The following is a 72,089-nucleotide window of genomic DNA, read 5'->3' as shown; positions in this document are numbered from 1 at the left end:
AAGGGCAAATTTGCAAACCTCACATGAGTTGTTGTGTTCTTCTTAGAGACAATAGGCTTTCTCCTGGCGGCCCTTCGAAACCAACCATACGTGTTTTGTCTTTTTCTAATTAAACTGTCATGAACGTTAACATTTAACATGCTGTTTAAGGCCTGCAGAGGCTCAGATGCAGCTCTTGGGTATTGTGCAGTTTCTGTGAGCACTGAACAGTCTTTGGGGTGGATCTGAATGCTCCAGACTAGCAAACTTCATCAAACCTTTTTCCCCTGATTTTCACTTGGTGTTCAGGAGCCAGACTGCTTTGGGGGAAAATGCTATTGCACAATCTTGCCGACCTTCTCCTGATGACTCAAAGTCGTCTTCTAGATGGAAGGGTGGTAAACAGTTGGTGGGAAGGGTGATGCGGGTCAGCCATGATGCTAGTGGCTTTCCCAGTGAGGTGTAAATATCCTGTAGACTGGGTAGAGAGCTGCCAATAACACGCTCAGCGGTCCACACAATCCTCTGGAGGGCTCTGCGGTTGGACGCGTGGCAGTTTCCATACCAGACTGTGATGCAGTGGGTTAGGAAGCTCTGCATGGTACCTCTGTAGAAGGGGTTAAAGATGGGTTTGTGCACCTTCTTCAGTCGTCTCTTGAAATGGAGTTGCTGCTGAGCTCTTTTTGTCACTGATTTGGTGTTGCTGGTCCACAGGGCTGGACTGGCCATCGGGCATACCGGTGGGCCACTCGTGATTATTTGTTTTTATGGGCCGATGGGGTTTTATTTCTTTTTTTTTTTAACGATATAAATGAATGGTGGTGGATTGGCCAGTTGGTCATGATCGACTCTGGGTTTGACCAGTTACAGCAGAGGAGGTCAAACTTTAAAGTTGAGGTGAAAAGGAACGCGATTTCATAACTACTTCAGCTAGAAAATTGCTAATTCAATTCAATTATCAATGATCAGCTGATCGGCTTTTCTCTCCAGAAAGAGGGAACCAGCAGATGTCGCGCTAAACAACAGCAGCATGTTTAAGCTTGATCAGCTGTCAGTAGAATTTATTTAATATTAATTTCAAGTATCAGCTGATGTTCGTTGGAGCCACAGCTGTAAAGCTGCTGGTCATGATATCGGTTTGGATATGTGGTGAGAGGGAAACATGAAGATGAAACCAGGAGATGTCCTTACTGAATCATCAGAGCTGAACAGGTGATGGAGAAACAGATTTACCTTTTAGGTGACATGAATGAGTTGAAGGGAAGTTGAAGGGAAGTTATGAACTGTTTCTGAGAGACAAATAACACCAGGATCCTTACTTTTCTTTCTTATTCTCATTTAAAATGTCTAGCTTTTAATAAATATTTATCTGAATCTTACAACCAAAGTTTTCATCTGATGTAAAATGTATAGAAATGCATTATTCTATTCAGTAAATATTAAGTCTAGTATATACCCTAGTAAGTTATAGTATTCTTTCCTTTGGGAACCATCTGTGCAGTCTGCAATTCTGTTAAAGAAAGATGTTGAATCTATTTGATTATAGGAGAAAAATAATAGATTTCTGTACATTTGTTTGATACGTGCATTAAATTAAAATCAGTTTTGTCAATTAAGCATCTTGAGGCAGAGGGTGGGGGAGTGGTTCCCTATTTTTTTTTTCTTTTCTTTTTTTGCTGGGAGTTGGCAACCCTATTAGTGAGGTATATGTAATTATAAATTAGGTTGTTTTATATTTTTGCTAAAGACCGTTTAGAATACCAGAATAGAGAGGGTGGTGTAGGTTTAAGTTTATTTATTGCTTTATGGCTTTATGGCTTTATGGCTTTTCCTATAATACCATGATGGGCCGGTAACTAGTCAAAATGCCTGGGCTAATTTTTTGTCCCAGTCCAGCCCTGCTGGTCCAGGACAGGTCCAGGGGCAGATCTAGAGAAATGTTCCTAGGGTGGCATGGAAATCAAATGGGGTGGCAAAAGCAAAGCCTTGTTTTAAACACATATGCAGGTGTTACATATGGTTAATATGCATTACGTATATGTTTCACATAAATATGGTCTATAACTTAATTATTTTCTATAGCCCACATAATTAAACATTTCAGTTACATAAAATGTGTGAATTTGTATTTTATGTGCTATATAGCCTTTATAATAAATAAATATGTAACCAATGAGTATAGAATCCAGAAAGCTACACTGGGCGGGGGCTCATTTCCAAACACAAGTCTAACTTAAGTTTCACACTGTTTTTGTTAGAAAAACAATCAAATTGTTACTGACTACTACTACTGTCAGAAATATGCACTGTTACAAACAATAATTTAAAGCTAATTTTTCATGATTTGTTGGGTTAATATTCTGAGGTCCAAAATATAATTGTCCATTTTTGGCTACTTTTGATTGTTTTTGTTTTGTTTTTTTCACCTTGTCTTTCTTGGCATCATTCTTTTTCAGCACAACCTCACAAGTCCAAATTTACAGTTATTTTTTCATTGACAAACTGTATTAACACAACTGGTCTGAAATCACACAAACACATAAAATGCTAGTAGTAGTTATATTTTCTTTTCACTGTAAAAAGTACTTACAAGTAAATTATTTTTATAACTAAAAAATAAAAAATAAATAAATTGTAAATTTTTAAAAGATTATGCAAAAACTTTGTAAATAATAAAGTTCTAAACAACTATTCATCTAAAAATGCAGCCAGTGCATCTGGCTTTCTTGTACAGCCATTTAAAAATACTAAGACTTTGCTTGCGAAATTTTGAACACAGTAACAAATCTGGTCGATTCTTAGCTAACCAGTTAAAGATAAATAAAGAAAAAACAACTATATGTGCTGTTGAAGATTTATCCGGGAACATAATATATGACCTCGAAAAAATAAACAACATCTTTAGGGATTTCTATGAAACTTTATACTCACCACAAATAAATCCATTTAAAAATGAAATTGATCTGTTTTTGGACTACGTAACTCTTCCAAAATTACTAGACAGTCAAGAATGGCATTGGATTTGCCGCTGACTCCAGGAAGCCCTGATAAGAATGCCCAATAATAAGGCTCCAGGTCCAGACGGCTTTCCAGCAGAATTCTACAGAGTGAACTGGAAATTTTTATTTGCAACCAAATTTGGTTTTAGAAACTCTTTCAATAACTGGTTAAAATATTATATAATTCCCCAACAGCTTGTGTCAGAACAAATGACCAAACATCCTCCAGCTTTTGTCTCTTGAGGGGCACCAGGCAGGGATGCCCACTCTCCCCTTCACTGTTTGCAATTTTTATCAAACCAATAGCAGCAGCAATTACAGTAATTAGGGGCATAAAATGCAAGAATGTAGAACATAAGATCAGTCTTTATGCAGACGATGTGTTGCTTTTTCTCCAAAACTGACAAACCAATCTCTCTGGGGTGATTACATTGATAAACTTCAATAAACTGGTCAAAATCTACAGTCTTTCCAGTTAATTGCTCTCTGCGTAATTCTAATGTCTCTTCTGTTTTTTCTTTTCTCAACAGGTGATTGGTTTTAGGTGCTGTTTCTCACTGTCCCTCTTCCTCTCTGTTTTCTTTCTCTCCCTCTCTTTCTTTCTATCTTTCTTTCTTTCTCCTTTTAATGTCCCCCAGTCATGTCTGTCCCATCTGTAACAGCTGAAAATAAAATAAAATAAATACATAATAATAATAAAGGTCAATATAATGGACCAATATGGCAAGGCCATAATGATCCACTTGGTAAAGTAAATCCGTTGGGCATCTTTCTTGGCCTTTAGAAAATAATTCTGATGGAACCAAATGGTTGTGTCGGCCCAAAGGGCATGTGACTGTAAAAACTGGCCTCACTCTGAGAGGCCAGTTATTAAAATCATTTCAAAGATGATTTGATAAATTCTGATCAGTATTCAGTAATTGAGCCTGATTAACTGTTAGCAAAATAATAATGATAGGCCAGAGATACCAGAGATGCATTTTTAAAACAAATACAACCTCGAACCCTAAGAGGGGATCTGTGTTCTAATTTTATGACATTTAAATGTACTGCAGATCTTTTAAAGCTCCAAACAAAACTGAAATGGAGGAACAAAGATATATAGAATAGAATAGTCTTTTATTGTCTTGTACATATTCAACTAAATTGTGGGGGCTCCACACCAACTGTGCATGGAAAACAATATAAATAGTAAGACAGTAAGAATAAATAACATATAAGAGGTGTTGCGGGTTCAGATATTGAGGGTGAGCACAAAAACAATAATGGTCCAGAAGAGCTTCGATCAAACAATGATTTTAATGAACACACGCGTGGGGAGATGAATACTGCCTGCAGACAGCATCAATCTCCGCCCAATAATGCACAAACGGTTGTTTTATACCATCAGGGTTTGGTTTATGACGCCCCCTCATGCGTCAGAACACATACAAAGCACATACAATAATATTGAGGACTTTTGACATATATGGAAAGAGCCTTCTCTCCGTCTCGAGGCCAGGTGCCGACTCTCACTTATCTCCTGGAGCAGACTGTCCCTTTTACAGGCATACTTTTGTAGCTACAGGCATTTGCAAACTATTATTCGAACTCCTAGCCTAAAAATGAGTCTAACTGTTGTCTGTGTGTGTGTATGTCTCGACCTCCAACGCACTCAGCCTCACCCCGCCCGTTGGCGCTTTTAACCTTTTCCCAGACAGAAGCTCTCAGTGGTGTGTGTAATAATCTTAACTAAAAGTATGTGTGATCTATTGAATAAATGCTTTGATGAAATGATAATTAATATAATGGTAATGATGATGGTTATGAATAGTAGCAGTAAAATATTTCCCTGATCTCCACAGAGGAGTATATACAAAGAGGAGGAAGGCACACATTAGAGAACAGGTTGCAGAATTCTTGAAAGTAGTGCAATGGACTTGATAGACAATCGGAGTGTGACTGAGTGATGAGGGTTACTCAGATCATGGCTCAGATTTCTACACGCACTCAAATAGGATAATCTTCCACGGCACACCTGATCAGTTCTCACGGCACAAGTATGTTTACTCGTTTATGCAGCTCCATCAATTGTTCTGTTTTCGTTCTTGGCCAGGGCCTTTTTTAAAGAGGAATTGCTCTCCTGGCACTGGTGTGCCATACTGCTGAATTTGGTATCAGTGCTCAAACCTTTTGTCTTTGTTTAAAACAAATTGCCCACCCAGAGAAGCTAAAATTTGTTGTTTGTACTCTCAGATGAACATATGAGACACTTTGAGTCTTCAGTGCAGTGTGGAGCCTAACAAAGTTCTGTTTTGTGTCCCAGCTGATCAGCAGGAGGAGAAGAGTCTGACGGAGCAGCAGAGGAACATTTCAGCTACTTGGACTCAGCTCAGCCACTGCAGAGAAAACAATGAGTTCGACAAAGAAGGTGACAGATACTAGTGTTAAGAAATACTCCATTAAAAGATAAAGTACTGATATATGTTTTAGAAAAACAGCCGCCTGGCCACTCTTTGTGCGGGTGTCCGATCCACAGGCTCCGAAAGCCTTGCCAGCCCTTGTGATCGGGTGGCACCGCCCACCAGGCGTGTTAAAGAAAGAAGAAAAAATCCGGACCGGGCCGCCTGGCCACCCTTTGTGCGGTTGTCCGCTCCCCAGGCTCCGAAAGCCTTGCCAGCCCTTGTGATAGGGTGGCACCGCCCACCAGGCGTGTGAAAGAAAGAAGAAAAAACCCGGACCGGGCCGCCTGGCCACCCTTTGTGCGGGTGTCCACTACCCAGATTCCGAAAACCTTGCCAGCCCTTGTGATCGGGTGGCACCTCCAACCAGGCGTGTGAAAGAAAGAAGAAAAAACCCGGACCTGGCCGCCTGGCAACCCTTGTGCGGGTGTCCGCTCCACAGGCTCCGAAAGCCTTGCCAGCCCCTGTGATCGGGTGGCACCGCCCACCAGGCGTGTGAAAGAAAGAAGAAAAAACCCGGACCGGGCCGCCTGGCCACCCTTTGTGCGGGTGTCCGCTCCCCAGGCTCCGAAAGCCTTGCCAGCCCTTGTGATCGGGTGGCACCGCCCACCAGGCGTTTAAAAGAAAGAAGAAAAAACCCGGACCGGGCCGCCTGGCCACCCTTTGTGAGGGTGTCCGCTCCAAAGGCTCCGAAAGCCTTGCCAGCCCTTGTGATCGGGTGGCACCGCCCACCAGGCGTGTGAAAGAAAGAAGAAAAAATCCGGACAGGGCCGCCTGGCCACCCTTTGTGCGGGTGTCCGCTCCCCAGGCTCCGAAAGCCTTGCCAGCCCTTGTGATCGGGTGGCACCTCCCACCAGGCGTGTGAAAGAAAGAAGAAAAAACCCGGACCGGGCCGCCTGGCCACCCTTTTTGCGGGTGTCCGCTCCCCAGGCTCCGAAAGCCTTGCCAGCCCTTGTGATCGGGTGGCACCTCCCACCAGGCGTGTGAAAGAAAGAAGAAAAAACCCGGACAGGGCCGCCTGGCCACCCTTTCTTCAATTCAATTCAATTCAATTTTATTTATATAGCGCCAAATCACAACAAATGTCGCCTCAAGGCGCTTCATAGATACAGAGAAAAGCCCAACAATCATATGACCCCCTATGAGCAAGCACTTTGGCGACAGTGGGAAGGAAAAACTCCCTTTTAACAGGAAGAAACCTCCGGCAGAACCAGGCTCAGGGAGGGGCGGCCATCTGCTGCGACCGGTTGGGGTGAGAGAAGGAAGACAGGATAAAGACATGCTGTGGAAGAGAGACAGAGATTAATAACAGATACGATTCAATACAGAGAGGTCTGTTAATACATAGTGAGTGAGAAAGGTGACTGGAAAGGAAAAACTCAATGCATCATGGGAATCCCCCGGCAGCCTACATCTATTGCAGCATAACTAAGGGAGGATTCAGGGTCACCTGGTCCAGCCCTAACTATATGCTTTAACAAAAAGGAAAGTTTTAAGCCTAATCTTAAAAGTAGAGATAGTGTCTGTCTCCCGAATCCAAACTGGAAGCTGGTTCCACAGAAGAGGGGCCTGAAAACTGAAGGCTCTCCCTCCCATTCTACTTTTAAATACTCTAGGAACAACAAGTAGGCCTGCAGAGCGGGAGCGAAGTGCTCTAATAGGGTGATATGGTACTACAAGGTCATTAAGATAAGATGGGGCCTGATTATTTAAGACCTTGTATGTGAGGAGCAGGATTTTGAATTCAATTCTGGATTTAACAGGAAGCCAATGAAGGGAAGCCAAAACAGGAGAAATATGCTCTCTCTTTCTAGTCCCTGTCAGTACTCTTGCTGCAGCATTTTGGATTAACTGAAGGCTTTTCAGTGAGTTTTTTGGACATCCTGATAATAATGAATTGCAGTAGTCCAGCCTGGAAGTAATAAATGCATGAACTAGTTTTTCAGCGTCACTCTGAGACAGGATATTTCTAATTTTAGAGATGTTGCGCAAATGGAAGAACGCAGTCTTACATATTTGTTTAATATGTGCGTTGAAGGACATATCCTGGTCAAAAATGACTCCAAGGTTCCTCACAGTGTTACTGGAGGCCAAGGTAATGCCATCCAGAGTAAGAATCTGGTTAGATACCAAATTTCTAAGCTTTTCAGCGCCGAGTACAATGACCTCAGTTTTATCTGAGTTGAGAAGCAGAAAGTTAGTGGCCATCCAAGTCTTTATGTCTTTAAGACATTCCTGCAGTTTAACTAATTGGTGTGTGTTATCTGGCTTCATGGACAGATAGAGCTGGGTGTCATCTGCATAGCAGTGAAAATGTATGCTATGTCTTCTAATGATGCTGCCTAGGGGAAGCATGTATAATGTAAACAGAATTGGTCCTAGCACTGAACCCTGTGGAACTCCATAATTAACCTCAGTGTGTGAAGAGGACTCTCCATTTACATGCACAAATTGGAGTCTATTAGATAGATATGATACAAACCACTGCAGTGCAATACCTGTAATACCTACAGCATGTTCTAATCGCTCTAATAGAATATTATGGTCAACAGTATCGAATGCTGCACTAAGGTCAAGAAGGACAAGCACAGAGATGAGTCCACTGTCAGAGGCCATAAGAAGATCATTTGTAACCTTCACTAAAGCTGTTTCTGTGCTGTGATGAGCTCTGAAACCTGACTGAAACTCTTCAAATAAACCATTCCTCTGCAGATGATCTGTTAGCTGTTTGACAACTACTCTTTCAAGGATTTTTGATATGAAAGGAAGGTTGGAGATTGGCCTATAATTAGCTAAGACTGCTGGGTCTAGAGATGGCTTTTTGAGTAAAGGTTTAACTGCAGCCACCTTGAAGGCCTGTGGTACATAGCCGATTATTAGAGATAGGTTGATCATATATAAGATCGAAGAATTAATCAATGGCAGAACTTCTTTGAGCAGTTTTGTAGGAATGGGGTCTAAAAGACACGTTGATGGTTTGGAGGAAGTAATTATTGACGTTAACTCAGAAAGATCGATTGGAAAAAAAGAGTCTAACTTAACATCAATGGAACTACAAGTAGCTGTAGATAATATTACATCTGTGGGATGATTATTGGTAATTTTTTCTCTAATGATAAAAATTTTATTTGTGAAGAAGTTCATGAAGTCATCACTAGTTAACGTTAAAGGGATGGTTGGCTCAAAAGAGCTCTGGCTTTTTGTCAGCCTGGCTACAGTGCTGAAGAGAAACCTGGGGTTGTTCTTATTTTCTTCAATCAGTGACGAATAGTAAGCTGTTCTGGCTTTGCGGAGGGCTTTCTTATAAAGCAACAAACTATTTCTCCAGGCTAAATGATGATCCTCTAAATTTGTGACACGCCATTTCCTCTCCAGATTACGAGTCGTCTGCTTGAGGGTACGTGTTTGAGAATTATACCACGGGGTCATGTACTTCTGATTAGAGACCTTAGTTTTCACTGGAGCTACAGTATCCAGAGTCGTACGTAGTGAGGAGGTGAAATTATTAACAAGATAATCGACCTCTGTTGGGGTAGCGTTCAGATAGCTGCTCTGCTCTGTGTTGGTACAGGGCATTGACGATGATAACAGTGGCTGGATTATATTCTTAAACTTAGTTACAGCGCTTTCAGAAAGACATCTACTTTGATAAAGTCCACTCTCCACTGCTGCGTAATCAATTATTGTAAATGTAAATTTTATCAAGAAATGATCAGACAGGAGAGGGTTTTCAGGAAACACTGTTAAATGTTCAGTTTCTATGCCATATGTTAAAACCAGATCTAGAGTGTGATTAAAGTGGTGGGTGGGTTCTTTTACATTTTGAGAGAAACCAATTGAGTCTAACAACAGATTAAATGCCATGTTGAGGCTGTCATTTTTAGCATCTACATGGATGTTAAAATCACCCACAATAATTATTTTATCTGAGCTCAGAACTAAATCAGATATAAAGTCTGAGAAATCAGACAGAAACTCTGTGTAAGGCCCAGGTGGACGATAGATGATAACAAGTAAGACTGGTTTCTGAGTTTCACAGCTGGGGTGGATAATGTTAAGCATCAGGCTTTCAAATGAATTAAAAGTCTGTCTTGGTCTTTCATTAATTAATAGACTGGTGTGAAAAATTGCTGCCACACCGCCCCCTCGACCTGTGCTTCGAGATTTCTGGTAGTTAGAATGACTCGGGGGTGTTGATTCATTTAAGCTAACATAATCATCCTGCTGCAACCAGGTTTCTGTAAGGCAGAGTAAATCAATTTGTTGATCATTTATTAAGTCATGTACTAACAGAGACTTGGAAGAGAGAGACCTAATATTTAATAATCCACATTTCACTGTTTTACTCTTTGGTTCAGATGTGGATACTGTATTGTTCTTGCTTTGTAAATGTTTAAGTTGTTTGTTGCTGGTTTTTAGTTTGTTTTTTGTCTTTTTGGAAGCAGACACAGTCTCTATGGAGATGGGTTTTTGGGGGGGTAGCAGGAGGAGAGAAGCTGCAGAGAGGCGTGTGTCGGGTGAAAAGGGGTGTTTTACTTCATTTTTAGCAGAATCATCATCATTATATCAGAATCATTTAATAAGCATTGCATTAAACATTGATTGAAGTTATTGACATTACATTTAACCTTTGTATTACAGTGATTGTTATAACCTGGTGTTAATCTTTTATTTACAGGTGTCAGAACAATTATATGATCTCTTTTTTGCAGGTGTAAACATGATCACCTTACACATATGGCAGTTTGTTGCTTATTAAAGAGTTGTGCCCGAGTTAATAAAGGTTAAAAACTTCAGTCAGCGTTATGACTGGCTGATCCATGGTGTGGGATGACTTTGGGCCCAGGAGGTTGCACGCGCTTACATAACACTGATATTATGTGATTCTTTGTGATTCTTATTCAGTTATATCTTTTAACTAAACTTTGCTTTGTTTATTTGTCTCTTTTGATTCTATGTTGATGTACTTTTTTAACATGTTCAAAATAAAGATTCAATCAATCAATTTATTAAGTTTTAAGTAATGGTAGTTCATTAAACCAACATGCATTTAATATTGTAGCCCTGACTCAGCGTTTTATACACAGGTCAACTTGATCATTTGGAAAACCTTGCAGCTATAATGTTGTGTCTCCGTAGGGGACAGTTGGCTCCGAGGAGAGGCGCTGGAGCCAGTGTCTGTCCTCGAGACGAAGAGAATGTTTTTCTTGATGTGTCTAAAGTTGTCAATATTGACTGTATTGTATTATCTGTACGCATGAGGGGGCGTTCTAATACCCTGATTTTCATAAAACAATGAGTGTGTGGAGTTTGTATTGAGATCTGATGCTGTCTGATGTAGGGTGTCCATCTCCCACGCATGTGTTCATTAAATCATCGTTTGACTTGACCCGGCCGGACCAGTGTGGTTATTTTGGTTTTCCCTCCTGTATCCCTCCTCAATATTTGAATCCGTAACACGTGTAAGACTGCAACTCTGCTTCCTGGTCCCAACTCTGGATAGTCATGTTTTGAGGGGTTTAATAAATTTGTCCATATTTCTAGAAATGAGAGCTGCTCCATCCAAAGTGGGATGGATGCCATCTCTCCTAACAAGACCAGGTTTCCTCCAGAAGGTTTGCCAATTATCTATGAAGCCCACATCGTTTCTGGGACACCACTCAGACAGCCAGCAATTTAAGGAGAACATGCGGCTAAACATGTCACTCCTGGTCTGATTGGGGAGGGGACCAGAGAAAACTACAGAGTCCGACATTGTTTTGGCAAAGTTGCACACCGATTCAATATTGATTTTAGTGACCTCCGATTGGCGTAACCGGGTGTCATTACTGCCGACGTGAATTATGATTTTATTGAATTTACGTTTACCCTTAGCCAGCAGTTTTAAATTTCCTTCAATGTCGCCTGCTCTGGCCCCTGGAAGACAATTGACTATGGTTGCCGGTGTCTCTAGCTTCACATGTCTGAGAACAGAATCACCAATTACCAGAGTTTGACCCCCAGCGGGTGTGTCACCGAGTGGGGAAAAACGGTTAGACACATGAACGGGTTGGTGGTGTACCTGGGGCTTCTGTTTAGGACTACGCTTCCTCCTCACCGTTACCCAGCCTTTCCCCAGCTGCTTGGGGTCTGCCGGGGAACAGCTAGCGGGGCCTACGCTATCTTCGGCTGCACCAGCTACAGGGGCCTGGCTAGCTAAGGGTGAGTGCAAGGTGCGAAGCCGAGTCTCCAGATCAGTAATCCTGGCCTCCAGAGCTGCAAATATGCTACATTTGTTACAGATATCATTACCGCTAAAGGAGGCCGAGGAGTAACTAAACATCTGACACAATGAGCAAGAAAGTGCAGAAGGGACAGGTGAAGTAGCCATGGTGCTAACGGGTCGGCTACGAGCTAAGCTAGCGAAACAGTACAGAGACAGTGAGTGACAGTGAGTGAATACTTTGGCTATAAATTAGGTAGTGAGTACACAGAAAGTGTGCTTCGGATGAAGCACGTGAAGATTATACTGTGAAAAAAAGAATGTATTTAGAAGTTGCTAATTAAACTGCTAAGCAAATAAGCTACTCAGAAACACCACTGTGTTTGAGCAGGAACAGGAAGTGATACTATACCACAGAGCGAGCGAACACCAAGTGACAGCGCCCAGGGTTTCTGAGGGTGTCCGCTCCCCAGGCTCCGAAAGCCTTGCCAGCCCTTGTGATCGGGTGGCACCTCCCACCAGGCGTGTGAAATAAAGAAGGAAAAACCCGGACCGTGCACTTGGCCACCCTTTGTGCGGGTGTCCGCTACCCAGGCTCCGGAAGCCTTGCCAGCCCTTGTGATCGGGTGGCACCTCCCACCAGGCGTGTGAAATAAAGAAGGAAAAACCCGGACCGTGCACTTGGCCACCCTTTGTGCGGGTGTCCGCTACCCAGGCTCTGAAAGCCTTGCCAGCCCTTGTGATCGGGTGGCACCACCCAACAAGCGTGTGAAAGAAAGAAGGAAAAACCCGGACCGTGCACTTGGCCTTCGTTTGTGCGGGTGTCATCTCCCCAGGCTCCGAAAGCCTTGCCAGCCCTTGTGATAGGGTGGCACCGCCCACCAGGCGTGTGAAAGAAAGAAGAAAAAACCCGGACCGGGCCGCCTGGCCACCCTTTGTGCGGGTGTCCGCTCCACAGGCTCCGGAAGCCTTGCCAGCCCTTGTGATCGGGTGGCACCGCCCACCAGGCGTGTGAAAGAAAGAATAAAAAACCCGGACCGGGCCGCCTGGCCACCCTTTGTGCGGGTGTCCGCTCCACAGGCTCCGGAAGCCTTGCCAGCCCTTGTGATTGGGTGGCACCGCCCACCAGGCGTGTGAAAGAAAGAATAAAAAACCCGGACCGGGCGGCCTGGCCACCCTTTGTGCGGGTGTCCGCTCCACAGGCTCCGGAAGCCTTGCCAGCCCTTGTGATCGGGTGGCACCGCCCGCCAGGCATTTGACAGAAAGAAGAAAAGAAGAAAAAACCCGGACCGGGGCGCCTGGCCACTCTTTGTGCGGGTGTCCGATCCACAGGCTCCGAAAGCCTTGCCAGCCCTTGTGATCGGGTGGCACCGCCCACCAGGCGTGTGAAAGAAAGAAGAAAAAACCCGGACCGGGCCGCCTGGCCACCCTTTGTGCGGGTGTCCGCTCCCCAGGCTCCGAAAGCCTTGCCAGCCCTTGTGATAGGGTGGCACCTCCCAACAGGCGTGTGAAAGAAAGAAGAAAAAACCCGGACCGGGCCGCCTGGCCACCCTTTGTGCGGGTGTCCGCTCCACAGGCTCCGGAAGCCTTGCCAGCCCTTGTGATCGGGTGGCACCGCCCACCAGGCGTGTGAAAGAAAGAAGAAAAAACCCGGACCGGGCCGCCTGGCCACCCTTTCTGAGGGTGTCCGCTCCCCAGGCTCCGAAAGCCTTGTCAGCCCTTGTGATCGGGTGGCACCTCCCACCAGGCGTGTGAAAGAAAGAAGGAAAAACCCGGACCGGGCCTTTGGCCACCCTTTGTGCGGGTGTCCGCTCCACAGGCTCCGGAAGCCTTGCCAGCCCTTGTGATCGGGTGGCACCGCCCACCAGGCGTGTGAAAGAAAGAAGAAAAAACCCGGACCGGGCCGCCTGGCCACCCTTTGTGCGGGTGTCCGTTCCCCAGGCTCCGAAAGCCTTGTCAGCCCTTGTGATCGGGTGGCACCTCCCACCAGGCGTGTGAAAGAAAGAAGAAAAAACCCGGACCGGGCCGCCTGGCAACCCTTGTGCGGGTGTCCGCTCCACAGGCTCCGAAAGCCTTGCCAGCCCTTGTGATCGGGTGGCACCGCCCACCAGGCGTGTGAAAGAAAGAAGAAAAAACCCGGACCGGGCCGCCTGGCCACCCTTTGTGCGGGTGTCCGCTCCCCAGGCTCCGAAAGCCTTGCCAGCCCTTGTGATCGGGTGGCACCGCCCACCAGGCGTTTAAAAGAAAGAAGAAAAAACCCGGACCGGGCCGCCTGGCCACCCTTTGTGAGGGTGTCCGCTCCAAAGGCTCCGAAAGCCTTGCCAGCCCTTGTGATCGGGTGGCACCGCCCACCAGGCGTGTGAAAGAAAGAAGAAAAAATCCGGACAGGGCCGCCTGGCCACCCTTTGTGCGGGTGTCCGCTCCCCAGGCTCCGAAAGCCTTGCCAGCCCTTGTGATCGGGTGGCACCTCCCACCAGGCGTGTGAAAGAAAGAAGAAAAAACCCGGACCGGGCCGCCTGGCCACCCTTTTTGCGGATGTCCGCTCCCCAGGCTCCGAAAGCCTTGCCAGCCCTTGTGATCGGGTGGCACCTCCAACCAGGCGTGTGAAAGAAAGAAGAAAAAACCCGGACAGGGCCGCCTGGCCACCCTTTCTGAGGGTGTCCGCTCCCCAGGCTCCGAAAGCCTTGCCAGCCCTTGTGATCGGGTGGCACCTCCCACCAGGCGTGTGAAAGAAAGAAGGAAAAACCCGGACCGGGCCGCTTGGCCACCCTTTGTGCGGGTGTCCGCTCCACAGGCTCCGGAAGCCTTGCCAGCCCTTGTGATCGGGTGGCACCTCCCACCAGGCGTGTGAAATAAAGAAGGAAAAACCCGGACCGTGCACTTGGCCACCCTTTGTGCGGGTGTCCGCTACCCAGGCTCTGAAAGCCTTGCCAGCCCTTGTGATCGAGTGGCACCACCCAACAAGCGTGTGAAAGAAAGAAGGAAAAACCCGGACCGTGCACTTGGCCACCGTTTGTGCGGGTGTCATCTCCCCAGGCTCCGAAAGCCTTGCCAGCCCTTGTTATAGGGTGGCACCGCCCACCAGGCGTGTGAAAGAAAGAAGAAAAAACCCGGACCGGGCCGCCTGGCCACCCTTTGTGCGGGTGTCCGCTCCACAGGCTCCGGAAGCCTTGCCAGCCCTTGTGATCGGGTGGCACCGCCCACCAGGCGTGTGAAAGAAAGAATAAAAAACCCGGACCGGGCCGCCTGGCCACCCTTTGTGCGGGTGTCCGCTTCACAGGCTACGGAAGCCTTGCCAGCCCTTGTGATCGGGTGGCACCGCCCACCAGGCGTGTGAAAGAAAGAATAAAAAACCCGGACCGGGCGGCCTGGCCACCCTTTGTGCGGGTGTCCGCTCCACAGGCTCCGGAAGCCTTGCCAGCCCTTGTGATCGGGTGGCACCGCCCGCCAGGCGTTTGACAGAAAGAAGAAAAGAAGAAAAAACCCGGACCAGGCCGCCTGGCCACTCTTTGTGCGGGTGTCCGATCCACAGGCTCCGAAAGCCTTGCCAGCCCTTGTGATCGGGTGGCACCGCCCACCAGGCGTGTGAAAGAAAGAAGAAAAAACCCGGACCGGGCCGCCTGGCCACCCTTTGTGCGGGTGTCATCTCCCCAGGCTCCGAAATCCTTGCCAGCCCTTGTGATAGGGTGGCACCGCCCACCAGGCGTGTGAAAGAAAGAAGAAAAAACCCGGACCGGGCCGCCTGGCCACCCTTTGTGCGGGTGTCCGCTCCACAGGCTCCGGAAGCCTTGCCAGCCCTTGTGATCGGGTGGCACCGCCCACCAGGCATGTGAAAGAAAGAAGAAAAAACCCGGACCGGGCCGCCTGGCCACCCTTTCTGAGGGTGTCCGCTCCCCAGGCTCCGAAAGCCTTGTCAGCCCTTGTGATCGGGTGGTACCTCCCACCAGGCGTGTGAAAGAAAGAAGGAAAAACCCGGACCGGGCCGCTTGGCCACCCTTTGTGCGGGTGTCCGCTCCCCAGGCTCCGAAAGCCTTGCCAGCCCTTGTGATCGGGTGGCACCTCCCACCAGGCGTGTGAATTAAGAAGAAAAAACCTGGACCAGGCCGCCTGGCCACCCTTGTGCGGGTGTCCCTTCGCCAGGCTCCGAAAGCCTTGCCAGCCCTTGTGATCGGGTGGCACCGCCCGCCAGGCGTTTGACAGAAAGAAGAAAAGAAGAAAAAACCTGGACCGGGCCGCCTGGCCACTCTTTGTGCGGGTGTCCGATCCACAGGCTCCGAAAGCCTTGCCAGCCCTTGTGATCGGGTGGCACCGCCCACCAGGCGTGTGAAAGAAAGAAGAAAAAACCCGGACCGGGCCGCCTGGCCACCCTTTGTGCGGGTGTCCGCTCCACAGGCTCCGGAAGCCTTGCCAGCCCTTGTGATCAGGTGGCACCGCCCACCAGGCGTGTGAAAGAAAGAATAAAAAACCCGGACCGGGCCGCCTGGCCACCCTTTGTGCGGGTGTCCGCTCCACAGGCTCCGGAAGCCTTGCCAGCCCTTGTGATCGGGTGGCACCACCCACCAGGCGTGTGAAAGAAAGAAGAAAAAACCCGGACCGGGCCGCCTGGCCACCCTTTCTGAGGGTGTCCGCTCCCCAGGCTCCGAAAGCCTTGTCAGCCCTTGTGATCGGGTGGCACCTCCCTCCAGGCGTGTGAAAGAAAGAAGAAAAAACCCGGACCGGGCCGCCTGGCCACCCTTTGTGCGGGTGTCCGCTCCCCAAGCTCCGAAAGCCTTGCCAGCCCTTGTGATCGGGTGGCACCGCCCACCAGGCGTTTGAAAGAAAGAAGAAAAAACCCGGACCGGGCCGCCTGGCCACCCTTTGTGCGGGTGTCCGCTCCCCAGGCTCCGAAAGCCTTGCCAGCCCTTGTGATCGGGTGGCACCGCCCACCAGGCGTTTGAAAGAAAGAAGAAAAAACCCGGACCGGGCCGCCTGGCCACCCTTTGTGCGGGTGTCCGCTCCCCAGGCTCCGAAAGCCTTGCCAGCCCTTGTGATCGGGTGGCACCTCCCACCAGGCGTGTGAAAGAAAGAAGAAAAAACCCGGACCGGGCCGCCTTGCCACCCTTTGTGAGGGTGTCTGCTCCCCAGGCTCCGAAAGCCTTGCCAGCCCTTGTGATCGGGTGGCACCTCCCACCAGGCGTGTGAAAGAAAGAAGAAAAAATCCGGACCGGGCCGCCTTGCCACCCTTTGTGCGGGTGTCCGCTCCACAGGCTTTCACATACCTGGTGGCACCGCCCACCAGGCATGTGAAAGAAAGGAGAAAAAATCCGGACCGGGCCGCCTGGCCAACCTTTGTGCGGGTGTCCGCTCCCCAGGCTCCGAAAACCTTTGTCAGCCCTTGTGATCGGGTGGCACCTCCCACCAGGCGTGTGAAAGAAAGAAGAAAAAACCCGGACCGGGCCGCCTGGCCACCCTTTGTGAGGGTGTCTGCTCCCCAGGCTCCGAAAGCCTTGCCAGCCCTTGTGATCGGGTGGCACCTCCCACCAGGCGTGTGAAAGAAAGAAGAAAAAATCCGGACCGGGCCGCCTGGCCACCCTTTGTGAGGTTTTCCGCTCCACAGGCTCCGAAAGCCTTGCCAGCCCTTTTGATGGGGTGGCACCGCCCACCAGGCGTGTGAAAGAAAGAAGAAAAATCCCGGACCGGGCCGCCTGGCCACCCTTTGTGCGGGTGTCCGCTCCCCAGGCTCCGAAAGCCTTGCCAGCCCTTGTGATCGGGTGGCACCGCCCACCAGGCGTGTGAAAGAAAGAAGAAAAAATCCGGACCGGGCTGCCTGGCCACCCTTTGTGCGAGTGTCCGCTCCACAGGCTCCGAAAGCCTTGCCAGCCCTTGTGATCGGGTGGCACCGCCCACCAGGCGTGTGAAAGAAAGAAGAAAAGTCCCGGGCCGCCTGGCCACCCTTCGTGCGGGTGTCCGCTCCCCAGGCTCCGAAAGCCTTGCCAGCCCTTGTGATCGGGTGGCACCGCCCACCAGGCGTGTGAAAAAACGCCTTTGTGCGGGTGTCCGCTCCACAGGCTCCGAAAGCCTTGCCAGCCCTTGTGATCGGGTGGCACCTCCCACCAGGCGTGTGAAAGAAAGAAGAAAAAAACCGGACCGGGCCGCCTGGCCACCCTTTGTGCGGGTGTCTGCTCCCCAGGCTCCGAAAGCCTTGCCAGCCCTTGTGATAGGGTGGCACCACCCACCAGGCGTGTGAAAGAACGCCTTTGTGCGGGTGTCCGCTCCCCAGGCTCCGAAAGCCTTGCCAACCCTTGTGATCGGGTGGCACCGCCCACCAGGCGTGTGAAAGAAAGAAGAAAAATCCCGGGCCGCCTGGCCACCCTTTGTGCGGGTGTCCGCTCCCCAGGCTCCGAAAGCCTTGCCAGCCCTTGTGATCGGGTGGCACCGCCCACCAGGCGTGTGAAAAAACGCCTTTGTGCGGGTGTCCGCTCCACAGGCTCCGAAAGCCTTGCCAGCCCTAGTTATCGGGTGGCACCTCCCACCAGGCGTGTGAAAGAAAGAAGAAAAAATCCGGACCGGGCCGCCTGTCCACCCTTGTGTGGGTGTCAGCTCCCCAGGCTCCGAAAGCCTTGCCAGCCCTTGTGATCGGGTGGCACCGCCCACCAGGCGTGTGAAAGAAAGAAGAAAAAATCCGGACCGGGCCGCCTGGCCACCCTTTGTGCGGGTGTCCGCTCCCCAGGCTCCGAAAGCCTTGCCAGCCCTTGTGATCGGGTGGCACCGCCCACCAGGCGTGTGAAAGAAAGAAGAAAAAATCCGGACCGGGCCGCCTGGCCACCCTTTGTGCGGGTGTCCGCTCCCCAGGCTCCGAAAGCCTTGCCAGCCCTTGTGATCGGGTGGCACCGCCCACCAGGCGTGTGAAAGAAAGAAGAAAAAACCCGGACCGGGCCGCCTGGCCACCCTTTGTGCGGGTGTCCGCTCCCCAGGCTCCGAAAGCCTTGCCAGCCCTTGTGATCGGGTGGCACCGCCCACCAGGCGCGTGAAAGAAAGAAGAAAAAACCCGGACCGGGCCGTTGTCTTGCCCAAGGACACAACAACCGGGACTCTCCGAGCTGGGGCTCGAACCGGCAATCTTCCGATTACAAGGCGAACTCCCAACTCTTGAGCCACGATCGCCACAAAAGAAAGCAGAAAAAACCTGGACCAGGCCTCCTGGCCACGCTTTATATTGGTGGAACTCCCCCAGGCCTCACTGCCTTCCCCTTGCTTCTCAGAGAAACCCTCTACAGAAGAGTTTACAAAGACAAAACTTATGAGTTCTGAATGCCCTGGTGAGTCTCCACCTGTTACAGGTGGGTGCAGCCTGCACTGTCTCGAGACAGACCAGACCAGCTGCACCACAGACACTTCAAACCTTATCTCAAGACAAACACTGAAAGAACAACATAAAAAAGAAGAAAACAAACCCTAGAAACATGCCGGGTTACAGGAGACGGCAGCCGTGTAGAGGTTGAGTCTGTGTGAGTCTTTTTTCTGTTTATGAACAACAGAAAAAAGAAAGAAAACTTACCTTAGAAATCTGTAGGGTTGTTTTCTCTGAGACATGTTGGAATCTGTAAACAGTTACTCCGAAAAGCATCCAGATGTTTCAAAATACTTCTCTGGTGAATGTTTCAATTCTGCAAGCATAATTGCTGCAATTAATGGACTACAAGTCGTCACTTTTCACCCCTATTTATGGATTTAAGGATCAAAGGATCAAACTGGTGGTAAGATTCTAAATATATGTGATGTCATTATCCCGTAATGACATCACATATATAGGTTGTCACATTTATCAGTAAAGTTTCAATCACTATTTGAAATTTGTCAATTTCTTCATACCACTTCACAATCATGTGCTACTTTGTGTTAATCTATCATAGAAAAGGTCAATAAAAAAAACCATTTTGTTTGTGGCTGTAAGGTGACAAAATGTGTAAAAGTTCAAGAACTATGAATAAATTTTCAAGGCACCGTAACTTCAAATCACCACACAAGCACACATCAGTTCACATGCATGTACACATATGGAGTTAAAACATATGCGTACATGCAACTTCAAAAGTTAAAGTAGAGAAAGACTGCAAACCTTAGGAACAATATGGAATGAGTGATAATGTCAGCACCATTCCATGATTTGGAAATATTTGTTTCACTTTAAATCTGTTTTTTTTTTCTTAATTGCAAAAACTGTAAAATTTGAATGATCTTTTGTGTCACTTCAGTGTTCTGTCACTTCAATGACTCCCTTTTGTATCTTTGCTACACATTGGATATAATTTTTCTTACCACGATGATGCATGATCTTTACTCTCAAATCATTTTAATGACTTCTGAGGAAGTTGCCCCTTTGCTCCAAATTACTGTTTAATAGGCAGTTTGTTCTTTACTCTAGTTTGTTCCTTGATTGTAAAATCTGGTATTTTTGCAAATTTGGCTCAGGGGGACCTGAAAGCCAGGAGACAATTTATTGTATTGGCCACAAACAATCTAATAGAGGCCCATTTCCCATAAATATTAATAAAGATTTCTATCAGAGCAAAAATATCTCTCTCTCTCTCTTAAGTATTTGCTCCTAACCACGTCCTAACCTAGCAGTCATATATAACCTTTAATTAATCCTGCATTTTTTTGTCAAAGATATTTGTCACCCTGAAATTAATAGCTTAAAACGGCAACATATGAACAGATTCACTGAGTAATCAGAAAAGTTTAGCATGAATCTGGACATTAGATTTAAGCTTGAAGTTTTAACCTTATCAAATATCACTTGGTAGAAGCTCCTTACCGTTTGAAGAAATCTCTTCTCAATCTGCTGTCCTCTTTTGCTTACATCTTTTTTTTCCATCTGAGACTGACGTTATTCCATGTTAATTATTTTTTCTCCGTGAAAAACACAGCAGCTCATCTTATCCCGGGGTGCCAGGGCGTCGAGCTCCGGATCTCAGCAGAAAAATGCCAATAAAAGTTGCAGGATGATCCAGGTATCAGTGACATAGGTTCTCCTCCTCCGTGACGTCACAGTTGGAACACTGTTACGCCTCTGCGTAACCATGGTTACAGGGGACGCTTTGGAGCTCTGCTGCTCAGCAGCAAAAGATTTCAGGTTAAACTCTAAAACCAAATAAAATCAATATACTGTATATGAGTATAGTGTACCGCGTAAGCGTTCGTTTTCTGGAAGAGGCTGTAAAACGGACAGTTAAAATGTGACCGATGGCAGCCATGCTGAGGTGAGTTGTTGAGGATATGTCGAGCTGTCGATAAGCACGGCTGTTTTTGTGCTGTTATTCACTGTTAGCCTGTTTTGGCTGGCGTTACTGAAGTTGTTTTCAACTTGATGTCACATTGTTGAACTCTGATGATTAATGAATAAACTCTCGATGTGACGATGGTAGAATGTAATTGTAACCCTGTGTTCATTTAGTCGTTTGATACCGTTTAATATCCAGTCCATCTGTTTGGTGTTTTGTTTTTAACATGCCCTGGAATAATTTAAAGTTTTACAATGCCGGTGATTTACGACTCTTTCGCGCCAGTCAGCTGGGGAGTAAACTGTGGGGTTCTCAGAGGTAGCTCATGTGAGCCAGCAGTGACATCTGTACATGCAGTAGCCTTAAAATACTGATTATTTATTCTCCTGCTAGGTAAGAATTTGTGTTTTATACGTACATTGTTTCTTTCTATATGTTATCGTTTGGTTATGTTATGATGTGTGGTTAATGATGATTATTAGTGTGCTAATCGTGAATAAGCTAGTAAGCTTGAAAATTAGCAGCCATGTTAAGCTGATTTCGGTGATCAAGTTCGTGTGTCACTGTTTGGAATATAAACTCATATGGCTGGCACTACTTTCAAGATGTAAGCTAAAGGAGTGTGTTTTTAAAAAAAAGGTGCAAGAATGACCTAACTCAGTGAGCGATGTGTGTTCATTGTATAGTAAGTTGTAATTCATGTTGTGCATTTGAACGAAGCACTAACGCTTCGGAGTACGCGCAGTTCGCGTACTTCCTAGCACTTCTCGTACTAGGAAGTACGAGAAGTGCGGCAATGAGAGGCTTGTGAAATGGGACGGTCTGGCCGTCGTCGCGCTGCTCAGGTTGCCTAGCAACCACGATACTAACCCCGAGAAACGTTTCATACAGCATTGTTTGACAGAAATGAAGGAGAAAAATGTTTTGTTGTTCATTCATTATCTTTTTTATGACATCACTTTGATTAGCTGAGGCTGAGACCACAGGACTGCAAAAACATAATTGTTGGGCTTCATTTCTGTACTGAACAGTCATTTCAAGATTAGTTAGTAAATAACAATTAGCTAATGTTGTTCATGAGACTAAAGTCATCTCACTTTGGTAATGTAAATATAATATGGCCAATATTATATTTATTGTCAGATTATTATGATATATTACAGCAGTGAGCTTGAACTCTGTGTCAAAGATTCAAGTTGAAGTTATTTATATTTCCTATCACCTTAAATCTTCACTCAAAGACAAGTATCTTTGACAGTGTACAAACAGGAGGATTTAGTGTTTGTGTTATTACGAGTGCTGAACAAGAAGAGTTCCAGATGGTACAGTGGACACATGTGTGACTGCTGTGATTAAAGCATCTTTCTTTCAGCTTAACGAGTGAACCGTCAGCTCGTTCAAACACACGTTAAAGTCCGTTTGGCTCGACACCACCGAACAGAGGCAGCAATATAACAGAGCTAACATTAACAGTGCAGTGAATCCTGCTTGTGCCGTGATATTCAGGACTGCAAACCGAGCAGCATCACTGACTTTCAGCTTGTTGTGTTTGTGGATATATGACTGACTTTAATTATCCACAAAATCATCACATTCTCTGTAAGATTAAGGTCGACTATTGAACGACGTATATTTAAAAGTAAAGGCTTTAAAACCAAGTTAGTTGTACACATCACTAATGTCACATAACTCTGCTGACATGTGGCCAACAGTCATGTTTTAATGTTCTTCATTATTAAACATTCGCACATAAATAAGTGACATAATATTCAGTAAACTTACTTTTGAAAGTTTACTCTTCGGCTGCTCCGCTTCTGCCCTCTGCCGTATTTCTCGGCAAAATTATCCACACCCACCACTGCGCTATGAATTGTGGGATATATGGGACCACGAAGTGTACAGCGGACCACACTTCAAATTTGGGGAAATCGACGGCGCATTTGGAGTACACTTCAAATTGGGACAGCCGTCGTCACGTCGCTGTGACGTAATAGGTTTCAAAATGCGTACTCAGCAGCGTGCGGTCGCTGGATTGGGACACAGCCAAGGTCTGTAGCTGTGTCAGAGCAAGCTTGTGTGAGCCAGCGGTGATATCTGTACACGCAGTACCTTTAAAATACTCATGTGTCATTCTCCTGCTAGCAGTGGAGGAGACTTCTGCTGAGGAAGAGGCCCTGCTGTCCTGCCGTCTTACTGGTGCCATTGAGGGATCAGCGGCTGCTATATATTCTTCTCGACCTCGAGTATTTGGACTGAAGGACTCACAGACACGTTTTATATTTAGCTCTATACATTTTAAAAAGATTTTTTAAAACTGTTTTCTTATTCACAAAGGCTGTATGGAGACATTTTGGTTATTGCCACAGACGCTTTCTCTTACTACGGATGGAGGATGTTGCGGTTTTACAACCCATGGACTGAGAAAGGACTCAATAAGTAATCTGTTCACATATTCCAGTGTTAAACACAAGTGAGTCTCAATTGAGTGAAGTGTTGGTAACTGATGCCAATATTTTTCTTCTTTCTCCCTGTTTAAATCCCATTCATATAAGGGAGCCTAATGTTATCCTGCTACAAACATATTCACCCAGTGCTATTTAAGTTTCCTGTAAACTACACATGTAAAGCGGATGTGAGAGAGGCTGTGACGAAGTCCTGGAGTTTTTAACGATGTACGTGCTCCAGTCCAGAAATGTGTATTATATTTACATTTTACATTACATTTAGCTCTTATGGCATGAACTTGCTCAGTGCATTATTATTGGCTTTTCTACAGTCTGATATTTGTTTAATAATTGATTGATACAGTGCATCAAATAAGTTGATAAATAAGATGTTAAAAACTTCATCATCATATCAAACATGATCGATTTGGAGCAAGTTTTTTTGGCACATGCTGACTGCATTCTAATTGTAACCAGAACAGGAGGCGAGAGCAGAGAACAAGAGTGCAGCAGTTTAGTGAAAGGAACAGGAAAGGTGAAGAAGAGGTGAGCATCCAAAAGACGAGCAAGAGGACAGTTTCAAAGGAGACATCACGGCACAATAAAAGCTGTAAGAGCAGAGATTCATTCATATTTTTACTTTTTTCTTTAGGTTTTACTCCCGCTGCTTACAATAAATCAAATATATAGTACAAACAAGAAAAACTCAAATTGCATTGTTGTTCAGTATGTTCAGAAACCAGTCTTACTTGTTATCATCTATCGTCCACCTGGGCCTTACACAGAGTTTCTGTCTGATTTCTCAGACTTTATATCTAATTTAGTTCTGAGCTCAGATAAAATAATTATTGTGGGTGATTTTAACATCCATGTTGATGCTAAAAATGACAGCCTCAACATGGCATTTAATCTGTTGTTAGACTCAATTGGTTTCTCTCAAAATGTAAAAGAACCCACCCACCACTTTAATCACACACTAGATCTTGTTTTAACATATGGCATAGAAACTGAACATTTAACAGTGTTTCCTGAAAACCCTCTCCTGTCTGATCATTTCTTGATAACATTTACATTTACAATAATTGATTACGCAGCAGTGGAGAGTGGACTTTATCAAAGTAGATGTCTTTCTGAAAGCGCTGTAACTAAGTTTAAGAATATAATCCAGCCACTGTTATCATCGTCAATGCCCTGTACCAACACAGAGCAGAGCAGCTATCTGAACGCTACCCCAACAGAGGTCGATTATCTTGTTAATAATTTCACCTCCTCACTACGTACGACTCTGGATACTGTAGCTCCAGTGAAAACTAAGGTCTCTAATCAGAAGTACCTGACCCCGTGGTATAATTCTCAAACACGTACCCTAAAGCAGATGACTCGTAATCTGGAGAGGAAATGGCGTGTCACAAATTTAGAGGATCATCATTTAGCCTGGAGAAATAGTTTGTTGCTTTATAAGAAAGCCCTCCGCAAAGCCAGAACAGCTTACTACTCATCACTGATTGAAGAAAATAAGAACAACCCCAGGTTTCTCTTCAGCACTGTAGCCAGGCTGACAAAAAGTCAGAGCTCTTTTGAGCCAACCATCCCTTTAACGTTAACTAGTGATGACTTCATGAACTTCTTCACAAATAAAATTTTTATCATTAGAGAAAAAATTACCAATAATCATCCCACAGATGTAATATTATCTACAGCTACTCTTAGTACCATTGATGTTAAGTTAGACTCTTTTTCTCCAATCGATCTTTCTGAGTTAACTTCAATAATTACTTCCTCCAAACCATCAACGTGTCTTTTAGACCCCATTCCTACAAAACTGCTCAAAGAAGTCCTGCCATTGATTAATTCTTCGATCTTATATATGATCAACCTATCTCTAATAATTGGCTATGTACCACAGGCCTTCAAGGTGGCTGCAGTTAAACCTTTACTCAAAAAGCCATCTCTAGACCCAGCAGTCTTAGCTAATTATAGGCCAATCTCCAACCTTCCTTTCATATCAAAGATCCTTGAAAGAGTAGTTGTCAAACAGCTAACAGATCATCTGCAGAGGAATGGTTTATTTGAAGAGTTTCAGTCAGGTTTCAGAGTTCATCACAGCACAGAAACAGCTTTAGTGAAGGTTACAAATGATCTTCTTATGGCCTTTGACAGTGGACTCATCTCTGTGCTTGTCCTTCTTGACCTTAGTGCAGCATTCGATACTGTTGACCATAATATCCTATTAGAGCGATTAGAACATGCTGTAGGTATTACAGGTATTGCACTGCAGTGGTTTGTATCATATCTATCTAATAGACTCCAATTTGTGCATGTAAATGGAGAGTCCTCTTCACACACTGAGGTTAATTATGGAGTTCCACAGGGTTCAGTGCTAGCACTAATTCTGTTTACATTATACATGCTTCCCCTAGGCAGCATCATTAGAAGACATAGCATACATTTTCACTGCTATGCAGATGACACCCAGCTCTATCTGTCCATGAAGCCAGATAACACACACCAATTAGTTAAATTGCAGGAATGTCTTAAAGACATAAAGACTTGGATGGCCACTAACTTTCTGCTTCTTAATTCAGATAAAACTGAGGTCATTGTACTCGGCGCTGAAAAGCTTAGAAATATGGTATCTAACCAGATTCTTACTCTGGATGGCATTACCTTGGCCTCCAGTAACACTGTGAGGAACCTTGGAGTCATTTTTGACCAGGATATGTCCTTCAACGCACACATTAAACAAATATGTAAGACTGCTTTCTTCCATTTGCGCAACATCTCTAAAATTAGAAATATCCTGTCTCAGAGTGACGCTGAAAAACTAGTTCATGCATTTATTACTTCCAGGCTGGACTACTGCAATTCATTATTATCAGGATGTCCAAAAAACTCACTGAAAAGCCTTCAGCTAATCCAAAATGCTGCAGCAAGAGTACTGACAGGGACTAGAAAGAGAGAGCAGATTTCTCCTGTTTTGGCTTCCTGTTAAATCCAGAATTGAATTCAAAATCCTGCTCCTCACATACAAGGTCTTAAATAATCAGGCCCCATCTTATCTTAATGACCTTGTAGTACCATATCACCCTATTAGAGCACTTCGCTCCCGCTCTGCAGGCCTACTTGTTGTTCCTAGAGTATTTAAAAGTAGAATGGGAGGGAGAGCCTTCAGTTTTCAGGCCCCTCTTCTGTGGAACCAGCTTCCAGTTTGGATTCGGGAGACAGACACTATCTCTACTTTTAAGATTAGGCTTAAAACTTTCCTTTTTGCTAAAGCATATAGTTAGGGCTGGACCAGGTGACCCTGAATCCTCCCTTAGTTATGCTGCAATAGATGTAGGCTGCCGGGGGATTCCCATGATGCACTGAGTTTTTCCTTTCCAGTCACCTTTGTCGCTCTCTATGTATTAACAGACCTCTTTGTGTTGAATCATATCTGTTATTAACCTCTGTCTCTCTTCCACAGCATGTCTTTTATCCTGTCTTCCTTCTCTCACCCCAACCGGTCGCAGCAGATGGCCCCGCCCCTCCCTGAGCCTGGTTCTGCCGGAGGTTTCTTCCTGTTGAAAGGGAGTTTTTCCTTCCCACTGTCGCCAAAGTGCTTGCTCATAGGGGGTCATATGATTGTTGGGTTTTTCTCTGTATCTATGAAGCGCCTTGAGGCGACATTTGTTGTGATTTGGCGCTTTTTTTTTTTTTTTTTTGCCTGTCCCATTTGGTTCTTTAGCTGTCAGAATTGTTGTCTGAAGACCAACAAGGATACCCAATGGATTTATTTTGCCAAATGGATCATCATGGCATTGCCGTATTGGTCCATTTGATCGACCTTTGTTTTTATTATTTATTTTATTTTCAGTTGTTACAGACGGGACAGACATGAGTGAGGGATAGGAAAGGGAGAAAGAAAGAGGAAGGAAAAGAAAAACAGAAGGGGAGAGGGACATTGAGAAAGGGGGGAAAAAAAAATATCTCCGGGATCACCTGTTGAGAGAAAAAGAATAGAAAACAAGCAAAAAAAACCAAAACAAAACAAAGCAACATACTATACACAACACCATCGCATTAATCTACCTAAGTGTAAACAGCAGTAAATACTAAATATTGAATGTTGTTGTGCAGCATGCAGGACAGACAGTGCACAATGTGCTTTGAAGTAGCAGCCAAGAAAGGTGTGATTTAAGTCTACAAACAGTGAACACCTGTGTGCACACCTGTGTGGATCGGCGCGCTTGTATTCAAATGGTTTCCCCATGTAATGGTCTGCAAGAGGATGTAGAGAGCCATAGCCCTGTCCCTCAGGGCATGAAGCAGGCATGGAGGAGATCCAGGCCCCAGACATCCAGAGGTCCCAGAGTGCAAGAGCCCAAGGAGGACCACCGGAGGGGCATCCGTGCCACCTTCATGGGAAGGGCTGAGGATACCCAGGCGAGGGGTCACCCAGTAGCCACCGGGCTGAAACTAGAGGGGGCTGCACCGGCGTGCCCGCCGGCTCCGCCGGCAGCCAGCTGTGCCAGAGTGAACCGAGCCGCAGGCACAGAGGCCGGAGGCCCGAGGGCCCTCCGTGCCCCGGAAGAGGCCCGACTGAGCAGCAGGCGCCAGGCCCCGCCAAGTAGCCACCGGGAGTGAGCTGGCACATGACCTGAGCGCCCAGCCCCGGACACCAAGAACCAACAATGCACCGACCCCTGAGGGCATCAGTCACCGGCAGGGAGTGTGGTGAGGGGAGATAGGCCTCCACACTTGGAGGGCCTGGGAGTTCCCAGAGAGGTGGAGTCTAAGACCCGACCTGACATATAGACACAGACAAACAGGCACACACAGACACAGACATGCATTCCCACCCTCATGCACACATATACAAACACTCAGCACTTACCCAACGTAGGAATAAACGTAAATGGACATGTACACACAATCACACTCCCCAAACATACTCTATACCCCGGGTCCAGGTATCCTCGCCCCCAGAGGGGGAAACGGCACCCAGACCCAAGAGATGTTACCCTTCCCTCCGGGGTGGAGGCTAGCAGACCGCCCCAGGCTCCGCAGCAGCAGGGAGGCCAATCGGACAGCCAGCATCTCTTCCCAGCCCCCCCGCCCCGATGGCTAGCAGAGAACGGGGGTGTGTTAAGACCCCATACCCTCCTCCTCCCGCTCAAGTGTAGTGTTGCTGCGTGTTGCTCTAAAGTGTGTTTAAAACAAGGGAGAGCATGGTGCTGCTGCCAGAGAGCAGCAGGTGTTAGCACGGCCCCTCCCGAGAACCCTCAATGTCTACATGGATTTAAAATTGAGAGGTGGGCACCGGCGCCAGAGGTAGGTTTGAATACACAGACCGTCTACTGGACGCCGTTAACGTGCCCACCCTCAAGGCCCTATATATATATATATATATATATATGTGTGTGTGTGTGTGTTATGAGAGTGTAAGTAATGTGGATGTCTAAGTTGTGAGATAAAATTGAGGCACAGGTGGCCAGAAGAGGACAGAGGGGGGGGGGAATGTCTCCCCTGCACCCTGGTGACACACCCGCACCCCAAAGCCCTACCTGTGTGGGTGGGTGTGGTGGAGCGGGAAGAGGGAGGCAGCCGGGGATGGGGAGGAAAAGAAGGGAGGGGAGGGTGTCCCTCCCTAGGGCCAGCTCCCCCGCTGACCCCAATAGGCACCCCCGTCCTCTGGTATCCACCAAGGCAAGGGAGCCCAGGCCCATCCAGACCGGGGCCTACGGCAGCAGCACCGCCAAGCCCCACAGGACCCGGGGCAGCCCACCCTACCCCACCGCAGAGGAAACTGTACCCACCCCAACATTCAATCATCTCCCAGACTACACAAGACACAGACACCCAGGTTAAGTTTATTCTCCACCTCTCCTATGTCTCTCCCCCACCTGCAGAGTGGACTCCTGCAAAGATGGAACAACCTCCCTGCCAGTTGAAGAGCCCCCCGGTTAGGCCGATGCACAAGAGGCCCCCTGCGCCAGGGCTGAGCCCACAACCTCGGCGACACACCGACGAGGACCGAAGCCCCCAAGGCCCAGCCAGAGCCCCAGCACGGAGGCGAAGCACCCCCGAACCCCAAACCCCGACGCCCGCCCCGGATCCACTCAGGGGCAGCCAGGCCACCAGGCCAGTAACCTACGTCCGCCAGCACAGACCATCCTCCAGCCCCGCTGCACGCGGCCACGAGGAGAACAACCTCTGAGAGCGACCAGAGCCACTAACCAGGTTATGAACACAACCCCCGGGTTAAGCCCTCCAGGGATAACGTCTCTAGGGGTCCTCCAGGTGCCCTAAGCCCATCCCAACCTCCACATCAACCACAATAGCCAAGGCGGGACCAAACCACGACCCCCCAACCCCGCTAGGTGATGGAGCCGATCAAAGGAGCCCAGAGGGATTGATCTAATGTGGTGGCAGAGGCTATATCGAGGCTAATGTGATCTATTAGATAGTTTCTATATTGGCTAGAATTAAGATTATTTTTATTTTTCCAGTTCATGAGGACCGTTTTCTTGGCGATGCATAGGGCAGTAAAAACCATGTGGACTGTATTAGTTTCTGTAGTGACATCATCCAAATTTCCCAACAAGCATACTAAAGGGGAGGTTGGAATTTTACATTTCAGACACTTTGATAAGTCTTCACATATCTCGTGCCAAAACTTCTGCACTGGTGGACAGAACCAAAGAGCGTGGATGTAATTGTCTGGTGTATTGCCTTGACAGTGTGAGCAGTTGTTGGCGGATGTAAAGCCCATCTTGAACATTCGATGACCTGTATAGTGCACTCTATGCAGTATTTTGTATTGTATTAATTGCAGATTGGGATTTTTAATCAATTTAAAGGTTTTTAAGCACATCTGAGACCAGATGTTTTGGTCTAAGCTGACTGATAAATCTGCTTCCCACTTTGCAATAGGAAGGGATATTGATTCATCTATTTTAGAAAGTGTTCTGTATATTTTAGATAATAGTTTGGGGGATTTAAGAGTAAGAAATTGAACCACACTTGGTGGTGTTTGTAATTCAACTTGACTGAGGTTAAATTTCTTTTTTACTATGGATTTAATTTGTTGATATTCTAAAAATCTTTTCTTGTTGATCCCATATTGTGTAACTAGTCTGTCAAATGGAATAAATTCTGTTCCCTCTAATATATGTTCTAAGTATTTAATTCCTTTACAACTCCATTCTGGGAAATTAATCTTATTATTGTTTTGTAATATGTCAGGGTTATTCCAGATAGGTGTACGTTTGCATGGGATTAATGAAGACTCCGTTATTTTTAGAAACTCCCACCATGCTGTCAGAGAAAAGCTGATGTTGATGCTTTTAAAGCATTCATGTCTTTTGATGTTTGAGCTAATAAATGGTAGGTCTGAAATCTCTAGATCATTGCATAGTGCCTGTTCAACATCTAGCCAGGGCTCATCTAAGAGGGTACATTTTAACCATTCTGAGATGAACTGAAGCCTGTTGGCTAAGAAGTATTGGTGAAAATTAGGCAGATCTAATCCTCCTCTATCCTTGGTTCTTTGTAGTGTTTTTAAGCTGATACGCGGGGGTTTATCTTTCCAAAGGAATTTAGAAATATGTGAATCCAGAGATCTGAACCAATCTTGTGATGGTTTGTTGGGGATCATTAAAAATAAGTAATTTATTTTTGGCAAGATCATCATTTTTATAGTGGCGACCCTTCCCATGAGTGATATGGGTAGAGATTTCCATCTAGTCAGATCGCCTTCTACTTTCTTTAGAAGTGGGATGTGGTTTAATTTAATTAAGTCTGAAAGCTTAGGAGAAATATTAATACCTAAATATTTAATATTTCCAGATTGTAGTGGGGCAGAAGATGAATTATGGAAGGAGAAGTTAATGGGAAGAACTGTAGATTTTGGCCAATTAATTGAATAATCTGAAACTCTTGAAAACCAGTTTATTAGAGTAATTACCTCAGAGAGGTTGATTTGTGAGTTTTGCAGAAAAAGCAACACATCATCCGCATAGAGACTGATTTTATGTTCTACGTTCTTACATTTTATGCCCTTAATTGTTGTAGCCTGTCTAAATGCTGCTGCTAGAGGTTCGATAAAAATTGCAAAAAGTGAAGGGGAGAGTGGGCATCCCTGTCTGGTGCCCCTCATGAGACAAAAGCTGGAGGATGTCTGGTCATTTGTTCTGATACGAGCTGTTGGGGAATTGTATAATATTCTTATCCAATTTATGAAAGAGTTTCCAAAACCAAATTTGTGTAAAGTTGCAAATAAAAATTTCCAGTTAACTCTGTCAAATGCTTTTTCTGCATCTAGAGATAATATTATGGTTTCAATGTTTTTATTGTATGAGTAGTCTATTAAATTAAGTAATCTACGAGTGTTTGTTGAGGAGTGCCGACCTTTTATGAAACCAGTTTGGTCAGGATGAATTAAGAGGGGGGTTATTTTCTCTAATCTCTTTGAGAGAGCTTTGCAGATTATTTTAAGGTCTACATTTATAAGGGATATTGGACGATAACTTGAGGGAAATCAAGGGTCTTTTCCTGGTTTTAGCAGGAGATTAATGTTGGCAGAATTCATATTTGGTGGTAGTCTGCCATTTTTCTTGATTTCCTGCAACAATCTATGGAATACTGGTGCCAAAATTGTCCAGAATTCTTTGTAGAATTCTGCAGGAAAGCCGTCTGGACCTGGAGCCTTGTTATTGGGCATACTTACCAGGGCTTCCTGGAGTTCACCTGGCGTCAGTGGCGAATCCAGTGCCATTGCTTGACTGTCTAGTAATTTTGGAAGAGTTACGTTGTCAAGAAACAAATCAATTTCATTTTTAGACGGGTTTATTTGTGGTGAATATAAAGTTTCATAGAAATCCCTAAAAATGTTGTTTATTCTTCCAGGGTCATATATTGTGTTCCCCGATAAATCTTTAGTAGCACATATAGTTGTTTTTTCTTTATTTATTTTTAACTGGTTTGCTAGAAATCGACCTGATTTGTTACTGTGTTCAAAATTCTGCAAGCGAAGTCTTTGTACAAGGAATTGTGTTTTTCTATTAATAATTTCATTTAATTCTAGTTTTGTTTTGCATAGTTCAATTCCACCATCAGGTCGGGGTCTTTCTGTGTGGAGTTTGCATGTTCTCCCCGTGTTTGCGTGGGTTCCCTCCGGGTACTCTGGCTTCCTCCCACCGTCCAAAGACATGCAGCTTGTGGGGATAGGTTAATTGGATAACCCAAATTGCCACTAGGTGTGAATGTGCGAATGAATGTGAGTGCAAATGGTTGTCTGTCCCTGTGTGTTGGCCCTGCGACAGACTGGCGACCTGTCCAGGGTGTACCCCGCCTCTCGCCCTATGACAGCTGGGATAGGCTCCAGCGCCCCCCGCGACCCTGAAAAGGATAAGCGGAAGCGAATGGATGGATGAATTATAATTCTGTGACTTCAACCTTTAGCTAACGTATATAGTTTGACATTTTATATAAATGTGACTATAAAATATAGTCAATAATATTAAAAAGGTGCTGTTACTGAGTGAAACTTCCAAAGATTTCAGGTCTGGATTTAGCCCCAGTGTTTTAAGATCCTAGCAGCGCTCGTATTTATGGCCACATTTTTAAAAGAGACGAGCTTTCTGGGTGCTGACTCAGAGGGACCACTTTAGTTCATTGAAGCTTTAATGCCAGTTTAAGACAATAAACTGGACACGTTTCGAATCAAATTGATAATAACAGAGCGATGCTGGACATAAGCAGCTGTGTTAGTGTGACGCCCTGCATATTTGAAGGATTGCAATAAACTTCTGTTCTTACTGAATCTGTAACATTGCCTTGATCTGCCTGCATCATTTTTTAAATAGTTTATGTTGTTAAATGAGTTTTGTGTCACTGTGCACAGAGAAAAACTCACCTGATGTAGTGGTAATGCGTTATTCACCACTAGATGGAGACAACCTGGCACAGGTGTTTTCTCTACACACTAAATTTCACACTGAAAAGCATTGGTGGGAATTTTTGTTTACATAGTAAGCAAAAGAAAAAATGTCTTGAGGTCTTTCCAGTGTTTTCAAAATTGTGTTTTTCAGATACATGTCAAAATTTCATACAGACAAACACACACACAAAACAACAAAATATGTCAAATTACATGTCTCATTCATTTTTTGAGAATTTCACCACTTTTCGATTTCATGGAAAATAACTTGTGTTATTCATGACATGATATCATCTAAAATAACTTTGTCAGGCCAGTGAACAGCTGCCACATAAGTATAAATCTAAATCATGCAAGTGTAATATAGAAAAAAACACAAACAGTTGTGCTGTTTGTTCATAATAAATGGGTAGGGGTGTATAGTCAGTAAAAGCCACCAAGGCTTTGCAGAGCTCCAAACCACCTCTGCCACAGACAGAAGCATCAAAAATGTGCGCTGGGAGCTTCATGGCATGATTTCTACAGCCACACAAATCTATATGTATGTGGCCAAGAACCTTAGTCCATGTAGGGCATCTTAACACAGTTTACTTGTGTCAGTTAGTGGGAGGGCAGAGAGGGCAGCCTTTACATTATTTTATTGTAGAGTGACAGGAAGTGCCTATGAGCTTCTAATCAGGCAGAAGTATTGACAGAAGGAAATATTTCAAAATAAAATAAATAAATAAATAAATTTCAAAGGAAATACATTGATGAAAATCAAAGAAGAGAAAATGTATGTGATGTTCCATTTTCCTGATAACTGACTGGCTGTGATGACTCCTTCAAGTACTACATGCTACTTTGTCCTGCTAGTTAAGCCTGCTGTCTGTTCTCAGGCCTCCTCCTGTTTCACTGGCATAAATCCATCACCAGAGGGCTCCACTGACCTGCCTGCTGACATCAGAGCAAACCCCTGTGTCATGTGACCTGGCTGGAGTTGCAAAGCTGGACTCAGACCTGGCCCAGGCAAGTTCAAAGACAGTTGTGGTAGAGAGAGCAGGGAGTATAGTAGAGCACTGGAAGGATGAGGTGGAAACAGGAAGCGTGTAGATTCAGTGGATTTGGCGTCCTCCATCTGTCTCCATGCTCTCTTTACTGGCCTTCTAAAAATCACTTCTAAAAACTTCTCCTGTAGCTGCTTTTGTTTAAATGTTTATCATTTAGAATTCAACTTTACTGTCATACATGTCTAAATACACGGTAACAAAATACAGTTTGCATCTTATCAGTAAGTGCAATAAGAGCAAATATACAGATGTATCGGTGTGAGGTAAACAGATCTACAGAGTGCTATGAATATATCTACAGCAGTGGAAGCGTAGCTCTCTGAACAGACTACAATAGTGAACAGTGTAGGGTGACAGCTGTGGGGAAGAAGCTGTTCCTAAACCTGCTGATTTTAGTCTGAAGGCTCCTGTAGCGCCTTCTGGAGGGGAGGAGCTGGAGGCAGGATGAGAGGAGTCCCCGAGAATGATGCGTGCTTGGCATAGACATCTCTTCTTGTGGACATCCTCAATGGCAGGAAGTGGAGTCCCTGTGATGCGTTGGGCGGCTTTCACCACCTGCTGCAGTGCCTTGCGGTCAGCAACAGAACAGTTCCCATACCAGACTGTGACACAGTTGGTCAGGATGCTCTCTATCACACAGCGGTAGAAGTTAACCAGTATGTCAGTAGACAGGTGGTTCTTCTTCAGTATCGTAAAGAAAAAGCGCTGATGGGCCTTCTTGACCAGGCTGGAGGTGTTAGTTGACCAGGACAGATTCTCAGAGATGTGGGTCCCCTAGAACTTGAAGCTGGAGACCCATTCAACAGCTGTGCCATTTATGTAGATGGGGACATGGGGGTCTGTCTTCTCCCTCCTGAAGTCCACAATGAGCTCTTTGGTTTTGCTGGTACTCAGGAGCAGGTTATTGTCAGACCACACAGCTAGGTGCTTTACTCTTCCCTGTAGCAGACTCATCGTTGTCTCTGATGAGACAGTCACCGTGGTGTCATCTGCAGACTGGATGATGGAGTTGGATCCATACCCAGGTCTGCAGTCATAGAGGAACTCAGCACACAGCCCTGTGGAGTGCCAGTGTTGAGTGTGATGGTGGTAGAGCAGTTATGGCCTGACCTAACATGCTGGGGTCTGTTGGTCAGAAAGTCCATGATCCAGGTACAGATGGAGTTGCTGAGTCTAAGAGCCACAAGTTTGGTGATCAGCTTGGAGGGAATGACTGTACTGAATGCTGAGCTGAAGTCAACAAACAGCATTCTTACATAAGTATTGCATAAATATCTGAGTACACGTTGCAAGAAACTACATTCCCAGATCACATCCAGTGTGTGCTGGAAAATTTGCAACGATTCTACAAAAATGTTCCACGTGGTGTTTTTTTTTTCCTTCTGGTGATGATCCAGTGGAGCTCCAGTCACTACAGGCTCCCTTGTGGTGCCACAAAACGGACTGCAAACAAACTTGTGCGTCCATGACTGATCCTGCTGCTTCACTTCTGTATGAATTGATCTTTTCATGACTGTTCACTTTGGACAAGCAGGAAACAGAGGTGACGCTGACTTGTGGCTTCGCAGGATGATTCCCTTTAACAACAAGAGCACACAGTTTGTTTTAGGCCACCATGAATAGCTCACATTGTAAATCACAAAGAGCCAGTATATGATACTGTAGCTTCCAGTCACTGTGAAAGGATGGCTCATAGGAGGTGATCACACTCTGCTTCATTGGGTTTCAGTTCAGATTAAAGGACAACACATGGGAAAGAAAGAAACTGGGAACAAATGTTTGAAAAATATTTACTGTTAGAAAACATTCAGTGAACAATATCGATTTTTCTGTTTGGCAAACTTCAAATCTGAGTCTCCAAAAGCCAGTCAGACAGTAGAGTTGGTATAAACAGAGAGGAGATGAAGCTTCTTTTAGACAGAGGAAGGGAAATATTTAGATTCACTTAAAAGGATAATTCTCTCGTTTTTTAGCACTTTCCACTTTCGCTTTCTTGCCATTAAGCTATAATTAGCTTTAATTTCACTTAAAATACACGAACACAGAAAAGTAAGAGTGTGATTCTGGCGAAAGATAAAACCTAAAATGTAGCATTTTGAAAGGTCCCTGCTCACTGACCCCTCTGTCTCTTAACTGCTGTATATGTGCTGGATTATTTGGACTACATTGCATTGTACAGTTAGACTATGATTGTATCTGTGGGGCTTAAAACAATGACATGTGTTCACACACTCACAGTGGATTCATTTTCACGTCTTTAGGGCTGGTCTGGAGACATTAACTGGCTCTAGGTGACAGAAAGCGCTGTAAGGACTGAGAAAAAACAGGATTATTTTGGTGCAGATTATGGGATTTGTGTATATTATGTGTTGAGGTTTTCTCTTTGTGACTGAGGTCCTTACTGGCGGTGAAATTTGTATTGAGCGTGCAGTCCAGAGTGATCAGACACATATGTGCTGTTCCACAAACAGGATGTTTTTATTGTAGTCACTGCAGCAAGTGAGATCAGTGAGAAATGAACCAGGAGAGATGGAAGGAAAAGATCAAACAACAGATCCTAAAGTCAATGATACAATCTGAATGAGGAGAACGAAAGGCTAGCTGTGTGGAAGGCTGAGATACTCGTCATTTCTGAAGACGAGCAGCAGAGACAGTTCAGAGTATTTTCCCAAAAGTCTTGGGGATCATCGAGATGTTTTCTGGCTAAACTGAGAGCAGCCTTTGTTCCTTTTGCTCAGCAGGGTTTCTGTCTTACAGAGTAATTTAGCAGGTGGGGAACCCTAAAATCAGCTGTAGTGGCTCTTGTAGATTCACACAACTGAAATCAATAATATGTAAGCAGACACCCAGCTGTCCACTAAACCTGATTCTGCTCTTCCCCCATCCTCCCTCACCCTCTGCTTAGCTGAACTAAATTCATGGTTCTCTTCTAATTTTCTCAAACTCAATAGTAATAAATCCGAGCTCCTCTTGGTCGGCACTAAATCAACATTATCCAGAACCAACAGTTTCTCTGTTACTATCGATAACTCACCGGTCTTCATTTCTTCCTCTGTGAAAAGTTTGGGTGTCATCCTCAACAGTACTTTATCTTTCAATTCACACATTAATAATGTTACTCGGTCTGCATATTATCAATTACGCAACATTAATCGTCTCCGTCCTTTTCTCTCCCCACATGCCACTGCCCTTCTTGTCCACAGCCTTGTTACTTCCCGGATTGACTATTGTAACTCACTTCTTTTTGGTCTTACTCAAAAATCCATCCACAAGCTCCAACGCGTCCAGAACTCTGCTGCCCGTATCATCTCCAGGACCCCTTCTGTCCACCACATCACTCCTGCCTTGCAGCAGCTTCATTGGCTCCCGGTCAAATATCGCATCAATTTCAAAATACTCTTGTACACATTTAAGGCTATTCATCATCTCTCTCCTCCATATCGCTCTGATCTGGTTAAGATCACCGGCCCATCTCGTTGTCTCAGATCGTCTTCTTCCCTTTCTCTCTCCGTCCCTTCCCCCCGTCTTGCCACCATGGGGAGCCGGGCTTTCAGCTGCTCCACGACTCTGGAATTCCCGACCTCCTGATTTAAGAAACATCTCTTCCTTCTCACTCTTTAAGTCCAAACTCAAAACCCACTTGTACAAAATAGCTTATCCCACATAACCTCTCCACTCTGCTATTTTATTTGTTTATGTCTTATGCTTTTATAATTCTGTAAACTTCCTTCTTTTATGTTGCTTTTATTCTACTATGTACAGTGACCTTGAGTGTTTTGAAAGGTGCTTTCAAATAAAATGTATTATTATTATTATTATATTTCATGAGCTGTCCTGGCTGATTTCCACCCTCTACACCAGGGGTGGGCAATTAATTTTTACAAGGGGCCACATGAGAAACCCGAGTTGCGTCAGAGGGCCACATCAATGACATCTTGAACCCAAGTCTGCTTAACTTTCTTAAATTGTAAAATTCACTAAATTATATATTACGAATAGCTGGTTCTGGTAATCAGAAGAATAAAAATAAAATAATGTAAATATTTATATTGGGCTATGCTGTGTGAAATTGTGGCGCATATTCCAAATAAAACAAAAACAACCACCGAATCAATGTCATTTTATTTTAACATGTTTAACTCAACAAACAACAAGTTTATAGAAATGCAACAATATAATGACTTGTGTCATGTTTTCCTCCTTTTCAGTGAGAATAATCCAGCCTGTTTTGGTTTTGAACAAGGGCATTGAAATCTGGCTGAATGTCTGAGGTGGCTGTGCGAAGAACAGCTGAGAGGTGGTCATCAGTGACAGAGGACCTGTGTTTGGATTTGTTGAACTTCATCACGGAGAATGTCTGTTCACATACATAGGTCAATCCAAAGAGGACTAGAATCCTCTGAGCATGATTCCTCAGGTGTGGAAAGTTCTCTTCTTTGAGGGAGGAATAAAAGTCCAGCAGTGAGACTGACCTGAAGTGCTCTGCCAGAAGTGTGTCAGACTGCAAGTCAATGAGTTCCATCTGAACATCACTTGAAGCATTATCCACACTGCAGGTGAAGGGAGAAGAAACCACGTCCATTTCATTTTCAAGAGCTTTGAAATCTTGAAATCACCTTGAAAACTCTGCATGCAGTACTTCTAACATGGCTGAGTGCTTGTGGAGGTGATTGGCATTTGGAAGAGCCTCCTTTAGTGTTGGCAAGTGGGTCAGAAAGTTGTCCTTCACTTGGCTTGAGATAAGCTGCAACTTCCTCATGAAAGCCTTTACTGCACTGTACATCTCATGCACAAAAAGTCCCCTGCACTGCAGTTTGACATTTAGTTGGTTCATTAGTGCAGTCACATCCGCTGAGGTCTGCCACCCAATCTTCATCTGAAAGCTCTGGGACGTCCTTTCTTCACACAGAAATCCTGAATCTGTTCTCTCAGATCCCAGACACTTTTTAGTACCTTGCTTAGGCTGAGCCACCTGACAGAGCAGTGGTAGCTGATGTCACCATGTTCCATCTCATTTGCCTCCAAAAGAGCAATAAATTGTCTGTGATTTAATGCTCTTGCTCTGATGAACTGTTTTAATTACAACATCAACAACGTGGTCCATCTTTAACACTATCTTACACAACACTTCCTGATGTATAATACAATGCAAAAATGTCCATTTCTGCACAGGATTAATTTCTGTCACTTTATCCTGCATTCTCTTTAAAAGTCCTACATTTTTCCCAGTCAGATTTGGACAACCATCTGTTGTTACACCTGCCAGATTGTCCCATTTCAGTCCTAATTTGTCCAAACATGCATTTACCTCTACGAATAAGTCATTGCTGGTTGTTGTTCCTTTCATTGACTGCATGGCAGCCAGCTCCTCCGTGACTTGAAAGTCTGCAGTTATTCCACGTAAGAAGATGAGAAGCTGGGCGGCATCACGCACATCGCAGCTCTCATCCAAAGCCAGCGAAAAACATTCAAAGTCTGCAGCTCTGTTCTTCAGCTGAAGCTCCAAGTTCTCAGCGATGTCCTCAACCCGCCCAGTCACAGTACGTCAGGAGAGTGAGACGTTCTCAAACGCGTCCTTTTTCTCTGGGCATATCAGTGCAACTGTTCCAATAAGCACTCCTTAATAAACTCTCCATCAGAAAAGGCCTTACTTTTCCTGGCGATTTTGTGAGATATTACATAACTTGTCCGAACGGCAGCCTCTCTGGTGGTGTGAAGTTTGGTGGAAAGTCCTTGTTGGGTTTGCAGTTTTGCTAGCAATGCATCAGACACCCTTGCACGCTCTTTTTCAGACAGATTTATGTATTTATCCTCATGTTTGGTCGTGTAGTGGTGATTCATATTGTAATCCTTTAACACAGCAACCTGTGTACCACAGACCAAGCACACAGCTTTACCTTTAATTTCTGTGAACAAGTACTTGGTAGTCCATGTCCTGTTAAAAACGCGACATTCGTTATCAATTTTTCGCTTCTTAGCGTGTGCTGCCATCTTGAGGCTAACGTCATTTATGTCCGTTCACCTTCACTCAAAGCTCGCGGCACGCAGATACGTAGCACTTTTCAGAATAAAAGCAGCACCGTCGTATTGCACGCACTACATATATTTACATAATCTATCTAGTGGTAATTTATTATTGACCTCACGCGGGCCTGAAAAGGATACACAAAGGGCCGGATGTGGCCCGCGGGCCGTAATATGCCCAGGTCTGCCCTACACTGACAGGACGCTGTTTACACTGTCTTTTTTCTACGTTTAAGCATCACCAGCTGAAATTCATATTCATCTGGTCATCTGGTCATATTCATTCATATCTAGGGCTCGTTAGATGCTGAAGTCACTTATGGACACCTGCAGTCGTTCCTGAGCTGTGCCAAAAAAACAAAACCACACAGCGGCCCACTTGGACCTGTTTCTATGGCACATGTCATCTCTTTGTATGTGACGTCCCTTGGTGATTATTTCAAAGAGGACTGAAGGCTCAGAGTGACAAAAACAATAACACCCTGCAAATTTGTTAAACCAAAAGTACTGAGAAAATGTAAGGAGTCAAAAGTACAGATATTTGTTTCAAAATGTATTGAGAAAAAGTACTTCAGTAAAGTACAGATACCTTAAAGTTCTACTTTAGTACAGTAGAATACAAAGTATTTGTACTTTGTTACTTCCCCCTTGTGATGAACCTTAGCTGAGGCGAGTGAGTCGTGCAGCTCTTTGGATGTTGTTCTGGGCTGTTTGGTGACCTCTTGGATGAGTCGTGGCTGGACGGCCAGCCACTCCTACGAAGGTTCACCCCTGTTTTCCATTTGTGGATAATGGCTCTCACTGTGGTTTGGTGGAGTCTCAAAGCTTTAGACATGGCTTTATAACCTTTTCCACACTGACAGATCTCAAATCATTTGTTCATTTCTTAGTATGACGGCATGATGTCTGGTTTTTGAGGATCTTCTGATCTGTGACACACCACAGTTAATTTATCTTCATAATAAACACTTTCATTTAGAAAGTGCATTTTGTGTTTACTTGTGTTGTTGTTGTGTAATATTTAAATGTGATGATCTGAAACATTTAAGTGGGACACTTTTTCACACCACTGTATATTATTTTCTTTTTTATATATTTCTTTCTTTTTCTGGATCATGATCGGCCACCTAGACCAATACTGCCAGGGCCGCTTTCCTCCTAGTCCAGCCCTGATTCCTCAATCATTCTTGTGGGCTACATCTCTCAGACCATGAAGATTTAGACTCATTTTACATGGCAGGCCACATACAGCCCACTTTAAACTTCAGTGGGCTGGACCAGTGAAACTTCCCTTTCTGTCAGTGTAAAGAAGTGACACATTTAACTGTTTTTCTACATGATAAAGAAAAAGCTGCTGTGACAAAGACAGAACTCTGTTGGCACTGTTTTGTGTAGTTAAATCGTAAGAAATAAATGTGTAAAATTACAAAAAAAAGCCCTGACAGCTCATTGCCCAGACTGCAGTTTTTTTCCTTTTGTTTTTTAAACTGTAGTCATAAAAAAACTGAAATTTCTGTAGTAAAAAGTGAAAAACAAACTTTTCTGTCATTTAATTGTTATTTGCTTGATGACTTTGTGTAGTATGAATGGCAATAAAGGAGGTTTTTATCACTAGGAAAAGTTGTAAAACTTATAAAAACACAGTTAAAAGTCCAAATTCATGCTTGTGTTAAAAAGTTAATAATTATAAACGACTTCAAGCGAGCGTTCAGGCCTGTGAGACTCATTTAGACACTGTGGTACGTGCACACATCTCTGCCATTCAAAGACACTTTGTAGATACTTTATTTTATGTCATTTTCAAATGTACATTTTCTTTTTCAACAAAGCAATATTTTATTCAGTGTTTTCTTAAAAGCATTATTTTTATGCATTAACTACGACTAGGGAGAACACACACGAGGTCTAAGGCTTGGACAAGTCTGAAAATGGAAAATGGCAGAAAATACAAACGGGTAACACTTTATCCAGCTCCTTTGATTAGTTCTGCACTCAGCTTTGCCATCTATCATTGAAATGAAGTCAGATGCTGCTCACTTTACGTTTTCGCTTGCTTCGTCACTTTTTCCCAACACACTAGCTTTTAAATCCAGCTCCCCCGTCTCTCTGCATGCCTGGCCTGCATGATATGATCCCTATCTGTCTTTGCATGTGATTGGCTGCATGATGTGCCCATCGAAATAAACTCCAACACTGCGCAGATTCTCAGCAGGGCTGAGGATTTGGCTCCTACATACCACGAGCCATTAATAATTGATATATGAAATTATCTCGAGGGTCAAATATAATTGTATAAAACAGCCCTGGTTTAGAGCCTGTTTCTACTAGAGCTGGGCGATATAAGATTTTTTCTTATCACGATATGTTTTCTTCATTTCAGGCGATAACAATATATATCACGATATAAGCCAAATAACTATATTTGTAAGATTTAAATGTGCCGTTGCTCACAAGTAAAATGTGAAATAATCAGCAGCTTGTTTTGATTTAAATATTTATTTCCCATAATAAGTTCAACAGGGTAGATGTACTTAAGGAACATGAGACTTTTTCAGATAAATAAAGGCAAATATTGCAAACTACACAAAAGGCAGCCGCTAAAGCGTTTAAGTTTCAAAACAGAACAAACAAAACTACTAAATTGTCAATTCCACTTAGAAACAAAATATTAATTCTAAAAGTAAATCTTAGTTTGTTTTACAGAAGAACAGACAAAATTGACTAACTTTTGTCAATATCAAATAAACTGAGAACTAAAAGGAAATTCTCAATCTCTCCTTGTTGTATAGCTGAGCTTTTCAAACAGTGTTAACAGTTACTTTAGTCTGACAAAAGCCGAATGACGAATTAGCGCTTCCAGTCAGAGACTGAGCATGCACCGCTTTATTGTATTTCCAGACTTGCTTTCGGCAGATTTACAGTGAGCGCTACTCTGTTTTTTGTCAGACTTGAAATAGCCGAAATACCTTCACACTACGGAGCTTCTATGGCTCTTCCGTTCGACAATCTCTCCGGTGTTGGAACCGTCATCTGTTTTCTCTTCGGTCCTTCGGTCACGCTCTCGGTTGATTTTTCTCTAGTCGGCACACTCATTTCCTCCATTACCCGGGCGGCACGGCGGCTGGCTGCTTCCCAAACAAATACACATGTGCGGCTTGGCACTTGTGCTGTACGTAACAAGTCACGTGACGTGACGCTGCGGCTGTGATTGGTTCGGCTCTGCGCTACTTAATTTGGATTGGCTGTTCTTCTTTTTTTTTTAAGAGGACAAGAGCGGTGAGGCCTATCGCGATAGTTTAACTTTTCTATCGAGAAAAAGTTATTTCGCAATACATATCGTTATCGTTCTATCGCCCAGCTCTAGTTTCTACCCAATAAACATTACACAGACCCACTGTATGCTTCACATATGTCTCAGTTTATCTGTGTGCAGTTACCTGGAGGCTCACAAGATATTTTCTCTTCCTTGAAATTTGTTCCACTTTGCCTTGCCTACTTTTAAGGAATGGGGGTGGTAATTAGATTTTGGAGCAGTTTTTGACCCATAACCAGTGATGAGCAGCTTTCCTCACTGTCACTGGTGCAGTGCTGCACTGATCCCTTCCTGAGAGCCATCTCAATGCAAGCACAAAGAGTTAAGTCAGGAGATTTTTGATGCGCTTTCATTATTTCCTTTAACTAAGGGGGAGTGAGGTCACATTTTATCTCAGGCATGTCACGAATACTGAAATCTGGGCTGACTGTACTGACCACAGCCTCTATGACTTCAGCACCACTGTGTCCTTTACACAAGAGGCCGACTGGCCCACAGATCTTGAAACCTCTCCTTACTGTCACTTCTTGAAGCCTGTTTGCTGCTGTAGGAAACACATTTTATGGAAAATGCACCCTGCTAATTTCACCCTGCACCCCAGCAGCCTCATCAGTGCTGCCTATTGTTGGGTCCACAGTTGAACATTTTCCTTAAATAATGCACTTTATCATTAGCAAAATTTTCCATGGATTCTGTAATTTGTTTGATTAATGATTGGCACGCTGTGACAATTCCACCTGGAAGTTTGGCTTCAACACCTCTGAGTCAGTGTCCATGGAAACTCCACAAACTTTGAGATTGGTCTATTGTACACGCTGTGGTCACGCCCCCGAGCCGTGCGCTCCCCTGTATCTCCATCAAAGTTAACACTTCTCTGTTTTAGCCATGTTGCCCACTACATGAATCACCTCAGAAATGCCACCAACATGTCACTTGGACACAAAGGCACGTTGAGTTGTGCATAAGTTTGAAATAACTTACTTTAGTTGCTCCTTAGCGCTACAAACACAAGCGTAAGAGTTCAGTGCGGCTGCACTCTGCAGGCTGTCCGTGCTCTAAAGAACTCTGGTTAACACACTATCCATTCACTCGACATGCTCATGAATACATTCAACCTGCCAATATTCTGCACATCGACACATCTAGTAATGTTAATAAGACAACACGTGCTTACGCTCTTTATGTCCTGGTTAACAATTTGCTAGGTGGAGCAGTTTGACACGACAGGTTCATGTCACTTTTTCCCAATTAGAGAAAAGAGTGAGACAAGATGGTGCCGGTGTGTGAGGCTGCTCGTCTGTCATTGCCAAGTTTGTTCCTGTTTATATTATTTCTAACTTGTGTCATTCATGAAACAAAGTCTCTGCTGAGGTATGATTGCCAAACACTACTGGACCTCCAACCTGTGGTCCAAAATCCTTTGTCTCTGACCACCTCTCCAGCCACTCTGTGCTGGGGGAGGTTTTATTGCAGATACATTTTATCTGGAAGATCTGATTCTTGTGTGGTAAGCTTCCGGCCCTTTTGTGGCTTCACTGTGTTGTTCATGGTGAACCATTTTATGACTAAGGATGTTGTTAGAAACAGTTGGAAGTCACGCACACAGAGAGACACACATTCTCACTCAAACACACACACACACACGTTTTTGCTCATGCATACAGGTGCTTACACATACACATACACATACATAGTGCCTTGTCTTAGAACCATTGGGGGGTTTTACGGAGGGAGGTGCTTGTGCTGTGATGTGTACTGTAACTGTCATGTCAATAAAAAGGCTACGAGGACAGCTGCTTTTTGAGGGATTTAGGCTTCAAGAGCTGGTTCTTGACCAAAGCCTCTCCCTCGTTAGCGAGTTAAATAACCGGTTGAAGATGTTCTGTTATGTCTTGCGTTCTTCATAAGGAATAAGTCTCTAAACTAGCGGGGCATGTGGAAACACAGACCCAACAAACCCCTGCCCCCAGTTTTATCGGCAATCCCGGGTTACCTGTACCGGGTTCCCATGCTACCTTCCCGGCAAAGGCGTCACCGTTGCCGGGGTAAACAAAGCGGCCGGCTGGTGAAGCTAAAGGTTTATCTAAGGAATTGTTCTGCTGTTTTCTGACCAGCGCATGGATTATTTCCAAGATTTTTTGTGTCTCGGCATTTCCAGGCTAAACCTCCAGCTCCAGCTCCTGCCAGGATTGCCCTGGTGAATGCCAGATCACTTTTAAAGTTATAGTTTTTACACAGCTGAATAAACGTCAAGCAGACAGCTGATTATCAGAAGTGTGAGATGCTCGAGAATATACTCAGATGTCCTATTATATTTTAGATAGCAAGGAGCAGACGGTTGAGTTTATTAAACTCCACTGAAACAATCTGCAAATTTCATTAAAATGTAATAAACTATCATCTTGTCTTTATTTTTAGTTAGCACATACCTTAAACACTTAAAGCTGTAAGCTAATGATAGTTATATAAGAGCAGATGCTGCTGGTGCAATAAGCTGTACGTTGTACATCCAATGGATGATGATCTGATTAGTCGACTAATCGCAAAAATAATTGATGACTAGTCGACTATCAAAATAATCGTTTGTGGCAGCCCTAATTTTGGGTCTGATCTAAAGGTAAGCACCGAGCTAACTTTAATCTGAGTTTAGTTAATCTAGAGTTTAGCTCCTAAATGAGGTTTTCTGTTGCTCTCCTCGGTGTCTGTTCTCAAGTTTTTGTGAACCCTTTGGAAAAAAAACGTCTGACTACATCGACTCAAGCTGCTTTAAAGTAATTGACAGAAAGATATCAGCAAAAGCTAATGAAACACAGAGAAGGAAACAATTTTATTATTAGAAGAAAGCTTTTAAATGAGCTAATTGTAGAGTTTCTGTTATTTTATTAGTCTGTTACTAAGCGCTAATTAGCAGCTCTGTGTTGCACCTGTAAAGTGCTAGCTAGCTTGTACTTTGGGGGAATCTGTCCATTCCCCCACCTGAGATGTAGATCTCTGCAGCTCGTCCAGAGTCACCATGGGCCTCTTGGCTGCATTTCTGATCAGCGCTCTCCTTGTTCGGCCTGTGAGTTTAGGTGGACGGCCTTGTCTTGGTAGGTTTACAGTTGTGCCATACTCCTTCCATTTCTGAATGATCGCTTGAACAGTGCTCCGTGGGATGTTCAAGGCTTGGGAAATCTTTTTGTAGCCTAAGCCTGCTTTAAATTTCTCAATAACTTTATCCCTGACCTGTCTGGTGTGTTCTTTGGACTTCATGGTGTTGTTGCTCCCAATATTCTCTTAGACAACCTCTGAGGCTGTCACAGAGCAGCTGTATTTGTACTGACATTAGATTACACACAGGTGCACTCTATTTAGTCATTAGCACTCATCAGGCAACGTCTATGGGCAACTGACTGCACTCAGACCAAAGGGGGCTGAATAATTACGCACACCCCACTTTGCAGTTATTTATTTGTAACAAATGTTTGGAATCATGTATGATTTTCGTTCCACTTCTCACGTGTGCACCACTTTGTGTTGGTCTTTCATGTGGAATTCCAATAAAACTGATTCATGTTTGTGGCTGTAATGTGACAAAATGTGGGAAAGTTCAAGGGGGCCGAATACTTTTGCAAGCCACTGTATTGTGTTGTTGTGGTCTTCATAAATAGTAGTACAGAAAAGCTTCAGCTTATCTGTTGGTTGTCCTTCACCTCTCTGTCGCTCCCTCTTTCAGGTACAGCCTCTACTCTGCTGTATCCATGTTCAAACCTGACTGCCTCACTCCTCACCTCACTGCCATAATAACTGTCATGCTGTATGCCCTGAAGTCCAGTGAAGGCGTCATGGTAGAAATTATTGCTGTAGCGCTTGTGTTTGAAATATTCCCAGTTAAAACGAGTATTTTAATTTCCCACCTCCTATTTTATTGTTTTCAGAAACAGCTTGAGGAGGACAAGACGTTTGTTCTGCTGGACGGTGATGACGATGACAACAACAATGAGGTTTTTTGGAAGATGACAAAGAGACAGATATCCATGATGTGGCTGGGTAAGGCTCACATACAGGCACACACGTAGTTCATCTTCATCCAAGTATTCACACCAAAAACCCAATGTGTGTAATAAACATTAAAAACCCTTTCCTTAAAATAAATGTTTTCCTGCTAGGTGTTGTGCCTAGCATTTTATTAATACTTTACTTTTTCAAAGGATGTGTTGATAATGCTCTGACAAAAACATCTTAGTTTAACACACTTGTTCTTTTGGGATATGGAAGTGATATGGTGGTTCATTGGTCTTATCATAACAAGAGGTTTGTGACCTTAACCCCCACTAGAGGCCTTTTTTGGTGTTTCCTCTAACCTCAGAATACCTGCTACTGACCAAGGCAATAATGGATAGCAGGAATAGTTTACTATTTGGCCTCAAGGACTGGCATTACAGTGTCCCTTTTTAGGGGTCAAACCTTGTTGGTTCTGCCATAATGCCAGGGTCAGTCGTTGAACCTGTTATGTCTGTATGTCTGGCAGCCCCACCCAGTAAGCTGTAGTTTTGATGCTTTTTTAAATTTTGTTTTTGGGGGGGGGGGGGTATTCTCTCTTACTTTTCTCCCCAGTGTCCCCATGAGGATGTTTGCAGGGCAGCGTTTGGAGCCATGGGTCAGTTTTGTCAAGCTCAGCACAAAGTGTGCAACGAGAATCCCACTGAGGACAACCACCGGGGTAATACAGGATACCAGCATGCTGAATTAGGCAGTGCATTGTCTGCTGTGGATTCAGTATCAAAACCACCCCGGATCAAAAAAGTTTCTGAACAGAGATAGAAAGTTACATATAGATTTTATGTCCTGGAACATTATACCCACTTTGAACTGAAATATTAGGGTGACCATATTTGACAGTGTTTCGTCTCTATCCACCACTGTAGAAATTTTAACAACCTCCGTCCGATTTCCAATTTACCCTTCATTTCTAAGATACTCGAAAAAGTGGTTGCAGCTCAACTTCATGTACACCTGGTTAATAATAATATCTACGAGAGATTTCAATCTGGTTTTCGCTCATGTCACAGTACTGAAACTGCTTTACTTAAAGTCACTAACGATTAGGGGTGGGTTTTTATAATCGATTTATCGATTAAAATCGATTCTGGCTTGGATTACGTAAAATCGATTCATTAAAATCCTGAATCGATTTTTTAATATAAATTTATTTTGCCCGAAATGCCAGAATCTCAGGTGAAATCTCACAAAATTTCAACAACCACCAAACAGCTAAAACAGTAAATGAGAGCAGGAACACGGATTCTGCACAAAGACTTAAACACACAGCGCAGCCCGCGGATCAGAATCAGTTAGATGTCGAATTTCTCACAGTTTGGGCTGAAAGCCGACAGCCCGCTGATTCTGATCTGTCGGCGGGTCTGCGCTTTGTGTTCACGCCCTTTATGCGCTGATTCTAAAGCTGTTAGTTTGATGTCTCTCCAAACAATATTGACCGAACCAGCAGCAAAAGAGGATCCAAACTACGCTTCACAAAAACATCGTCAAGTATTCACTCTTACTTTCTCTCTCTCTCTCTCTCTCTCTCTCATTCGCTTGCTTGTTACACAAGTCTACCGTTGTTTACAGCGCTATCGGCCGACTTTTTTTTTTTCTGTTTTATATACTTCCGAAAAGAAAACCTAATTTCTGCCATTCAATGCTGAACAAATTTAAACTTTTTAAAATTATGCAAAATGCAAAATGCTTTGCCGTGTCTCTAATAAAACCGCTGTAACTTCAGAGGTAATGTTCATGTGTTGATTAATGGTTTTCTTTCGTTTTTGATGTACTGCAGAATATTTTTATAAAATCCAGGCCAGGAAAAATCACCTTCATGTGTTTCTGTGTTTTATCTTCAGCTACTTTGACACAAAGGCATCTGCTGTGACGCTCACACCTCTGATAAAGTCTTGCGTGTGTCAGCTTCCTTTTTATAGATACAAAAATATGTAAACGTACTAATCAGAATTATAATATTTCTGACTGTCAAAATTTCCCATATTCAAATCGAAGTGAATCGAATCGAATCGAATTAAATCGAATCGTGGATCGAATCGATTCTGGACCTTGTGAATTGGAATTGAATCGATTCTAAAAATCAGTGACGATACCCAGCCCTACTAACGATCTTCTAATCGGAGCTGACTCTGGTCTTCTCACCATTCTCGTCCTTTTAGATCTGAGCTCAGCCTTCGACACCATTTCTCACTCTGTCCTTCTAAGCAGACTTTCCTCTCTCGGCATCTCTGACACACCCCTCGCCTGGTTTCAATCATATCTCCTCGACCGTTCCCAGTTTATTCAACTAAGATCATTCCGCTCTCGTCTATTCCCGGTCACCTCTGGTGTACCTCAAGGCTCAGTTTTAGGCCCTCTTCTCTTCATAATATACATCCTCCCTCTAGGTACCATTTTCTGCAAATTTGATCTTCAGTTTCACTGTTTTGCTGATGACACCCAGTTATATCTCTCTTGCAAACCTGATTCCTCCCTCCCACCCCCCTCCCTTTCAGAATGTCTATCCGAGTTAAAATCCTGTTTTACCTCTAATTTTCTAAAGCTCAATGAGGATAAAACTGAGATCCTCCTTATTGGCACCAAATCCAACCTTTTGAAGGCGAACCATTTCTCACTCACCATTGTTGAATTCTCCCAGTTCTTTGAATCTTTGGGCTGAAGGAAGGACACTTACTCGGTGTATAAATGCTCAATCAACAATCCTTTATTTCCATACAATTTTCACACAATGAGCATAAACAACCATCCGGATGGGGAGAGATGCATGAGAGGGTCACAGCAAGTCTCAAAATGGCGATGTGTTACACAGCTTTTTATACTTTCCACTGGCCCTCACCTGGTCGTAAACCTAAACATTCACACTCTCTTATCTGTCATGGCGCCTAAGTTATGACCTCGGGCTCCCTGTCTTTCTACCTCCTACAAGGGTGGGGGCACAGAATGTTGTCTGCTTTTGCTGTTACTGGACCAAGGTCCTTCGCACGCAACCTTCTCAGAAAATGATTTAAGCAGTCTGACATGACCAGAAAACAGTGTAAAACCTTCACAGCAGATAAATGGTGGCGCCCACCTGTCTAACAGAACCCAAAGGATGGTCACATTCTTTTAATCCCCAAAGATATACTTGAACTTTTGTCTATCCTACTACAAAAATATACTGAGACATTTGGTCTAACATACTATAAGAATATACTACAAAGGGGGTCATGTTCTTTAACCTAAAAAATATAAGGAAAACTAAGTTACATATTTTGCACACATCCTAGACTAAGGAATACATTTATGTTCTACAGCTGTTTAACATAATTCATCTACCTTGACTATGGGTATAAGAAAACCTAATTTAAAATACTGATTTCACAACTCCCCCTTTGATCTCTCCTTTGGAGAGATCACTTACAACATGCATTCTAAGGTTGCCATATCCACATCGACTTGGTCCCTAGGGCCCTCCTTCAACAGAGGCATCATGACCCCGGGGCCCTCCGGTCCTGAGGCTATGGCCTTGTCAGTAAGACGAACTACCAGCGCCCTAAGGCAAGGGATGAAACAGCATCCACATGTTGTAAGAACTCCAGTAAAAACAGACAGTGAAACCATAATTGACATGACAAAATCTTTCCATTGCCCAAAAACACAAGTCATCCACTCCTCCAACGGGTTTTCAATACCTTAGTGTTCATGCATATTATGGGCCAGAGTTCGCAGCCCCTCCAGAGTTGGTTATCAAGCCGTCTGGAGCAGTATTATTAGGGATGAAGGTGCAACACATTTGTCCGAACATAGCACACACGTCCCCCTTTTCCGCCAGGACCATGTCAAGCGCCATCCTGTTTTGTACTGCCATCAGATAGGTGGGACCTAATTGCTCTGCTAACCCCTCAACGGCATCACGCGTCAAATTGGCCAGCCGGAGAACGTGATAATGCACATAATTAATTCTATTGACATTTTTGTTGGGGGTGACAGGCTTAAGTTGGGTCACCTCAGGGTCCGCTGAAGGAAGAGAAGTTGGATGAGTTCTGAAACTGGGCAATTCACACAATAAGAAAATAATCGTTACCAGGACAACAGTGAGCACAGTTAACATCCCCATTACTCTCCCGTTTTCCCAAAGCCTTATCACATGATGGTTTCCCACAGCCATTTTAATGTCACCTAATGGATTTTCAATGTTAATCAGAATCAAACCTCTGTCTAAAGAAAAATCTTTTATTTTTATTTTATTGCTGCAGCCACCGATGTCCTCCTGTTGTCAATTCTCCTTTCTTCAACCTCCAGGGTTCGACTACCCTTCGGTCGTTGCACAGGTCAGGGTCAGGTCAGGTCAGGTTATTCTGCCCCTTTTTCGCTCAAACCTGTGTTTTTAGGGTCACGGCCGTGTCCCCCTTTTTCACTAAGAGCCTCTCCGACCTCCTAGGCTCTTCCGCCACCGCACACCGGCTCCAGTGATTCCAAGTGTCGCCTTTGCCCCTCAGCTGGACCGCGTGAGAGGTTCGAGTGGTCACCTCGAATGGTCCCGTCCACCTCGGTTCGTCCCACTTCCGCTTACACACCTTCAGCCACACCCACTTCACCTCCGGCGTGGTCACCTCCTTTCCGGTTGGATCTCCCACCTGCGTAGTGAAACTAGAGACAAGAGCTTTCGGTGCTTTAAACTGTTTCACATGTTCAGACACATTGATTTCCTCTCTTAACTCTCTTATACCGGCTGCAGGGCCTGGAAACTGTCTCCCTGTCAGCAGTTCATATGGAGTAAACCTGGTGCTCTGATTAACTGAGCACCTCCCACTCATGCGTGCTATAGGGAGAGCATCAACCCAATTCATGTTTGTCTGTGCACAGATAAATTCATCCACCCTTTTGTCCTGTCTAGGTGGAGGTTAACTTTGAGTCGTGGTCAAGTCTTGTCAGCTTTTACCAGTCAGTCAGTTTGTTTTTATTTCCATTCATTCATTCATTCATTCATTCTTTGCTGATAGTGGAAACCATCGCCACATTTGATTTCCACCCTCAGCAAAATGATGTCATTTCAAAAGGAAAAAGAAGAACTTTAGGTCGGATTACCTCGCTGAATCCTTTTTAGGCAGGGACTCTCATTTTCTAATTGTCCCCAATAAGTGGCTTTCTCCTGAGCCCATTTTAATGTGGGGAAAAATACTTTGCGACTGTTTTCAGTAAGAATGTTTTATAGCGCTTTAAAGTTCACTCTCTCAGGCCTGGATTAAAGAGCTGATTTGTTTAATCAGGAACTCACAAAATACCAAAATATCACCACCGGTGGATCACTCCTCTCAGATGTTCTTATTTCAGTGCACTGTAACAAAAGCAAAAACAAACGTAACCAATAAAATAGTCATATAATAACAAATACTGGGGCCCGTTAGAACCATGTCCAAGCATAAAACCACCTTTCTCTCTCTTAGAGAAAGAAAACAATCCAAACCTCACTGATAAAATCAACCTAGTGTTAAGCAAAACCCAACATCAACCAAAACTTCACCAGAAAGTGATAGGTTACGAGGCAGGGTGCACCCCGAACAGGTCACCAGTCTATCACCTAGAAACAAACAACCATTTACACTTACATTCACAGATAATTTAGAATCATCAATTAACCTAGCTCTAACAGCTGCATGACTTTTCACTGTGGCAGGAAACCAGAATACCCAGAGAGAAACCCCTGCAAACTAACCAGACTATGGACTTGCACCCAGGACCTTCTTACTGTGGAGCAACAGCACTCACCACCATGCCAACAATTGTAGGAAATACAGGGAAGCTATGATTTCCTGTTTAATTTTGTACAGATCTTTAAATCCTGAGGCAATTATGTTAAATACACGTGGGATACTTACGTAAATCCAAGGGCTGGCCCCCTTTTCTCTTTTTTTAAATTTATTTTTCCAGTGTGTTCCTCCTTCAATTAAATCTCAATCACAAAAATGTGGCGCTCCGAAATAAAGCTCACACCGTTAATTCATCATTTTCACTCTTGTACCACTGGTCCTTATCCGGCTGTGTGAAGCACAGTAAACAATTCAGTCGAGGCCTTGAGCCATAAACAGACATCACTCACAGACATTGTTTTCATACGCAAACTGCTTTAGACCCTGTCCCCTAAATCTACACAAATGCCCTCTGGGTGACATGAAATGCATTTAACCAATTAACAATCAATGGCTTCTTGTTGTTGTAACAAATTCTGTATTTGGACGTTTGTGTGCAGCATTTTGCGTATCAGCATAGCATTTGTTAGTAAAGCATTCTTCATTGCATCAGCGTGTGTGTGTATCACTCTTCATTGCACAGACATGTGTATGTGTGTGTGTGTGTGTGGATTCCTTCTCAGTGAATTGAATCAGCATTTCGATTTGTGTGCGTGTGTGTGTATCATTTCTCAGTCAATCAATGAGTGCATATGTGTTCGTATGTGTGTTTCTCTTAATTCTGAGTCAGTGTATGTAGATGTGTGTGTTTGTGTGTGTGTTTGTGTTCATCACTTTCCTGTTCTGATGTTCTGGGTAAACCAGGGCCTGAAGTGTGCTCTGGGGTCCTGCCCTCCCCCTTTCCAGTCCGTTTGCATCCCTTGGTGCTGCTGCCCAAAGTTCTGGCCATACTGGTTCTGGCCCCAATTAAGGCAGTCCTTTTCTCCAGTGTCCTGCATCTTCTCCTTGTCCAGCTCCTCCTGAGCCATGCTCAGTTTCTGCTCTGATGTCTCGAGCTCTCACTGAGGGCAGAAACCTCAGAGTCTTTTCCGTACACGTCAGATTGAAGTTTATTGATGTTTTCCTTGCTTTGCTCCACGGCCTTCTGCAGCTCTGCTGTTCGGCTCCTCTCAGAGGTCAGCTCCTGGCTGAGCCCCGACACCTGTGCCTTCAGCTTATGTTCTTCTGCTGCTTTTGTCCAATCTGAGGTGCCTCCTGACCTCAGTTACTCCTCGTGTCTCTGGAACGCCCTTTTTGCTGCCCAATCATCCGTGTTGGTCCGTCACTGTCCTGCACAGTTTTAATGCAGAGTTGTTAAGGTCAGCATTCTTTTGCTCGGCCTCACCTTTCATCCGGGCTTAATAGGCGTCTCGTCACAGCTCTGTCAGCTGAAGCCGTCTGGAAATCTCCCCCGTGTAGTGAAACGGGCCTTGGATTTAACGTTCTCCGTCTCCGCTGCATGAGATCTTTTTCCTGCAGCACTGTTGACATTCTCAGGCTGTTGTTGTGGGTCCAGCTGCTGTAGCATTTAGTCAGGGTCACATCAAAGATGGTAGAAGGGAGAGCAAAGATGGTAGAGGGGAAAGCAGGAGTCCAGGTCAGCTTCGGCTTTCCGGGCCGACAAAGCAGCCTGTAATTAAGCATAAAGAGAAAAAACAAAAACAAAACAAAAACAGACGAACAGGAAAATGATGTTGCTTTGGCTGTGTTGTTCAGGTGTTGTTCAGAGAGGGGCCAGGTCCTGTGTCAGCCTTCTCCCCCCCTTTTTTTTTTTTTTTCTTCTCACTATATAATGAACTCATACCCCACCAAGTTGACAGGACAACACAGGTACACGTTAAAATTCTTAAGATCATGTTTAATAATTCAAAAAAGGAATTTTATTTCATTCAATAATCACTTGTATTAATCAATCAGAAGAAAACATGTCACAATTCGACTCTTTTAACCACTAAATTTGTTGTTTCATCACTGGTTTGTGATTTACCAGTGTCTATCTTTTTGAAGTCAAGTTGTTGTCCTGCAACCCAGACAGTTTATTTGTTAGTAGTGGATAAACTTTATCATTTAACAACAGGTGTATGTTAAGTTTCGCTGCTTTAACCTTGCTGGAAAATCTTCACGTGTTCATGAATGTAAGCTGTTTCTTCATTGCGTGTGTGTGCGTTTGTAGGTGGGTTATTTTAACTTTTTTTTTCCAACAAGGCATTTCTCTAATTGTGTGTGTGTTTTTAATTTTGTTTCCCAAATTTTGATTTCCCACCTTAAATAACAGCATTCCATGTCTTCAGCCAGGAATTAGAGCTTGCTTGCGAGATTCAGGGACACATGGTGCCAAAAACAATTCAGTGAAAAACTTGCCTGAAAATTTCCAGTAATGGTAACCGATAACTGGAGGAGAAGATGTCCTTTAAGCTTCTTTTCAGGGTGAGGACAACGTGAGAGGTCAAGCTGTAAAATTTTGAGCCAGAGCTTGGCCTGTCTGTCGTCCCAATTTTGTTAGTCTATCCTTTTGCCGCTGTACTCAGGTTTCCAGGTTGAGAGAAATCCACCTGTATTAAGAGACTAAAACATTCAATTACTATTTTTCTTAAAACATCCATTTGGTTCATCTGCCTAGATTTTACTCTCTCTCTCTCTTGGTGCATCGTTCACACAGTCAGGCAGTTGCCTTTTATGGGCATGCAGATTTCCGGCCACCGACACTCACCCCCAGCAGCCGCCAAGCCATCTCTCCTATATCAAAACCCAGCCAAACATCAAACATTCACCGCAGTCATTCAAAAACTGTATTTATAATATTATAATCAACAAAATCAGCGTTTTAATTACAGGCATGTATCATTGTTTGCAAATCATACTTATAAAACTCAATAACACGCTAAACAGGAAGTCCTCTGTGGGCTTCACAGCAGCCACCTCATTTGCATGTTCACACACCGTCTAAAATAGCTCGCAGCGCTGCAGCGCGCTGTCGTCACACACAGCCTCGTTTCACACTCAACTCTCTATTATATTACAAAGGCGTCTTATATTCACAATCACTCTCAGGCCTGAAAGTTCTAGTGCCAACACAACTTTGACAAATTTAAGATAACGGGTCCAACCGAAGAAAGTCCAGCTTTTTTGTAATCAATTAACAGCCAGCCCTGCTCTACTCTCAACACGGGATAGAGGGGGCGGGAGCCTGATAGGGAGGTGGGAAGGCAGTAAGCGATGACTTCACCGGGGAAGCCGGCAGCATCAGCTTATCAGACTCCTCCTTTTGCTCCCTCATCCAATGCTCCACCCCCTGGCACGTCACTGCCCACCCCGTTACACGGGCTCTCTCCTCCTGCACTTTTGCAACTGTTTTTTCAGCCTCCATTTCTCCCAAACGGGGGCCTCCTCAATTCGTCACAAACACACTTTTAGACACAAATTATTCTGTTACTTTAATTGACTCCCGTACTTCAGACGAGACGCCGACTCTAATGGCGCTTTCACACAAACTACACACCTCCAACTCTCTTTCTCTCTCTCTTTTTTTTTTTTTTTTAACACCACAGAGTAATACACCCAATTCAGCCCGTCTCTCTCTATGTGGCTCCAAATGCCCTCTTTTATTTAATTTAACACTCGTCAGGGGACAGGCAAACAACAATTTCAACCACTGAAACGAGGAATACAACCTTTTTCAACCTTTTAACCTTATTTAACCTTATTTAACCTTTTTCTCTTACTATTCTTAGAACTCAACCTTTGTCGCAAAATGTGTCTTGTTCTATGTTCTAATCCAGAATAAATGTAAACCCGTGATTACACAAACGTTTTCAATATTATTCTGTGGCTATGCGGGAGTCCTCAGTCCCCAAGTCACCACCTCAGCAAACCAGACGCCGCTGGACCTGACTGCGCGTCCACAGGCAGGGGGGTTGCCAACACCATGAACAAAACCAATTTCCACAGGTCCACTAGGCATCAACCTTTGATCCTAAAATGTGTCTTTGCACTAATGTCCTCCCATTCACACATCAACCGTCACTGTCACCATGTTCATATTTCACACAGAAACACAGCAAGCGTGTCTCATCAGCAGTAATACGCTGTCACTTGGTGTTCGCTCGCTCGCTCGCTCTGTGGTATAGTATCGCTTCCTGTTCCTGCTCAAACACAGTGGTGTTTCTGAGTAGCTTATTTGCTTAGCAGTTTAATTAACAACTTTTAAATACATTCTTTTTTTTTCACAGTATAATCTTCACGTGCTTCATCCGAAGCACACTTTCTGTGTACTCACTACCTAATTTATAGTATTCACTCACTGTCTCTGTACTGTTTCGCTAGCTTAGCTCGTAGCCGACCCGTTAGCACCATGGCTACTTCACCTGTCCTTTCTGCACTTTCTTGCTCATTGTGTCAGATGTTTAGTTACTCCTCGGCCTCCTTTAGCAATAATGATATCTGTAACAAATGTAGCATATTTGCAGCTCTGGAGGCCAGGATTACTGAACTGGAGACCCGGCTTTGCACCCTTCTCTCACCCTCAGCTAGCCAGGCCCCTGTAGCTGGTGCAGCCGAAGATAGCGTAGGCCCCGCTAGCTGTTCCCCGGCAGATCCCAAGCAGCTGGGGAAAGACGGCTGGGTAACGGTGAGGAGGAAGCGTAGTCCTAAACAGAAGCCCCAGGTACACCACCAACCCGTTCAGTTGTCTAACCGTTTTTCCCCACTCGGTGACACACCCGCTGGGGGTCAAACTCTGGTAATTGGTGATTCTGTTCTCAGACATGTGAAGCTAGAGACACCGGCAACCATAGTCAATTGTCTTCCAGGGACCAGAGCAGGCGACATTGAAGGAAATTTAAAACTGCTGGCTAAGGGTAAACGTAAATTTAGTAAAATCATAATTCACGTCGGCAGTAATGACACCCGGTTACGCCAATCGGAGGTCACTAAAATCAATATTGAATCGGTGTGCAACTTTGCCAAAACAATGTCGGACTCTGTAGTTTTCTCTGGTCCCCTCCCCAATCAGACCAGGAGTGACATGTTTAGCCGCATGTTCTTCTTAAATTGCTGGCTGTCTGAGTGGTGTCCCAGAAACGATGTGGGCTTCATAGATAATTGGCAAACCTTCTGGAGGAAACCTGGTCTTGTTAGGAGAGATGGCATCCATCCCACTTTGGATGGAGCAGCTCTCATTTCTAGAAATATCGACAAATTTATTAAACCCCTCAAAATATGACTATCCAGAGTTGGGACCAGGAAGCAGAGTTGCAGTCTTACACGCCTCTCTGCAGCTTCTCTCCTCCTGCTACCCCCCCCCAAAACCCATCTCCATAGAGACTGTGTCTGCTTCCAAAAAGACAAAAAACAAACTAAAAACCAGCAACAAACAACTTAAACATTTACAAAGAAAGAATAATACAGTATCCACATCTGAACCAAAGAGTAAAACAGTGAAGTGTGGATTATTAAATATTAGGTCTCTCTCCTCCAAGTCTCTGTTAGTACATGACTTAATAATTGATCAACAAATTGATTTACTCTGCCTTACAGAAACCTGGTTGCAGCAGGATGATTATGTTAGTTTAAATGAATCAACACCCCGAGTCATTCTAACTACCAGAAATCTCGAAGCACAGGTCGAGGGGGCGGTGTGGCAGCAATTTTTCACACCAGTCTATTAATTAATGAAAGACCAAGACAGACTTTTAATTCATTTGAAAGCCTGATGCTTAACATTGTCCACCCCAGCAGTGGAACTCAGAAACCAGTCTTACTTGTTATCATCTATCGTCCACCTGGGCCTTACACAGAGTTTCTGTCTGATTTCTCAGACTTTATATCTGATTTAGTTCTGAGCTCGGATAAAATAATTATTGTGGGTGATTTTAACATCCATGTTGATGCTAAAAATGACAGCCTCAACATGGCATTTAATCTGTTGTTAGACTCAATTGGTTTCTCTCAAAATGTAAAAGAACCCACCCACCACTTTAATCACACTCTAGATCTTGTTTTAACATATGGCATAGAAACTGAACATTTAACAGTGTTTCCTGAAAACCCTCTCCTGTCTGATCATTTCTTGATAACATTTACATTTACAATAATTGATTACGCAGCAGTGGAGAGTGGACTTTATCAAAGTAGATGTCTTTCTGAAAGCGCTGTAACTAAGTTTAAGAATATAATCCAGCCACTGTTATCATCGTCAATGCCCTGTACCAACACAGAGCAGAGCAGCTATCTGAACGCTACCCCAACAGAGGTCGATTATCTTGTTAATAATTTCACCTCCTCACTACGTACGACTCTGGATACTGTAGCTCCAGTGAAAACTAAGGTCTCTAATCAGAAGTACCTGACCCCGTGGTATAATTCTCAAACACGTACCCTAAAGCAGATGACTCGTAATCTGGAGAGGAAATGGCGTGTCACAAATTTAGGGGATCATCATTTAGCCTGGAGAAATAGTTTGTTGCTTTATAAGAAAGCCCTCCGCAAAGCCAGAACAGCTTACTACTCATCACTGATTGAAGAAAATAAGAACAACCCCAGGTTTCTCTTCAGCACTGTAGCCAGGCTGACAAAAAGTCAGAGCTCTTTTGAGCCAACCATCCCTTTAACGTTAACTAGTGATGACTTCATGAACTTCTTCAAGGTGGCTGCAGTTAAACCTTTACTCAAAAAGCATCTCTAGACCCAGCAGTCTTAGCTAATTATAGGCCAATCTCCAACCTTCCTTTCATATCAAACATCCTTGAAAGAGTAGTTGTCAAACAGCTAACAGATCATCTGCAGAGGAATGGTTTATTTGAAGAGTTTCAGTCAGGTTTCAGAGCTCATCACAGCACAGAAACAGCTTTAGTGAAGGTTACAAATGATCTTCTTATGGCCTCTGACAGTGGTCTCATCTCTGTGCTTGTCCTTCTTGACCTTAGTGCAGCATTCGATACTGTTGACCATAATATCCTATTAGAGCGATTAGAACATGCTGTAGGTATTACAGGTATTGCACTGCAGTGGTTTGTATCATAACTATCTAATAGACTCCAATTTGTGCATGTAAATGGAGAGTCCTCTTCACACACTGAGGTTAATTATGGAGTTCCACAGGGTTCAGTGCTAGGACCAATTCTGTTTACATTATACATGCTTCCCCTAGGCAGCATCATTAGAAGACATAGCATACATTTTCACTGCTATGCAGATGACACCCAGCTCTATCTGTCCATGAAGCCAGATAACACACGCCAATTAGTTAAACTGCACGAATGTCTTAAAGACATAAAGACTTGGATGGCCACCAACTTTCTGCTTCTTAACTCAGATAAAACTGAGGTCATTGTACTCGGCGCTGAAAAGCTTAGAAATATGGTATCTAACCAGATTCTTACTCTGGATGGCATTACCTTGGCCTCCAGTAACACTGTGAGGAACCTTGGAGTCATTTTTGACCAGGATATGTCCTTCAACGCACATATTAAACAAATATGTAAGACTGCGTTCTTCCATTTGCGCAACATCTCTAAAATTAGAAATATCCTGTCTCAGAGTGACGCTGAAAAACTAGTTCATGCATTTATTACTTCCAGGCTGGACTACTGCAATTCATTATTATCAGGATGTCCAAAAAACTCACTGAAAAGCCTTCAGTTAATCCAAAATGCTGCAGCAAGAGTACTGACAGGGACTAGAAAGAGAGAGCATATTTCTCCTGTTTTGGCTTCCCTTCATTGGCTTCCTGTTAAATCCAGAATTGAATTCAAAATCCTGCTCCTCACATACAAGGTCTTAAATAATCAGGCCCCATCTTATCTTAATGACCTTGTAGTACCATATTACCCTATTAGAGCACTTCGCTCTCGCTCTGCAGGCCTACTTGTTGTTCCTAGAGTATTTAAAAGTAGAATGGGAGGGAGAGCCTTCAGTTTTCAGGCCCCTCTTCTGTGGAACCAGCTTCCAGTTTGGATTCGGGAGACAGACACTATCTCTACTTTTAAGATTAGGCTTAAAACTTTCCTTTTTTCTAAAGCATATAGTTAGGGCTGGACCAGGTGACCCTGAATCCTCCCTTAGTTATGCTGCAATAGATGTAGGCTGCCGGGGGATTCCCATGATGCATTGAGTTTTTCCTTTCCAGTCTCCTTTCTCACTCACTATGTGTTAATAGACCTCTCTGTATTGAATCATATCTGTTATTAATCTCTGTCTCTCTTCCACAGCATGTCTTTTATCCTGTCTTCCTTCTCTCACCCCAACCGGTCGCAGCAGATGGCCGCCCCTCCCTGAGCCTGGTTCTGCCGGAGGTTTCTTCCTGTTAAAAGGGAGTTTTTCCTTCCCACTGTCGCCAAAATGCTTGCTCATAGGGGGTCATATGATTGTTGGGCTTTTCTCTGTATCTATGAAGCGCCTTGAGGCGACATTTGTTGTGATTTGGCGCTATATAAATAAAATTGAATTGAAATTGAATTAATACACAGAAACACACCAAGCGCGTCTCACCAGCAGAAACATACACAGAAACCTCTGAGCTCACCTTTGAAAAATGCAAGCGCACCACAAGCCAGATTCTATTTCACCTCTATTTCAGATACTACACTTTGGCCGCCTTTTGAAAGTTTTTCCACATTTCTTGCACAGAAGCCAGTCATAGACAAAATTAATAATGTAGGGTAAAAGTGGGCTGCACCCTAGTCTCAACGTAGAATGTGATTAGTATCTTGCTAGAGCCAGTTCCTATAACACACTTGATTTCTAGTCTCAACGTAGAATATTTTTAGTATCTTGCTAGAAAATTCCTATAACACTCTGGAATTCTAGTCTCAACGTAGAATATTATTAGTATCTTGGTAGAAAGTTCCTCTAACACTTGAATTCAGCCTCAACTTATGCTGTTAGTATCTTGCGCCGAAAACCAGACACCGACAATTTAATGTGAAAATGCGTGTAACTCAGCGAACAGATCAATTTGGAAAGCCCAATATGCACATTTGGTATTTATAATACAACAGGCTGTGCTTACCTTTTGATGTTTGGACCGGTCCTCCGTTCGCTTTGTCGCACGATCTCACCACAGGCCAAATCTGCCCCTCCTCAGCACACCAAAAGTTCCGGGTCACGGCACCAAGTTGTTGAATTCTCCCAGTTCTTTGAATCTTTGGGCTGAAGGAAGGACACTTACTCGGTGTATAAATGCTCAATCAACAATCCTTTATTTCCATACAATTTTCACACAATGAGCATAAACAACCATCCGGATGGGGAGAGATGCATGAGAGGGTCACAGCAAGTCTCAAAATGGCGATGTGTTACACAGCTTTTTATACTTTCCACTGGCCCCCACCTGGTCGTAAACCTAAACATTCACACTCTCTTATCTGTCATGGCGCCTAAGTTATGACCTCGGGCTCCCTGTCTTTCTACCTCCTACAAGGGTGGGGGCACAGAATGTTGTCTGCTTTTGCTGTTACTGGACCAAGGTCCTTCGCACGCAACCTTCTCAGAAAATGATTTAAGCAGTCTGACATGACAAGAAAACAGTGTAAAACCTTTCACAGCAGATAAATGGTGGCGCCCACCTGTCTAACAGAACCCAAAGGATGGTCACATTCTTTTAATCCCCAAAGATATACTTGAACTTTTGTCTATCCTACTACAAAAATATACTGAGACATTTGGTCTAACATACTATAAGAATATACTACAAAGGGGGTCATGTTCTTTAACCTAAAAAATATAAGGAAAACTAAGTTACATATTTTGCACACATCCTAGACTAAGGAATATATTTATGTTCTACAGCTGTTTAACATAATTCATCTACCTTGACTATGGGTATAAGAAAACCTAATTTAAAATACTGATTTCACACCATCGATAACTCCACAGTTTTCCCTTCTCCTCAGGTTAAGAGCCTTGGTGTCATCCTAGACAGTTCACTTTCCTATAAATCTCACATCAGTAACTCCTACTCCCATCTACGTAACATTAACAGATTACTTCCTTCTCTTTCCACCCAGTCTACGTCCATTCTTGTCCACAGTCTTGTTACCTCCCGTATTGACTACTGCAGTTCTCTTCTGCATGGTCTCCCCCCTTTAATCCCTCCATAAGCTTCAACTGGTTCAGAGCTCTGCTGCTGTTCTTCAGGAACTTCACTGGCTCACAGTGAAATTCCGGATAATATTCAAACTTCTTCTGCTCACCTTCAAGGCCATTCATAACCTCGCTCCTCCTTACCTTTCGGACCTGTTAACCACCACCTGTTCTGCCCGTTCACTTCGATCTTCTTCTTCTATCCAGCTTGCTGTACCTTCCTTCCGCCTCAGCACCATGGGAAGCAGAGCTTTCAGCTGCTCTGCTCCCAGAAATAAGAAACATTGGTTCTCTCCCCCAGTTTAAATCCCAACTCAAAACTCATCTGTTCAAATCTGCATGTTCACTGTGAATCCACTGTTTGTTAATTTTATCTTGTACTTTTGTTTTTATTGTTCTTTATTTTGTCATTGTTCTATTATGCGTTTCATCCTATTGTAAATTTTCCTTGGGTGACTTGAAAGGCGCTCATAAATAAAATGTATTATTATTATTAAATTCATCTCATGTAAACAATAATTGGCGCACAGCGTGACGTGAAAAAAGGCACACACCTTTGACGTTGCGTGACAAACTCTGTATTCCTCGTCCAAACGTAAACACAAAAGCTGAGTTTTAAAAAATCTCTATTTTCAGTGATTCGAAACGCTGTTTACGTGTGGACGAAAGGCCTAAACACATAGAAACAGCCTCGTTTTCATAAATACCTGTGTAGGTGTGGACATAGCGTAAAAGAGTTAGTAGTGTATTTTATTACTGCCTGTAATTTATTGCAGTTTACTTTTATTTGTTTAATTGTTTACTAAATGTTTGACTCTGAACCGAAGCCTGAATTTTATTTAAGGAACCAACTATTCAGGCAGTAAACGGCCAATATGAGAACCCCGTGTCTTAAATATCAGTACCAGTGGTATTACAATTAGCTAACCAAAACTTAACAAACATCAGCTAGCTTATTTACAGCAGCCATGTCAAAAAGTTCCCTTGTAGCCGGGCAAAGTAATGCTAACGTTAACTTTAATAATACCTGCTGAATAACTTCAATGTCAGGCTGTGTCAGCTGTGACAGAATCTGTTCCACCTTTTCTGTCATCTCGACCCCTCAGCTACCACCTTTGAGATGACGGTTTTGTGATGATAACGTTACTGTTAGTTAACGTTGACTCGTACACAAAACGAGTTGCCTCCACTTAGTGTGTCTTCTTCCGAAGTATGCGACAGCTGCCAAATATATCAGCAGATTCTCACCTGGTAGTTTTGAAAAAATCTGCTCGAGCTTGAGCCCTCAGCACTACCACCTTTCAGATAACCGTTTAACCTGTAGTCTGCGACACCTGCCAAATATGTCAACAGAGTCTCGCTGGGTAGTTTATAAAAGTTAGCTACCGAATTTGCCTGAGAGGAAAATCAGTTTTAAATAGTGGGGACCAAAAATAAAGACCAAAAGATTCAAGCATCGAAACTCGGTCCGGTCTGCCAACGCTCCAACTGCCAGCAGATTTCAGGGTTTTTTACATCCCCCACTTTGCCATGCCAGATGTGCCACCTCCTTCAGCCACTGAGCAAGTCTTTTCATGATGTTGTTCAATTCAATTCAATTCAATTTTATTTATATAGCGCCAAATCACAACAAAAGTCGCCTCAAGGCGCTTCACAGATACAGAGAAAAACCCAACAAATACATATGACCCCCTATGAGCAAGCATTTTGGCGACAGTGGGAAGGAAAAACTCCCTTTTAACAGGAAGAAACCTCCGGCAGAACCAGGCTCAGGGAGGGGCGGGGCCATCTACTGTGATTGGTTGGGGTGAGAGAAGGAAGACAGGATAAAAGACATGCTGTGGAAGAGAGACAGAGATTAATACATAGCACATAGTGAGTGAGAAAGGTGACTGGAAAGGAAAAACTCAATGCATCATGGGAAACCCCCGGCAGCCTACGTCTATTGCAGCATAACTAAGGGAGGATTCAGGGTCACCTGGTCCAGCCCTAACTATATGCTTTAGCAAAAAGGAAAGTTTGAAGCCTAATCTTGAAAGTAGAGATAGTGTCTGTCTCCCGAATCCAAACTGGAAGCTGGTTCCACAGAAGAGGGGCCTGAAAACTGAAGGCTCTGCCTCCCATTCTTCTTTTAAATACTCTAGGAACAACAAGTAGGCCTGCAGAGCGAGAGCGAAGTGCTCTAATAGGGTTATATGGTACTACCCCACTAGGAGAGGTCGAAGGTCAAGATGGCGCCTGTGTTTGGCTGTGCCGCTGCCTTCGTCCGTGTGTTTGTTTATTTTTTATGCTATGCATGTGTTTTTGTTACAGTTTTTTATGGTGTCACTTCCCTTCGGATTTATGATCGTCATGCGTTGCTAGCGATCAAATCTGCAATGGATAGCCTTCAGAGTCAACGAAACGAGGCTGTTGTCCTACCGCCGTTACAGCGCGACGCAGCACCAGGTCTACCTCCACTCTTGCCGGTCAGCTCACTTTTGCTTCAGAGGCCTCGTCGGAGAAAGCGAGGGAAGCGAGCCGGCTTTCACGTCCTGCTCCGTCGTCTTCGGAAAGAGATGGACCTTCGGGGGCTTTATTCCTGGGTTGCTACCGGTGAGATTCGGCTGGAACTTGTCAGAACTGGATTAATTCCCACAGCCCACTATGTTTACCACCCAGGCTGTCATCTGAAAGCATGGAAAGCCAAGCCTCATCGCGGCAGGAACCCTGCTTTGCTGCGCGGCTTACCGCATAGTGCGGACTCTGTCCTTGGAAACTCTACCCCTGTCCTGGTGAGTCACAGCCTTAAATGGATGTTAATTAATGCCTGCTCAATCGCCAATAAGTCCTATATTTTAAATGACTTGTTCTGCTCTGAGAAGCTTGACTTCATGTTTATCTCTGAGACGTGGCAGCGTGAGAATGAAGTCTCACATCTTTTAGAGCTTTGTCCCGCTGACTGCTCATTTCTCTGTGCACCTCGGATATCAGGATGAGGAGGTGGAACAGCTGTAATTTTTAAAAATACTTTTTTATGCCAGATGATTTCTTCAAGCTGCTACAACTCTTTTGAGATGCTTATGATAAAAATTGGAAGAGAACAGCCCATATACGGCATTCTTATTTATCGTCCACCTGGGTCTGCTGCATCTTTTTTGTCAGACCTACAAGACTTTTTAACTTCCACTATTAAAATGGGCAAGGTCATCATTGTTGGAGATTTCAACATTCATGTGGATGACTTAACAAACAGTACCACTAAGGAGTTCCTGAGCATTATGGACTCTTTCAACTTTGTTCAGCATGTAGCAGGGCCTACTCATACGGCTGGGCACACTCTGGACTTGGTCTTCACCTATGGTGTTTCCCTTGACCACATGAATTTAAATGAAGTTGTTTTTAGTGACCATAAGTCAGTTTCTTTTACTGTATCTGTTAATTCAGAGTCCCATCCTCAAGGTTCTACTAGGCGCAGGCGCTTTATTGATGACTCTGTCATTTTAAAGTTTTCTTCTCTTTTTAATTTTAAAAGTTCCTCTAACGAGGTTGAGCTTTTAACTAATTATTTTAATGAACACTGTCTTGCCATTCTAAATCAGGTTGCTCCTCTCAAAACCAGTTATTGCTCTGTTAATTCCCGGACACCATGGTTAGATAATCAGACTCGTGGTCTTCGACGCTCCTATCGAAAAGCAGAGCGTCTGTGGAAGTCCACCGGTCTGACTGTCCATCGTGATCACTTCAAAGAACTACTTTACCTATATAATGAATCAGTCAAAGAGGCCAGATCCTCTTACTTCAATAATATTATAAATCGTCACAAAAATAATTCAAGAATTCTATTTGATACCATCAACAGTATTGTTTCTCCTCCAACTCAGCATGCTCTGTTGCTTTCTGATGAAGATTGTAATACTTTCCTTAATTACTTTGTAAATAAGGTGATGGACTTGAAATCTAAAATTTCCTCAAATGCCTCCCCTTATGAAGATACCCCTTGCTGTCTTGGATCATTTACCTCCTTTTCTCCAATCACACTAAATTACTTAATTATAGTTTTAGGTAAAATGAATTCCTCATCATGCTCTGTAGATATATTACCTCCCTCTGTCCTGTCTGGGTCTATCACCAGCATTGGTCCCACATTACTATTCATCATCAACAGTTCACTGAGGCAAGGCTGTGTTCCATCCTATTTTAAACATGCTGAGGTAACTCCTCTGTTAAAAAAACAGAATCTTGATCCTACCTCTGCTAGTAATTACTGACCTATTTCAAAATTGCCATTTGTAAGTAAAGTACTTGAAAAAATTGTTGAAAATCAGTTCAGGTCTCTATTATGTAAATTACACATTCTTGACCCTTTTCAGTCTGGCTTTCAAAAGCAGCACTCTACAGAGACCGCTCTCTTAAGAGTATATAATGATCTATTAATGGCATCTGACGCAGGGAACTGTTCTGTGATCATTTTGCTTGATCTCAGCGCTGCCTTCGACACCATCGACCACAAAATCCTACTTAACAGGCTCAAGGTTTTGGCTGGTATATCTGGCTCTGCCCTAGACTGGTTTTCTTCATATTTATCAGACAGGACCTTTTCTGTTAGGACTGATAGGTTCTCCTCTAACACTGCTGCCCTGACCTGTGGTGTCCCACAGGGCTCAGTTTTAGGTCCATTACTATTTTCTTTTTATATGCTTCCTTTAGCTGGTATCATTCAATCTTTTAGCGACCTGTCTTATCATTTTTATGCTGATGACATTCAGCTCCATGTGTCCTTTAAGCCTCATCAGCTGGATAGGCTGTCCACCCTAGTCCAGTGCTTAACCCAGGTTTCTGATTGGCTTTCAAGCAACTACCTTGTTCTAAATACTAACAAGACCGAGACCATGATCATAGCTCCTCCTGAGCTACATTCTAAAATCAGTCAGGTTCTTGCCTCTTTCTGTCCATCTGTCAAGTCAAATATTCGAAATCTCGGTGTAATATTTGACTCTTCTCTGGGCCTTGACTCTCATGTAAAATCTTTGTCTCGTTCCTGTTTCTATCATTTAAGAAACATCTCTAAACTGCGACACATGGTTTCCTCAGCTGAATTGGAAAAACTCATTCATGCTTTTGTGTCATCACGCTTAGACTACTGTAATTCCCTGTTTACCAGCTTGGATAAATCATCTCTTTCTCGCCTCCAAGCTATACAAAACGCAGCAGCCAGACTACTGACTCGCTCTACCAAGCGTGTTCACATTACTCCCATCTTATATTCTTTACATTGGCTCCCAATAGAGTTTAGAATTCACTTTAAAATTCTTGTTTTAACATACAGAGCACTAAATGGCCAGGCTCCAGATTATTTATCCAAGCTTCTTATAAAATACACTGCTGCTCGTCATCTCCGCTCACAGACTCAGAGTCTCTTAGTTGTTCCCCGTACACGACTGAAGACAAAAGGGGACAGAGCCTTTCAGTCTGTTGCACCAAGGCTGTGGAACAGTTTGCCACTACAATTACGTTTGCTTGACTCTGTGGATTCTTTCAAAAAACAGTTAAAAACTCTTCTGTTCAAACAAGCCTTTTGTTGATCTACATATTTTATATTTTTACATTATTTACATTTGATCTTTTACATTGTATATAATGTTTATTGATTTTACTGTTTATTTTAATATTTGTGTACAGCGCTTTGTGATTGTCTGTCTGTGAAAAGCGCTTAATAAATAAAGTTTACTTACTTACTTACTTACAAGGTCATTAAGATAAGATGGGGCCTGATTATTTAAGACCTTGTATGTGAGGAGCAGGATTTTGAATTCAATTCTGGATTTAACAGGAAGCCAATGAAGGGAAGCCAAAACAGGAGAAATCTGCTCTCTCTTTCTAGTCCCTGTCAGGACTCTTGCTGCAGCATTTTGGATTAGCTGAAGGCTTGTCAGGGAGTTTTTAGGACTTCCTGATAATAATGAATTACAGTCGTCCAGCCTGGAAGTAATAAATGCATGAACTAGTTTTTCAGCGTCACTCTGAGACAGGATATTTCTAACTTTAGAGATGTTGCACAAATGGAAGAAAGCAGTCTTACATATTTGTTTGATATGTGCATTGAAGGACATATCCTGGTCAAAAATGACTCCAAGGTTCCTCACAGTGTTACTGGAGGCCAAGGTAATGCCATCCAGAGTAAGGATCTGGTTAGATACCATATTTCTACGATTTTCAGGGCTGAGTACAATAACCTCAGTTTGATCTGAATTAAGAAGCAGAACGTTAGCGGCCATCAGGGTCTTTATGTCTTTAAGACACTCCTGCAGTTTAACTCATTGGTGTGTGTTATCTGGCTTCATGAACAGATAGAGCTGGGTGTCATCTGCATAGCAGTGTAAATGTATGCTATGTCTTCTAATGATGCTGCCTAAGGGAAGCATGTATAATGTAAACAGAATTGGTCCTAGCACTGAACCCTGTGGAACTCCATAATTAACCTCAGTGTATGAAGAGGACTCTCCCTTTACATGCACAAACTGGAGTCTATTAGATAGATATGATACAAACCACTGCAGTGCAATACCTGTAATACCTACAGCATGTTCTAATCGCTCTAATAGGATATTATGGTCGACAGTATCGAATGCTGCACTAAGGTCAAGAAGGACAAGCACAGAGATGAGTCCACTGTCAGAGGCCATAAGAAGATCATTTGTAACCTTCACTAAAGCTGTTTCTGTGCTGTGATGAGCTCTGAAACCTGACTGAAACTCTTCAAATAAACCATTCCTCTGCAGATGATCTGTTAGCTGTTTGACAACTACTCTTTCAAGGATGTTTGATATGAAAGGAAGGTTGGAGATTGGCCTATAATTAGCTAAGACTGCTGGGTCTAGAGATGGCTTTTTGAGTAAAGGTTTAACTGCAGCCACCTTGAAGGCCTGTGGTACATAGCCGATTATTAGAGATAGGTTGATCATATATAAGATCGAAGAATTAATCAATGGCAGGACTTCTTTGAGCAGTTTTGTAGGAATGGGGTCTAAAAGACACGTTGATGGTTTGGAGGAAGTAATTATTGAAGATAACTCAGAAAGATCAATTGGAGAAAAAGAGTCTAACTTAACATCAATGGTACTAAGAGTAGCTGTAGATAATATTACATCTGTGGGATGATTATTGGTCATTTTTTCTCTAATGATAAAAATTTTATTTGTGAAGAAGTTCATGAAGTCATTACTAGTTAACGTTAAAGGGATGGTTGGCTGAAAAGAGCTCTGACTTTTTGTCAGCCTGGCTACAGAGCTGAAGAGAAACCTGGGGTTGTTCTTATTTTTTTCAATCAGTGATGAATAGTAAGATGTTCTGGCTTTGCGGAGGGCTTTCTTATAAAGCAACAAACTATTTCTCCAGGCTAAATGATGATCCTCTAAATTTGTGACACGCCATTTCCTCTCCAGATTACGAGTCATCTGCTTTAGGGTACGTGTTTGAGAATTATACCACAGAGTCAGGTACTTCTGATTAGAGACCTTAGTTTTCACAGGAGCTACAGTATCCAGAGTCGTACGTAGTGAGGAGGTGAAATTATTAACAAGATAATCGACCTCTGTTGGAGCAGCGTTCAGGTAGCTGCTCTGCTCTGTGTTGGTACAGGGCATTGAAGATGATAACAGTGGCTGGATTATATTCTTAAACTTAGTTACAGCGCTTTCAGAAAGACATCTACTGTGATAAAGTCCACTCTCCACTGCTGCGTAATCAATTATTGTAAATGTAAATGTTATCAGGAAATGATCAGACAGGAGAGGGTTTTCAGGAAACACAGTTAAATGTTCAGTTTCTATGCCATATGTTAAAACAAGATCTAGCAGTTGTGTTGACTGTTTTTCTACAAACAAGTAAAATATAATGCCTTCAAACTGTAGTTGTGTACTGTCTATGGGGAAAAGTGTCAAAAATATGTGGAACCAAAGATCCACACATCCAGATACCACATTGGTCTTTGCTGTTCACTGACAGGTGAACTGACTGTGTTCATTTTAAGCAGTTTGATTGGTTAGAAATGTTAGACACATATTTATACTTGTTTAAATGCATTGTGTTATGCAAAAACCTTTATCTTATGGTGTTACCTACAACAGTAGTTCTGTATTCTTATCTTGAATGTTTTAATTCAAGATTTTAATGTTTTGTACAACATTTGTTTTTTTACTACATTCTGTAAAAAGTGAGCGTCAAATGTGAAAAGTGGTTCACATCACTGCATTAACGGGTCCTTTTGACTGTACTGGGGGCTGTAATTCACATAGTCAGTGTCATGTTGCCATGAATATGATCTGAAACCAGCAACTGAGCCCATAAACCCATCACTCTCTTTCCTGTACTTTCTCAGATAAAGTTGGCATTAGAAGCCTGTATTTTGTTTAGTTATAACTATGAAGGCTGGTGTAATTATATTGAGTACTGCTACTGCAAATCAAAATAAAAAAATCTAAGGTTCATTGAGATGTGTGAACTTGTAGTACTTTTTTATGTTGAGACTTAAAGTTTCCATTATTATTATTATGTAGTATAAAATTTAGAGTGCCATGACAAATACGTTAAACCACATAATTTATGGAAATATGCTATAATTTAATGACCAATACATTAATTGT

General features: G+C 43.7%; 1 long non-coding RNA gene across 4 annotated transcripts; it reads left to right on the top strand.

Moving 5' to 3' along the window:
* The first annotated feature begins 20,690 nt into the window (after positions 1-20,690).
* LOC148098028 (uncharacterized) lies at positions 20,691-34,413 on the top strand. Of its 4 annotated transcripts, XR_015716649.1 has the most exons (5): positions 20,691-20,863; positions 23,027-23,354; positions 23,806-23,938; positions 33,215-33,279; positions 34,129-34,413. It is a non-coding gene; the product is annotated as an uncharacterized LOC148098028 (long non-coding RNA). The 4 variants fall into 4 exon arrangements; XR_015716651.1 differs by lacking the exon at positions 33,215-33,279 and having other exon boundaries at positions 23,030-23,354; XR_015716648.1 differs by lacking the exon at positions 33,215-33,279.
* The last annotated feature ends 37,676 nt before the right edge of the window (positions 34,414-72,089 follow it).

This window comes from Neolamprologus brichardi, chromosome 17 (genome assembly GCF_056152115.1).
Source record: "Neolamprologus brichardi isolate AB-2024 chromosome 17, ASM5615211v1, whole genome shotgun sequence".
NCBI classification, from domain to species: domain Eukaryota; kingdom Metazoa; phylum Chordata; class Actinopteri; order Cichliformes; family Cichlidae; genus Neolamprologus; species Neolamprologus brichardi.
This window is presented reverse-complemented; position numbering and strand designations above follow the sequence as displayed.